Source organism: Coenobita brevimanus, chromosome 74 (assembly GCF_032717465.1).
Source record: "Coenobita brevimanus isolate Jiangsu-jjx chromosome 74, ASM3271746v2, whole genome shotgun sequence".
NCBI lineage: Eukaryota > Metazoa > Arthropoda > Malacostraca > Decapoda > Coenobitidae > Coenobita > Coenobita brevimanus.
The window spans coordinates 11,498,583-11,570,671 of NC_137027.1; the positions used below are offsets into that span (position 1 = coordinate 11,498,583).

At 43.9% G+C, this 72,089-nt stretch overlaps 1 protein-coding gene across 3 annotated transcripts; it reads left to right on the forward strand.

Annotated features, from left to right (window-relative positions):
- The first annotated feature begins 2,216 nt into the window (after positions 1-2,216).
- Syn (synapsin) lies at positions 2,217-56,533 on the forward strand. Of its 3 annotated transcripts, none has more exons than XM_080278756.1 (15): positions 2,217-2,409; positions 15,248-15,325; positions 21,546-21,624; positions 26,656-26,784; positions 34,047-34,247; positions 37,842-37,957; positions 39,138-39,287; positions 45,513-45,648; positions 49,239-49,343; positions 50,585-50,790; positions 51,285-51,381; positions 51,941-52,108; positions 53,900-53,917; positions 55,593-55,758; positions 56,278-56,533. In XM_080278756.1, exons 2-15 carry the CDS (start codon positions 15,300-15,302, stop codon positions 56,508-56,510), a joined length of 1,830 nt encoding a protein of 609 aa, XP_080134882.1. In that variant the 5' UTR covers positions 2,217-2,409; positions 15,248-15,299; the 3' UTR covers positions 56,511-56,533. The 3 variants fall into 3 exon arrangements, with proteins under 3 accessions (XP_080134882.1, XP_080134881.1, XP_080134880.1); XM_080278755.1 differs by lacking the exon at positions 26,656-26,784 and adding an exon at positions 28,586-28,600 and having other exon boundaries at positions 2,339-2,409; XM_080278754.1 differs by lacking the exon at positions 53,900-53,917 and having other exon boundaries at positions 2,339-2,409.
- Positions 56,534-72,089: the final 15,556 nt, after the last annotated feature.

Below are 72,089 nucleotides of genomic sequence, written 5' to 3' on the forward strand. Positions count from 1 at the left end.
AGAGGGGAGGGAGGAGAGGGAGAGAGAGGGATGTAAGAGAGGGGAGGGAGGAGGGAGAGAGAGAGGGAGGGCAGAAAGGAGAGGGAGGAGGAGGAGGAGGAAAGAGAAAGAGAGGCTTGGGAAGAAGGGGGTGAGAAGCGGATGGAAGGGGAGGATGGGGCTGGGGAAGGGATGGGATGGAGGGAGAAGGGAGTTTTGGGAGGGGGGGAGGGCAGGTGATGGAGACAAGAGGTGCAAAAGCGATGGAGGAAAAATGTGGGTCTCAGGAGGGAAGGAGGAAGTGGGGAGGGAGAAAAGAGGGGAGAAGAAGCAGGAGAAAGAGGTATGGAACAGAAGGAAGACTGAGAAGGAAGAGAGGATGAGAGGAAGGGTCATGGAGGGAAAGGGGAAGAGGAAGAAGTGGGAAGGGATGGACAGGGGACAGTGAGATTGGAAGGTGTTTGTGATGGGAGGAACATTGGATACTATTAGAGATGTGTGTGTGTGTGTGTGTGTGTGTGTGTGTGTGTGTGTGTGTGTGTGTGTGTGTGTGTGTGTGTGTGTGTGTGTGTGTGTGTGTGTGTGTGTGTGTGTGTGTGTGTGTGTGTGTGTGTGAGGGGTATGTTTATGAAGGCGTTTGTGAGTTAATGTTTACGTAAAGGAAGATATGTTAGAAGGTTGTGTTTCTTTGTGTGTGTGTGTGTGTGTGTGTGTGTGTGTTTCAATGTACGTATGTGTGTGCACGTATTCCAGTATGCATAACTACCATAAACGCATTCCTCACAAGACCAAAGCGATACCGTCCTCATTAACAGAATTTACTGAATGAAAAATATAGCGTAATGGCGTCGTTAGTATTATTAAGTGGAAGTAATTTATTCAAGTGTTGTTTATTACAGCTATTAGTACGTGGTTTCCTTTATTTCGTTAGTCATTTTATTAGTTATCTATCTTTTTATCTATCTGTCTATCTCTCTATTTGTATCTATTCTGTTTATCTTATGGGAACTTAATATTAATTTTGTCAAGTTTATCAAGAGTGAGACAAAAATATCTCCAAGCTCCGCAGTGAGAGAGAGAGAGAGAGAGAGAGAGAGAGAGAGAGAGAGAGAGAGAGAGCAATGCGTCTCCCCTTCCTCCAACATACCTCCAGCATTATGTCTCTCCACCCTTCCTCCAACATCGCTTATTCACCCTTCCTCCAACACTGTCTCTCCATCCTTCGTTAGACAGACCCCTCCACCTCAATAAAGCAACAGTAAAGACTAATTATCCCTTTATTACCCTAAGTTGACTAATTATCCCTTTATTACCCTAAGTTATTTTTATTTTTCGAGTTAATCCTGACTCTTTCACCCACGTATACTTCCAAAACTGTATTCCGTCTCACATCCTTTGTATACGTATGAACTGGTATTTGTATGTATTTTATTACCTCATATTTAGCAGCTGGGTATTGATCTGAATATGTCCTCACGCCAAAGTCAATTAAATATATGCAAATCAGGAGTCAAACGTCACTGATTGGCTTCTTAACTCGAACCTCTGCCTGTCTGATCTTCTTTAAATGACCACGTTTGACGGTACTGAAATCTGTTTGAAGCATCCTGTCTCTGCTAAAAATTATTACACAAGTCTGAAGCTTCATTAAGAATTATGCACATTTCCTGTATGCATTACTGACTGTATTACTGTTTATCACTTTATAAACTAAGTATATGATGTGGTGGTTGTGCCCCCATCTGGCTGCACTGGACATATTTTCTCGAGTTTATTCTGGTACGTAAAGAAAACACGATGCGTCAGTGAAAGCTTGTGTATATATATCAAAATTCTGCTTTAATATCATACTAAATTCACCTTCAGTTTGTCTCGTTGAGTGAGGTTTTATTGCAGTGTACAGTGGTGTTTAGTTCCCGTAGACTGTGTGAAGTAGCGTTACCTGTTGTTCCTTTCAGGGTGGCGGTGTAGCCTAGAGTAGCAGCCGGAGCCACTGAGACCCGCCTTACCACAGCCACTCCACCACCACTCCACCAGGCAGCAGCTGTACCCTCCACCACCACCACTACCACTATCACCCCGACCACTACCCCCACCACCACCACCATCACCACCACCATCCGTACCCACGAAACCTGCCCCCACCACACCCACCACACCCACACCCACCAACCCAGCCTCACTGAAAAAGTACAGAGGGTGAAAAGCTCGCCTTAAGGAACCCCTCCCACCCTCCTTCACCTCCTTCGCCTCCCCCCTTCTCAGGCCCCCCCAGCTTCCCCCCAGGGTCGAAACGAAGCCCCCTCTCCCCCCGCCCACCGCCACCATACTCGGTTCTATCTGTGAGTGTAGTCCACCAGAAGCCGGCAAAATTTCCTTCTCCAGTTTCAAAGCCTCTTTCTCCAGTAATGTCAACTACCTTAAGAGAAGGTGAGTGTGCACGGCGGAAAACGCGCGTGTGCATGGCTGGGAAACGCGCGTGTGTGTATGTGGCTGGAAAATGCGCCTGTGCATGACCTATAAATGCCCTTGTGCATGACAAACGCGTGTATCTGTGTGTTTGTGGTGTCGTGCATGTTGGCGCGATGGATAGAAACGCACATGTATATTGGGAACCCGCTTGTGTTTGCTGGTGTTTGTGCATGGAAAATACGCGTATGCATGTTTGGTATGTGTACATGTTTGGTGCATTGACACAGGAAATATGCATGTGTATGTTGGTCAGTGTGCATACCGGTTTCTGTGCATGGAAAATTCACCTGACTTAGCAAGAGTGTGTGCATGTCGGCCAGCGTGCATGGGAAATGTGCATGTGCATGATGGAGGAATTGCATGAGAGAAATAATGACTGTAAAGTTGATTACATACGTGAGCAAGACGAAAGCAGTCTTTATCCGGGTGTTTGTGCATGAATTTCTAAGTGCATGACGACCATTCCTTAAAATAAGCCACGCAGTACGAGCTTTTGAAGAGGGTGAAGTGTGACAGTGTGTTGTGGTAAGGGGTGTGTGTTGCCATGCATGACGTGATTGTGCATGACGTGGCTGTGATGTACAATGTCCAGCACACTCACGCCACTAAGGGTCATACTCTAAGTGGATATTTCGTAACACCTCTCCCTAAGCGATTTTTTTTTTGCGCGCTGCACCTTAATATCCCTCTTGTATGTCAGTGATGGAAATTATCTCGACAGTAAAGCGATATACAAAGATAACTTAAGTTGTAGTATGGAAAATAAGGCGCTAAAGAAACGGCGCTACGAAGCCTCCAAAAGCACCTAAATTACGGGACTAAAATCTTGACCAGGAGGTGAATTAGTACCTTGCTCTCGTGCAATTAATATAACTTCAATATATTTTCAGACTAATGATTTACTGAAAGAAAAAATCAATTGCTATTTTTTTTAAAGAATAAATGAAGTCTATATGATGATGATGATGATGATGATGATGATGATGATGATGATGATGATGATGATGATGATGATGATGAGGAGGAGGAGGAGGAGGAGGAGGAGGTGGAGGAGGAGAAGAAGAAGAGGGAGGAGGAGGTATATATAATAATGACGATGATGATGATGAGGATGAGGATGAGGATGAAGATGAGGATAGAAGCATAAATAAAAGGCGTAAACGAAAAATCACGAGGCTGACCCAGGATGCAAATGGAAGCTATACCACTGTGCAGGCCAATAAATAAATAAATATATAAAATGAATAAATAACGTAAAAAAAAAACGGCTTCCATGGTCAGGGAGTTTGTGGAGTGAGTGTACTGATGCGAAGAATGATTCCTTTACATTGCCCCCTCCCCTCCAAAAAAAAGGTGTGGAGTTCAATTTAAAAAGAAAAAAAAAAAACATCAAGCGAGACGGACCACAGACACGTAAAGGAACTACTGATAGCAAAATTAAAGCTAGGGATAGAAATTCGTTCGATATTCACCATTTTTACTTCTCTCTCTCTCTCTCTCTCTCTCTCTCTCTCTCTCAAGTTGCGTCAGGGAGGAAAGTGACAAGCATCCCAAGTGCGATTTTGACGCGGTGAAATAACAAGCAAATTTTTATCGCTGGCTATACATGTTTAGGGTACGCGGTGTGCATGACGAAGGGCGGTACGCTGGGGCCATGCAGTCGCCGGTACTCGAATCATAGCTACTACGAGAAGGGGAATGAGGGAATTGCATGACCGCGGACATTGGCAGGCGTGCATGACAGAACGAGGAAGTGAAGTTACGCCATGCACTCACACAGAAGAAGTCGGGGAACAGGAAGCGTATATTTTTCATAGCTTAATTTCTGTCGGTACCTCAAGAATTTATTTATTTATTTATTTACAAATTTAGATTCACGATATTTAGATGATTTTATGACACAGAATAAATCTATACATCCCTCTTCCCTCACTTTCATATCTCACACACCTGTCTACCCCCCTCTCTTTCTGCCTTCTCCCCCCTCCTACCCAGCCCTCTCCCATACCCTCCACACTCCCCCCTCGCCAGCCCCTCCTCTAAACTCCCTCCCTTCTCTTCTCCCCACCTCCTCCCACCCTCACACTCCAAACGTACCTACTCCCCCTTCCCTCCTCATCCCTCATACTCCATCCCTCCTCCATACCCTCCACACTGTCTCCCCTCCCCACCAAACCCAAATCACCCCCTTATCTAAATTTCCCCTCTCCTACCCCTCTCTTCCACACTTCACACCATCCTATCCCCTCTGCTCTTCCCCCATACCCATCCCAGCCTCACGCTCTCGTTCCTCCCCTCACCCGTACCCCCCACTCACCTCCCTCCCCCAATCCCTCCTTAAAGTATCCCACCCCTCCTCCACATCCTCCCCCCTCTGCTCCCCTTCACCCTACCCCTCCTCCACGCCCACCCCCCTCCGTCCCCCATCACCCCACCCCTCCTCCACACCCCACCACCTCAGCACTCCCCAGCTCGACACATAACCCCGCCATTCAATTTGCGTGTACATGTGTGTGTGGTTGTCTGACGGATCTCGGCCTGCTACCACGCTGATATCACACACACACACACACACACACACACACACACACACACACACTCTCTCTCTCTCTCTCTCTCTCTCTCACCCCTTGCTCCTCTATGTGCCGTAAACCAGTCATTATTAACCTTCCGGATATAATTCAGTTTCCCCTTCTCATTTTGCAGCAGGAAACGAGAGAGAGAGAGAGAGAGAGAGAGAGAGAGAGAGAGAGAGAGAGAGAAACAGACAGACAGACAGAGACAGACTGAAAGAGGGGGGAGAGGAGACAGAGACACAGACACAGACAAAGGCAGACAGACAGACAAAGACAGACACAGATAGAGACACAAAGACAGAGACAGACAAACAAAGATCTACCCCACAACAGTAAGTCCCACAGCATAAATTCATCAGCCAACATTCATAACAAACTGAAATGGGAAATTAAGTGAAAGTTACATCTATTTTGTACCCGTTTCAGAAATTATCGTGTTCCTGTATAAATGTTCACTTTTGTTCACATTTTAAATTACCGTTCACGTTTAAAATAATGTTCAGTTTTGTTCACCGTTCCGTAATAACTTTCCACAGTTCATTACTCTCCATTCCTCCGTTTTCCTCTCCATCACTAGCCACCTATTCACTAAGTCTGGATGATACCGATATATAGAGCTTTTGATCATTACCCCTTCGCCTGCAAGCTCCCTATCACCTTTTCCTAATCGATTTATTTTGCCCGTATTCACGTCGGTTAAGGAAGCTCCCCATCACCTTTTCCTTGGCGATTTTTCTTTTTGCAGAGTATGGTGATATTGGAAGGATTTACGTAACAAAAGAAGAAAGAACTGAAAAGTAATAAGAAAAATAAATCGCTTAGAAACAGATGTTAGGGAGCTTCCATTACCTAGTCTAGCACTTAGTCTAGATGAGTGTGCACTGAATCTTGTAAGAGTAACTAGATTAGATGATTATTTAACAGATTACGTAACAGTAACAATAGTATGAGATGAATTTTTACATTTATTATTATTATTATTATTATTATTATTATTACTGTTGTTGTTGTTGCTGATGATGATGTTGTTTCTTACCTGTGCTTCAGCCATAGATAATAGAAGTGCTTATTATATACACGCTTTTCATTCACTTATACTTTCACATACACTCTCTCTCTCTCTCTCTCTGAATTAAACTTCTATCGTCTCTCTAATAACTTTAAGGCCGATTTACTGTACCATATAAAAACATTAAGATCACTGAAGATTCTCTCTCTCTCACTCTCTCTCTCTCTCTCTCTCTATCTATCTATCTATCTATCTATCTAATATGTTCCGTAATTAGAATATAAGACTATTAAAATTAAGGCCGGACTATCTCCCAAGGACCGCAAGCTCCGTAGAGTCTATGAAAATAACTCTCTCTCTCTCTCTCTCTCTCTCTCTCTCCTAATTAGAAACTAAGTCCTAATGTTAAGACGGACCCACACCGAGTAAGAACCGCAAGATCTGTGTAGTCTGTATATCTATGTAAATTAAATCCACCTCTCTCTCTCTCTCTCTCTCTCTCTCTCTCTCTCCACCACAACTCTTTCGTGGTTTCATTAACTTCCCATGTTTAATCACGCCAAAGCTATACTTACATACTATTATTCAAACACACACACACACACACACACACACACACACACACACACACACACCACAATTCTCTCACGCACACACCACCCTACAACCCCTAACACATACACATATCACTACATCCACAATATGCACTACTACACTCAAACACTCGTTAAACCACACACACACACACACACACACACACACACACACACACACACACACACACACACACACACACACACACCGAACCTTTCACTACCACCCCTACCCCCTGCTTCACTCCCCTCCACTTGTCCTCTTCAACCAACACTCATAATCCATCACAATCATTACCATTACGACCTCCCCCACCCCTCTACACACCCAGATATACAATACACCCCCCTTTTTCAACTACACCACACTACACCACACCACACCACACTACATCACCACCACAACAACCCATCACACTCCCTTTCATACCCTCCAATCACTCTCACCATCCCTCTACATCCACACAACACCACATCACTCTCATCACCACCACCCCTCCGTTCCAACTCCCCTCCTCATCACCGTCACCTTCATCCCCATCCCTCTACTCCCCTTCCATTCCCCAGTTTACCACCACCCCAGTACACACTCCCACGAACCCTCCAACCCCCAACCACACCACCACACCACACACACTCACAGAAAAATAGCAAAACTCTTCTCGCTCAAACACACACAGTACATTCCTCTAATTAAGCCCTTTTTGTAAGAGACTCTGGCCCATTTTTAACATGGATTGGATACTTCATTTAACTCGGCGTATACTTCTCTTTCAAAACTGCCGGAATGTAGTGGATTTTTTTTTTTTTTTTAATGTTTCGAAAAGAGGAAAAAATTGTTGGGAACTTTTTAGAAGAGTTGTTGGGGCTCCATTTTGGCAGTGTGTAAAAAAATCTTGGAACGACTATATGGATTCTTGGTTAAAAAAAAAAAAAGGGGGAAAAATGATTTGCAAAGGACAAAAAGGGGAATTAATCTTGAAGGGGTTTATTAAAGAAAGGCTGTTCAATTTTCGGCTTATTGTACGTACTTAAGTTAATCTAAGTTAAGTTACGTAAATCTAAGTTAAGGTCTTAATTCTTCACTCTGTTACGTCATACTAAATTCACACTGTTATTCCACGCATTTGTCACACTTTCACACTCATGCACACATTAACCTTACACACACACACACACACACACACACACACACACACACACACACACACAACCAACCACACACCACACCATCGCTTGGGGTAATCTTTTCACTGCTGTAGAAAAATTAACCTCTTCACTATCATTACCCCTTCAGACGATTTTATTCAGCTGGGGGATGTTAAATATATTCTTTATTAACCCCTCTCTAAACAGGAAAGATTTTAATAAGCTTAATAAAATCGTCTGGAGGTAGTAAACGTAAAGTAGAAAAAGACGTGATTGTGGTGATGGGGTTAAGCGTCTGTAAATACACACTTATGCTTCTACTTATAAAGATTTACTTAGATTTAACGCTGCTTATTAGAGTAGGTGTAAATGAATGCTGGCACCTTTGATCTATATATTCCCACAAGGACGAGACGCTAAGGCTGAACAGAATCAATAAATCGTCTGAATCATATATACTCCCTTTATTTTAACTTGGCTTAAAATTGAAAGTAGAGCTTTAGCATGAGACTAACCTAAGCAAACAGAGGTTAGTCACGAAGAAGTGCCATAGATAAACTGCTTGAGTCGTAGCATGAACTCATTCTGGCACAGAGTTACATAAAATAAGCTGAAATAAAAAGAGGAAAATTTTGGGCCAACTTAAGGTGAAAAGAGTATAGTTATCTAGTGTTGTCGGAAAGTCACTGGAGACTGTGTATGTGTGTGTGTGTGTGTGTGTGTGTGTGTGTGTTTTATTCTTAATAGTTTGGGAGGTTAAAGCCACGTAATTCTGATGACTGATAGACGATTTTATTCAGCACATCAATGGCCTCTCGTCCTTCCATTATTAACCTACTTCTGAAGCTATTTTACTGTATTCTTGTTTCTGAAGATGTACAGTATTTTGGTCTTTTCTGTACGATGACGTCTTTATTTTTACTCTAGCTAATTCAAGACGGTCTTATTTAACAGAAGAACGACCCTCCCATTTCTAACAAGATATAAAAAATTCTACTTTGACGAATTTCTCCTTTATTCCTGTTTGCATCAGAGAATATTTTTTTTTTTACAGAGCTCAGAACGGCATCTTACATTACGTCAATTTCTTGTTGTTCTCTCCACACCACTCTATTCATCTTAGTATATAATTTTAAATCTGCCTGGCTTGCTACAGACTTCATTAACCCTATAACTACAAGAGGACTTTCGTTTAGGTGAATAAAACCGTCTGATGGTGGCAAGTACGGGAAAGACGTCATTGTGCTGAAAAGATCGTGTGTGTGTGTGTGTGTGTGTGTGTGTGTGTGTGTGTGTGTGTGTGTGTGTGTGTGTGTGTGTGTGTGTGTGTGTGTCCACGCACGCACACACCTGCCTCTGGGCCATATGTGTACCCTCTGCACACCTGGCCACCCCTCTCTCACTCTCTTTCTCTCTCGGCCACCTCCAACCAGACTCTTCCCGCAGCTGCAAAATTCCATTAATTTATGACCTCCGACTCTGCGTTTTATCTCGCTCACACCTGACTCCAAACCTGACACCCTTACGACACTATCTGATCCCACAAGTGACACCTCGTCTACAGCACAAGTGACTCCACACCTGAAACACCTCTTATTACTTTATATCTGTCTTCACTGCGGACACACACCTCATACACACCTGCTCCACCTCTGCGTCTACAACTGACAGCTGCCACACACACCTGACACACACCTGATGCGCACCTGACACTGACATACACCTAACACAACTAATACACATCTGCCACACACCTTACCCCATCTAACACACCACTGAGACACACCTGACTCCCCATCAAAGACACTAACACAACTGCCACACACGTGACTAACACACCTAACAAACACCTGACACACACCCGACCCCATCAAACACACCTGTCCAGGACCATCTCATAAAACTACGGTATCAAATATCATCCAGCCTTGTTGCAATAAAACCAGCAGGACACAGAATAGCAGCGCGAATATTACACCTACACACACACACACACACACACACACACACACACACAGTACCCCTCCAATCAGTTATATTTTACAGTCATACACATCTCCCACAGTTCTTTTTTTTTCTGTCATTCAGTCGTTTAGTCCCTCATCTGGAACGCAGGGACCTGAGGCTAGGCTAGGTAGTCCTGATACTCAAGCCCAGGATGACCAGACACTTTACCCTGAGTAGCATTAAGTGAGAAATAAACCCTTACGAGCCACATCCTGACGGGGCGCCTAAACCCACTACACCACCAGGCTTCCACTCTCCCACACACCAGAAATATTCCACACAGACGCTTCACTATCTGACTATACCGTATACTATTGTTATATCTCCCAAACAGGTCATTCCTACCACAAGCATACACATACAACATACGGTGCCTCACAAAATATTATCTACCACAAGCATACACATTCGGTATATCTCACAAAACATATCTACCACAGCATACTCATTTTAATATACATAATCCCACACACTTAAAATAATCCTCATACCAGATATATTCCAGCCACTAACATCCATCACCCCCACCACCACCAAACACAAACACCACCACCATCACCACACAACACCACAACACCGCCTACCACTCTATCACCGTGCCATCCTATCTGCACACACATTTACACATCATCACTCTCATTATCCGTAACACAATCGCTCACTAGAAAACAAAGTACAAAATTGATACGAAAGTCTGTCTAAAATTATCGAGGAAAAATGAAAAGAAAAATAAAGAGAAAAGAAGAAAGAAGAACGTTTGCCTTAAATTTATCAGCGAAAAAATGTCTGCCCTAAACTGTCCCTCAGAAACGTTTACCTAAAATTAAAGAATGTTGGCTTAAAATTACCTTGTGGAAAACGTTTGTCTTTAATTATGCTGTGGAAACGTTTGTCAAATTATGTTGTGAAAAAGTTTGTCATAAATTATCTCGTAAAACGTTTATATTAAACTGCGCGACGAAAAATCTGGGGATAATTAACAAGCAAAAACGTTTGTCTCAATTACACACTGAAAAATGTTTAAGTCACCCATTAAAAAAAAAACATTATACACACACACACACACACACACACACACACACACACACACACACGTTACCCAACAAAAAATCGTGTACCTTAAATAACCAAACATACTCTTTTTCACATACCTCATCCTGGAAATACAACAGCCTCTCGTGGCATATACTGTACCGGTAAACTGGTATACTCCCCCGATATACTCCCCTGCCTAATGGAGTATACTGAAACCTTAATTGGCTGGTATAATGGGCACTGACGCTTCCACAACCCAATTACTGGCCCCATTTTCTCCCATTACACTATACCCTTTTCATTCTAACTTGGCCTAAAATTGCCAACTCTCCGCCTTGAGTGCGTAGTTGTAGTGATAGATTAACACTTGAATGTGATGTGCTAGTCACGAAGAAGTGCTATGTCAAGGATGTAGAGCTGTAGCATTGTATATTTTTCTGCCACTGAGCTATGTGATATTTGAGGGACGAAAATCTGGGCCAAGTTAAGGCGAAGGGAGTATAGTCGTAATATCTAAATGTACACCAGAGAGATGACCTTAACCCCTTCAGTACTAAGACGCGTTTTGTGTCTATTTTTATCTATTATTTTATCTATTTAAATTTTTGCTACGTTTAGTCGATTTGGCTTCGGAAGATAAAAAACAAAAAATAGTATCTAGTTCTTTCAGTGGGATTTTTTTTTTTTTCACTTTTTGTTGTTCCTTCCAGACGATTTTTCTGATTTTGGAGACAGATCCCTCGTGCTGGAAGGGTTAGGCATAGGTTCGTATTCTCTTCGGTTATGGAAGCTCCCTAACACCTTCTCCTAAGGGATTTATTCTGTTTATTATACGTTACTGTTGTTGCTTAAGTCATTCTATTTTGGCGATACTCTGCATTAGTAAGGTACAAAATTATATTAACTGGTCGGATCCAAAAATAAATCGCTGAGGAAGAGGCGCTACGGAGCCACTTTGACTGACGAGAATACGGGTCAGCATCGTCTCCATGGTCCGTATTCTGGCCTTGTAAGGAAACTCCCTAGCACCTCTTCCTGAGCGATTTATTTCTGGATACGGTTAGTTAATATCCTTTTGCACGCTATCTCTGCAGTGTATGGCGATATCAGAATGATTTATGTAACACGAATGAAGGTAAGGTGTAATACAGAAAATAAATCGCTTAGGAAAAGGTGTTAGGGAGCTTCCTTAACCGACGAGAATATGGGCCAATGAAACCCACTAGTACGTTAAAATCTCTCACTTTTTCTTTTCTTTCCTTTTCTTTCTTTTTTTTTTTTCTTTTGCTCAAGGGTGACTTCTCTTATTGAACGATTTAGAGAACACTTTCCATTAAGCTTCAGCTCTTTTTCAAATTATCCCACGTACTGAAGGGGTTGAACCGGTGATTGATTAAACGTGGACAGGTGTGGCCAGGTGCAGCACGAACAGGTGGCCAACAGGAGGGCCAGGTGACCACTCAAGCACCAAGTAGACTCCGTTTCAAAATCGCGATACACTGGACCACCACACACATCCTACCATGCCTCCCCACACCCTACTTTACCCCCACCACCTCCAACTCTAATTTGGAATGAGATAGGGTTACAGGTGGTGAAGTTAGAGTGTGGGCAGGTGTGGAAAGGTGTAAGTTGTGGGTGAGTGTATTCCTCACTTGATATGGACTGTAGGTCACACTATACCCTTTTTACTCTAACTTGGCCTAAAATTAACATCTCCCCATCTTGAAGGCTCAACTGTACCCGTAGATTAGCATTAGAATACGGTGCTAGTCACGAGGAAGTGCTATGGAAAAGGTGTAGAGCCGCAGCATTTACCTGCCAATGAGTTACGTGATATAGGCTGCAAATGGACAAAAATCTGGGCCAGGTTAAGGTGAAAGGAGTATAGCACCTCCCCTCACACCCCCAACCCTCTATCCCCCCAGTGTGTTGAGGCTAGAGGAGGACGGAGCCATCACGGGACTATTATTACTATTATTACCATTATTTTGGAGGGATGGCTTTGTGTACAGTCGCGAGCCGTAGTTCTGGTCACTCTCTTCCCCCACCTCAGGCTAAAGGAGAGTAGTAGCGAAGGTCTACCACCGAACGATGACTTACTGTTCAGTGTTCAGCCAGAGGACTTTTTTTGTACCTATTTATTTATTTATTATTATTATTATTATTATTATTATTATTATGCTATCAGAAGATTTTGCATAGCTTACGAAAAATGCTTGGTAGCGAGGAATTTAATGAAAGACGAATCTAATCTCATCTATCCTGGAAAATTTCCCCCAACCTCTTCAATCGGATTACGTATCTTTTGGATTATTCTTTTTCGCTACCAGATGGTTTTATTAAAGTTTAGGAAAGGCCTCAGTGGTAAAGGAGGTACTGAGGGCCATATCTAACCCCTCCAGTCAAAAAAAAAGGGGGAGTAAGCAAAAATAAAGCAAAATACATCAGACTGAAGGGGTAAAGCTAAATAAAGTCTGTAACGAAAATAAATAGAGAAGGATGTCCTCTGGCTGAATGGGTTTATGGTGGAAATTCTAAGTTTGGCCACATTACACGAATAAAAATTTGCTATCTTCGTTTGGTCTAGAAAAACTTGACGCTACACTCTTTTCACTTTAACTTGGCCTAAATTTGTCGTCTCTCCATTTTGACTACTGCTTTCTAACAGTACATTAACAATAGAATATGATGCTAGTCAGGAAGAAGTGCTACTAAAAAAAAAAAAAAAAGTAGGACTGTAGGATTGTCTCATTCTCCCACTTGAGCTACCGTACGTAAAATAAGCTGCAAAAGGACGAAATTTTAGGCCAGGTTGAGGTGAAAAGAGTATAACAACAACAAGCCTTCATTCAGTGTAAAAACTTAGCTCCATCTTTTTCAGCCGAGGGTATAAGGGGTAAGAGGATGACCATGAACTATTTCTCCCGATTGTACCTCGCCATCGCCTCTATATTGCAGGTGTATAGGGATGCCCAGGTGTAGAGGGGGTAAGGACAGGTGTGGTTAACTGAGAGGGAAAGGGGATAGGAGGAAGGAGTGTTGTGGATGGGCAGAGAGAGAGAGAGAGAGAGAGAAATGGTTAGGTTGGATTAGAATTGTTATGCAAACGTAGTGGGCAGTTACGTCTGGTTAGGTTTGGGTTAGACTAGGTCGGGTTAGGGTAAGTTAGGGTTGATTAGGTGTGCTATAAGGGTGAAACGTAATGGTTGGCTAGAACAGGTTAAGCTTAATTAAGTTAGGTTAGGCTAGGTCAAGTTAGGTAACGTAGGGTCAGGCTAAGTTTGATACGAGGAAGAAACGTTGTCTTGGAAATATTTGGCAGATGTGAGGTAACTGGAGTGAGAGGAAAGTGTAGTGGGGTGAGAGGCAGGTGTGGACGGACACTTGGAACACTTGCTGGTACAGAAGAGAGGAGATGAGCAGGACAGGTTTAACCCCAACACAGAGAGAGCTATTTTATTTTATTCTTCTCAGCTCCAGACGATTTCATTCAGATGTTAGTGGCTTTCGATATGGAGGAGTGAGGTAACCATCTTCACCAACCCGATACTGAGAGGCCTTTCTTAAGTTTAATAAAATCGTCTGGAGGCAGCAAGAATACACTGAAAGAAGAGGGGATGATTTTAGGTGATCTGAAGGACTGTGGGAAGTATTTTAGGTGTGTTGGCACGGCAGGTTTTGCAACGTTAATTACATTCAGGGTAAATTAAAGGGGGACACTTAAAGCCAGTCATCAAGTTAATTAAAGCCGGGACAGGTGTGTTAATTAAAGGTGAGACAGGTGTGAGAGGAAGAGATGAGGGCAGGAATGTTAAACCCAAAATAGAAAACACCGCAAGTTCAGGTGTGTGATTGGACACCTGGAGACTGTGTAGGTGTTTCCAGAAGACCAAGACAGGTGTGAACAGGGCAGGTGTGGCGAGGACAGATGTATACTCCATAAATATATCAAGAACAAATGTGAACAGGATCATTGTAGCCCAAATAGGTGTGAACATGGCAGGTGTAGCGAGGATGGGCATAATTTTACAGGTATGGCAAAATAATTAAGGTTGAAAGAGATATAGAAACAAAAATGTACATCTAAAGCAGACATAAGCAAGATAGGTAAAGTCAAAATAGATATGTGAGAGAGAGAGAGAGAGAGAGAGAGAGAGGAATGGCTGGGTAGTCAGACAAAGAGAGAGGGGGAGGGTTGAGAAGAGAGAGAGAGGAATGGCTGGTTAGATAGCTAGATTAGAAAGACAGACAGGAGGAGCTGAGAGAGAGAGAGAGAGAGAGAGATGAAAGGCAAGGAAGACAGACAGAGACAGAGGGATGGCTGGGTAGATAAAATGGGAGGCAGAGGGATGGCTGAGTAGATAGACAGATAGATAGGGGGGCTGGGAGTGACTCTGACCCCCCCTGGCCTATCCCCCCTGCAGCGTGCGTAGCTCCTCCTCCTCGGCTCTGGAGGCCTTCGCGAGCGGGCCCCTGATGGACGGACGCCTACCCCGACCCAGGTGACCCTACTTGATGACAAACACACCCAGGGGCGGATCCGGGGAGGGGAGAAATGGGGGAGAGGGAGGCAAGCATGTGGGGAGAGGGTGATGCAGGATGTGGATGTGGGTGTTAAGTGTGGATGTGGATGTATGGTGGTAAATATAAGTGGGTGGATGTCGGTATCAGAAACTAAAGGGAGTGTCTTTTTACATGCAAAAATGTATGAAAGAAAAGGAAAATAAACTATGGCTGAAAGTCCTCCAAATTCGTCCTTTCCAAAAAGATCTAAGCAAAGTGGAAGCAAAACGTGTGTGTGTGTGTGTGTGTGTGTGTGTGTGTGTGTGTGTGTGTGTGTGTGTGTGTGTGTGTGTGTGTGTGTGTGTGTGTGTGTGTGTGTGTGTGTGTGTGTGTTTGGACTACAAAGAGTTAAATGAAATCGTTTAAATAAAAAAAACTCATGCAAAAAAAAAAAAAACACCAAAAAAGCGACAAGAACTTCAAACACAGCCAGTCGGACAGAAAAAGAGATAAGACTTAGAACACGGGAGAGGGAACACGAGAATGAGAGAAGAGGGAGAGGTAGAGAGGGAAAGAGAGGGTGAGAGAGTGAAAGGGAGAGTAAGAGAAAAGAGTGCCAGGAAAGGGAGGAAGTAGAGGGAAAAAAGGGAGTGAGAGGGAGAGAGAGAATGAGAGGGAGAGAAATAAGCAGATGGAGGACATAGATGATGAGATGGACTAGAGTAATGGAGGATGAGAGAGAGAGAGAGAGAGAGAGAGAGAGAGAGAGAGAGAGAGAGAGAAACTGAGAGAACCAGGTTTGTGTGAAAGAGACAGAGAGTGAGAGAGAGGAAGTGCCCCCTGGAGAGAGAGTCAACCAGGTATAAATGGAAACTAATTGTCAATAAAAGCAGGGAGAGAAATGAAAGAGAGAGAGAGAGAGAGAGATTGAGAGATTTACGAGAGAGAAAATCTGTTAATGGAGAGACAGGGAGGATTTATGGCGAATTAATTAGAGGAAAAATATGTAATGAGAGAGAGAGAGAGAGAGAGAGAGAATAAAAAAAAAACACACCAGACTTAGGAGGAAGATAAATAAAAATAACAATAAAAGGTTAACAAAATAGTCAAAGAAACAATTAAACTAAGATATTGAAAAAAAAAAAAACAGAAATAAATAAAAAATAAATTAAAAAAAAAAACATTATTATAAAATTGGCAAAATAATTCAAAAGGAAAAGCGAACGAAAAAAAAAAAAAACGAATCGGAATTTCAGATATTTTATTTACACCAAAATAATGAAAAAAAAAAATCGAAGAAACAGACACTATTGGAAAAAAAATTGAAAGTTAAAATTCTCGATCCCCGACCCCCGTATCTCCCCCCCCCCTTGAAAACTGGAATGGATCCGCCCCTGAGGTTCCTAAGCCCGCGATACTCTCACAAAAATCACGTAGCTATCATTTACAAACACACACACACACACAAACACACACACACACACACACACACACACACACACACACACACACACACACACACACACATCATCTCACACCCTCTTTCTCATAAATATACCCTCACATCTCATAACACACACACACACACACACACACAGGGCTATCTCAGTCTTTATTGCTTCCTCACTTTCTTTTACGCTTCGCTGTTTTTTGGCTTTCTCTCCCTCTCTCTCTCTCTCTCTCTCTCTAAATTTGCTTTCCCACTTGCTTGCTTTTCTTTTTTGTTTACTCACTCGCTCACATTTTTTTGCTCGCTCACTTTCTCACATTGTTGCTCTCTCACTTTCTTTTTTTTTTTTTTTTTGCCTGCCTTTGCACAAGCCTTCACTAATCGCACCATTCCACCATTAATTTTTTCAAAATACGATTTTTTTTTGTCACTACCAACCAGACGATTTTATATTCCAGTCAGATTTAATTTTCAAGTTGAAGGGGTTAGATACAACCTCCATAAACCCCTCCAGCACGAAAAGATCTTCCCAAAATCAAAAATAAAATAATCTAAATATAGCCTTTTTGCACTATCATCTAGGGCCTATATATATATATTTTTGTATGTGCTGCCAGTGTCTAATTTCAGAGGTCATGCTAAGTGGCCACAACATAATGAAAATCGGTGTTAATTGAGAGATTTCGTAAAATCTTTCCCTCACAATCTCGTACGTAAACACATAACCACCACAGCCATTCAAAATCTTTAGGTAAACAGTAGGATAAAAAAACTAGTTACTACTACAGTAGTACTTCAGTAGTACTACTACTTCTACAAAACACACACACACACACACACACACACTATCGCAACACAGACAGTCCTTCAACATAACCTCAACAAAAGACCTCTGGGATTGACCGATCAGAGACGCTGATTTCCTGCCGTCCAATGGGTTCACACCGAGATGAGCCTGGGATCACACCAACAGCAACAAGACAGCACTCACAAAGCCCATACCTCCGCCAATGCCACTGCCATTAAAAAGGATCCGGATCCAGATCAGTGAAGATATTGTGTGAAATACATTGGATCCGGATCCACTCCCAAATTTAATCAACTGTTGCTTGACTTATGGCCCACTCTTCCACAAAATTTTATTGAAATTCATTGAGAACTTCTGGAGATACTGTACACAGGATCTGGATCCGGATCCGACCTAAAATTTGATAAATTCTTTTCTGGCCCATGGCCCACCCTTCCACCAAATTTCATTGAAATTCATTGAGAACTTTTGTGGAGATATCGTCTGGACAAACGGAGACAAACATAGGTGAATACCTCCTCCAACTTCGTTGGCGGAGTTAATCAGTTATTTTTCCAACCATTTGGCATTAACATCTTCTATGTTACTGATACCATCCACATCGATATCAAGACACACAAGAGGATATTTAACTGTAATATGAAAAACAAAATGTAATATGCAAAATAAATAGTAAATAATCTAAGAAATGTTGCTGAGTCTCTCATGCCAGTCAGAATACGAATCATATATTCCTCCAATCTCTTCTGTAGCCTTCCATCTTTATCCCCTCTCCTGCCACTCCCAGCCCCACTCCTTCATATACCCTTCCACTATCCGCCTCATATAAAGCCCCGTGCAGTATGTAATTATTTATCATTATCATCATCAACAGAATAATAACCACCACCACCACGACCATCACCCTCACTACCACCTCCCCACCACCACCATCACCTCCCCCACTACCATCACCACTACCACCATCATCGTCCTAACCCTATTACGAACCGCAAACAGCATTAAATCACCACAATACACTCCACACCTCTCCATTCACTATTCACTGGGGTGCTGGGAAATACACACACATATACATCTCCACATCCCCTTACACTGTTATTCACCCAACTCAGACAGACTGCCATTCAAAGCTCGTTCTTTCGCCAATATATGTTTACTTTTTTTTTTTTAATATTACACAAAACCGACGAATAAGAGACGAGAAAAATAATATAAAAGAGGGAAGAATAAAAAAGACAGAAATATCAGTAATGAGGGAGGAAAGTCAGTAAGATATGAACGACATAAACAAAAAAACAACAAATAGACGAAGAAATTTAACAAAAACTCGATAAACACGAACAAATGCAGGAAAAACAATAACAAAAACAATACACAAAATAAGAACAGTAAAGAAAATTAGTAACAATAAGAAAAAACTAAAAGGACGAATTTACACGAATAATCAAAACAGAACCGAATAAATGAGAAAAAAAAACTTGTAAAAAAAAAAAAAAAAAAAAAAAAAAAAAAAAAGATATAGAGCCGAAAAACACAGCTGCCGAATTGGACAAAAATAATGATAAAGAGCCGAAAAAACACGGTACCCGAACAGGTATATACGGAAGGGCCGATAAATGCACTACTCTCTCGCCGAAAAAAAGGTTATGACGGACATGCATACATATACATGCACAGAGAGACGTACACATATACCGGAACGCACACATAGATACAGAATAGCAAACAATTTCACACATACCACACCGACATGACACACACACACACACACACACACACACACACCATTACTACGCCAAAACTGTAGTCCCCTCTTTTCTCTCTCTCTCTCTCTCTCTCTCTCTCTCTCTCTCTCTCTCTCTCTCATTTACACATAATACACTTACGTATAAATGTTCCTCATCAGTCTCACTCAGACTCTCTCTCTCTGTCTCTTCATTACACGTTTTTCCTCTGATTAATTCGTCGTAAATCCTTCTCTCACTCTCTCTCTCTCTCTCTCTCTCTGATTAAACTGTCGCTACACACCTTTTTAACCAGGTAGGCAGGCACGATACGCTGTTAATTAACTCACGGTCCTTCTGGCTGTCGGTTGGCCCCCGTATCACTGAGATTATGCTAGTTTCTGTCCTATCTTTCTATCTATCTGTCTATTTGTCTGTCTATCTGTGTATCAGCCAGTCAATCATTCAATCTATCTATATGTCTGTCTTTTTATCTATCCCTGTATCTATCTATCTATCTATTTTAGTCTATCTATCTATCTATCTATAGCCAACCGCCCTTAATCTCGGAAGGGGTGGACACAAGCAAATCGCCTCCATTTCACCCTGTCCTTCGCCATCACACTGCTACACTCTCCTCCATCATATACCTCTCCACTCTACCCCTATCTCATCCTCGGTCTCCCCCTTCCCTTCTCCCACATCCACCCCACTCACATCCACTCTCCTAGTCAGTCTCTCATTTTCCGTTCTTTGTTTGGAATAGAAAGAATTATAAATGTAAGTAAATTGTAGCTGGAAGGGAAGAAAGATATCATGTTTGAGAGGAAGGTGTTTTGTGTGTGTGTGTGTGTGTGTGTGTGTGTGTGTGTGTGTGTTTGGGGGGCGGGAATATTGCACTTCTTGCTCTATCACTGTTCGATCTCTCTCTCTCTCTCTCTCTCTCTCTCTCTCTCTCCCCTTTTAAACGAGACAGCCAATTGACAGTCATCTTTAATCTTACCCCGACGCACTCAATTACCACCTCTCTCTCTCTCTCTCTCTCTCTCTCTCTCTCTCTCTCTCTCACACACACACACACACACACACACACAGGGAGACTGAGTGTATGTGTACGTAGTTATTAATTCACATGTTTCTCTATACAGTAAAGGTCACAGTATATCAGATGGGATTGAATGCTGAGTGGTGGAGAGAGGGTGTGTTGTGGCTGAGACTATGACGTGAATTGACAAACAACTACTACCTTTCTGCTTTCATTACTACTACTGCTACTACTACTACTACTTATGCTACTACTTCTGGTGCTACTATTACTACTACTACTACTACTAATACTGCTAGCACAAACATATCATCATTATCATCTCCTTTCTCATCGCCCCCTCCCCTCCTGCTCTCTACCCCCTCCATTCTCTTTTCCCTCCCTCCTCATTTCCCTCACCCTTATCCTCCATCACATTCCCTGGTTATTTTCTTTCCTCCTTCCTTACCTCACCTTCCCTCCATCCCTCTCCCTCTCCTTTCTCCCTCCATTTTCCCTCCCTCCCTTCAAGAGTTCCTCCTGGGACCTTGCTGTCTCTCCCTTTTCACTCTCTCTCTTTCCTTCTAAAGTTCACCCCTCCTGTCTATTTCTCTTGCTGTCCCTCAGTACACAAAAGAATCCTCTCCCTCTCTCTCTCTCTCTCTCTAGTTTTCCCTAAGCACCAGTTTTTCTAGTTCATTTCACTCTCTTCTCACTCTTCCACCCCCTCTTCCTTTCCCTCCATTTTCTCTCTCCCCTCCAAACCCTCACTTCCACTTTCTCTCCCTTCAAACCTTCCCCTCTATTTTCTCTCCCCTTGAAACCTCCCCTTCCATCACCCCCAGTCACCTCCTCTCCCGCTTTTCTCCAAGTAAGTTCACACTCTCACTCTCCCCACACTCCTCCCCTGTCTTCTACCCCCTTACCTCTTCCCCTCCCTCTCCCTCCCCCACCTCAAACCCCCACTAACTCCCCTCACGCCCTCCTCACCCCTCCATAGCCCCCTCAACCCCACCCAATAACCCCTACCTTCTCCTCCTCTTCCCTTCTCTCCCCCAACTCAAATCCCCCACTTCTCCTATCTCTTACCTTTTCTCCTCCCTCTCTTTACCACACCTCAAACCCCCACTAACCTCCCTCTCACGCCCTCCTCACCCCTCCACACACCCCTCAACCTCACCCACTAACCCCCTACTCTCTCCCCCTTCAGGTTTTCCTCTGGGGACCTGTCAGCTGAGTGTGACGATGAGGAGGCGGGGCTCAGGAAGCAAGAAGTTATTACCCAACAGGTGAGTCCCGTTACACCTTTACCTGGCGAATTAATTAACCCTTACCTGGTGAATTAATTAACCCTTACCTGGCGAATTCATTAACACCTTTACCTGCTGATTTATTTACTATTTTACCTGCTGAATCAGTTAACCCTTTACCTGCTCAGATACACGTCAATTATCCCTTACCTGGTGAATTAATTGCTACCTCACCTGGTCAATACACACACACACACACACACACACACACACACACACACACACACACACACACACACACACACATACACACACACACACACCAGAAGAGAGAGAGAGAGAGAGAGAAAGGGGGGGCCGTAAAATCTGGCCCTCAATGCTAGCCCTCAAAACCAGCCTTCAAAATTAGCCCTTAAAACTAGCCTTTAAAACTAGCCCCAGTAATTCCCCTCAAAGCTAACTATGATACCTAAAATTAGCCCTAAAAACCAGATAGACAGATAGATTTATGGAGAGACAGACAGCTAGGATAGATAGATAGATTTATAGGTAGATAGACAGGTAGTTAGGTTGGTAGGAAGGTAGATAGATATAATGCTAAAGGCGTGATGGGCAGTTGTGGGCGATAATTAGGTCACGTTGATAAGCTTCGTAACATGACCCCCCACTACACACACGACCCAGCCCTGTTACCCCAGCGATACCTGATACACACCATGTATAAATTTAATAGTCGTATAAAAAATAAAGTTAAAATGTATGACCCATGAAACGAAAGGCATAAAAATACTGAAAATCATAATGTTTGAATGTGTAAGTGTATAATCGTGTTTGAATTATAAACATACGGAGTAACATTTGAATATCTTATACGCGTTATACATTAAAAAAAAAAAAACAGTGTATAGCTGTATGAAAAGCCCAAGACATTATTAAAGACATGAAAACTATTAAATGATAAAGATCTTACCTAAGCACACCAGCGTTTCCCATCCTGTAAAAGAAAAAAAAATGTTAGAACTAGAGAGGCACCAATGGCGTGTAAAATGCATGATAATTATAATTTCTAAAAGTCTTCTTCTGGCATAGAGTCCCCTTACAGACGAAAAACAGGATCCATTTTCTTTTCGTACTTTTATAACAGGCTAGAGGGCACGTTCGAAACTAAATTATATATTCTTTTGAGGTATGACTGATATGGTATCTGGTGGTTCTCTCTCTCTCTCTCTCTCTCTCTCTCTCTCTCTCTCTCTCTCTCTCTCACACACACACACACACACACACACACACACACACACACGCACATTCAAGTTAAATTTTCTTATCTGGACAAGGGGTTTGGCGAGGCAGATAACATAAAAAGAAAGAAGGAAAGAGGGAGGTAGATAGATAGACAGATAGACAGATGAAGAGACAGATAGACAGACAGACAGATATACAGATAGACAGATGAACAGATAGACAGAGCATCAACTTCATTACCAAGAGGAACACACACACACACACACACACACACACACACACACACACACACACACACACACACACACACGAGCAAGAAAGAAAGGCAAGACTGAGAGTGAGAAGGGAAACAGAGAAAGTGAGCCAGCTTTAATTATCTTATCCAACTGGAGGGGTTCGGTGGGGGTTCGTGGCGAGCGTGACTGGCCTCCGAAAGTGCCAACCCCATCGTTAGGCAAGACGATTATTTTTATATTTAATTTTCTTTTATAATTTTTTCCTTATTTTTGTCTTCTCGTATTTATTTTTGTTTATTTAATTTTTATCTCCTTATTTTTTTTTATATTCTCTTATTTTTCTGCTTCACACAATTTTGGAAAGGGCGTGGTAGTGAAGAAGTCAGAAATAGTCTCCAGTACTCTTATGCTCTTCCTCTCAAATATCCTACACACACACACACACACACACACACACACACACACACACACACACACACACACACTCGGACACATACATACGAGTACACAGACATCCTCTCTCTCTCTCTCTCTCTCTCTCTCTCTCTCTCTCTCTCTTCTCGTGTGTTGCGGGGACGGCTCAGACAGCATTACCGGCGTCTACCATGCATCACTTACTTCCCCTTACTCCCACTGCCACACCCACTCCCACACCAGCAGACTGAGCCGTGCCCGGAACACACAAGACGCCTCCGAGTGAGTGTCTAGGAGAGGTGCTATTTTAGAACAACCCTCCGTTTTCTGTGACTCCTTCCAGACGATTTTTCCAGCCACCTAACCCCCCCTCCAACAGGTCAAAGGGTTAACTGCTTCAATTCCACGACGATTATTTTTATTACTATCTCCAGACGGTTTTATTCAGCTTAGGAGAGGGACTTTTCGAATTAGAAGGGACAGGTACAGATTTCAGTAGCCCGTTTACTAAGATTTTTTTTCCCTTAAGCTGAATAAAATCGTATGTAAAAAGCAAATATAAATTGAAAAAAAATATGAAAAAAAAAACGCGTCTTGAGGCTGAAGGAGCTGATAACACGTGTATGAATATTAATTTTCCTCTGAATATTTTCCTGAGTTGATATTAAGTCTATGGCCTGTATTCTCGTCGGTTAAGGAAGTTCCCTAACACCTTTTCCCACGCGACTTATTTAGCTTATTACACCTTACTGTCTTATTCTGTGCTATATAAATCCATCCAATATCCTCATACGCTGCATAAATAACGTACAGTAGAATATTAACCACCCACATCCAAAAAATAAATCGCTAAGGAAAAGGTGTTAGGGAGGCTCCATACCCGACAAGAACAGGGGTGTAAAAAAACATATCTGCACTGTATATTTTTCTGATTTACATAAATAACTTTTTTACATTTTTTCACAATACATAGAACACCTTAATTATATCTAATTTTTTGTAAACGCTGTAAATGTGACTATATACAGGATGGACATAGAGTTTTGCTGGATTTCCGGAAGTTAATGTGAGAGGCTTGACATTCTGAACCTTTTTGTTGTTGTTATTATTATTATTATTATTATTATTATTATTATTATTATACTGCAAAGAAACCCCAACAATTACCGTACTATTTCAAGTTAGAGAAAAAAAAAGAAAACGTAAAACAGTGAGAAAATGTAAAAAAGAAAAAAGAAAGAAAGAAGAAAAAGTAAATAAGAAAGAAGAAAGAAAAAAAAAAAAGTAAGAAAAAGGTAAATAAGAATGAAAAAAGTAAAAAAAAAAGAAAAAAGACAGACAGACAGAAGCAAACCATCTCCTTATGTCAACCCTTTCACAATCCATAAATTTCTGAAAATCCAGTATGGCTCTACGACACTCTATAAACCGTACTCTAAGCCATTACCACTAAAACCCTACATTAAGACATTTATTATAAGGAGGGTTACAGTGACGTGTGCATACTAAATCCCATTATAACCATCCACGAAGCCGGAGGAGGCCAGAGATGAGGTAACTAGCCAGCCAAGCAGCCGTCCGTCCACCACTTTCACAATTACCATCGTATTCTTAAAGACCAGGTTGCGAGGGCGTGAGTTAAGTCCACAATTTCTGACGACCGTGTACTCCCAAACAAACTGACGACCGTGAATTCCACAAAAAAAGGACGACTGTGAATTCCACACACACAAAAAGTGACGATCGTGAATTTCCAAACCCAAGAGAGTTAGAATTTCGCCAGGTCCATCGGGTGAAGTACTTTTTCTTTTTAATTCTTGGTATACCTCCTATTAATTTTGCTCAAGTGGGGATTGACGCCTTCATGTAGTGTGCCGATATAGCCGAGCGCCCCAGTTGCCCGGCTATACACACATCCCTCAACTCCCTCGCTATCCCCCCCGAAAGGACGATGGTGGACTGCAGGAAAGGGGCATATTCAACCATCAGTTAGTCCAAAAAAATTTATAACAATGCCAGACGCCTCTCTATAGCAAAAAGAATTGTTCAAATGACCGTCAGAAATTGTAAGCTTGCTCACACCCTCGCCCCCTCTGTCTTAAGAATACGTGCAGTTACTCTTCCACTTCCCAGAGAACCCTTCAGGCCTCTTCACTTCCTCAGTAGGCCCTTCAGAGCTTCACTTCCACTCTGGGGATAATTTCTCGTATTCTGAGTGACGCTAGAGGCTTCCAATCACCTTTCCCTTAGCGATTCATTTTGCACGTTACTCCTCGACACTCCCTTGTATGCTGTTTGTATCGTTTTATATAGTTTGCATCCATAACATATAAGAGAATCAGGTGTAATGTGTGGAATAAATAGGTGAGGAAGAGGTGTTGGGTAATCTCCAGTCATTTCAAAACACGACCATAACTCCTGCAGTGGCGAAGGAACCTGAAGGCACGGATTGAAGTGACTGGTTCTGATGGGCACTCCTGTCTCTCACTATCTCTCAATCTCTCAGCTTGGGAATGTTAGAATTACGATCATTTCTCTCTCTTTTATCTCTCCTTTTTCTCCCTGGCGAGATCTCTCATGGTAGCCCCGCACTCCTCTCTGTCTCGGCCTCTCTCTGCTTGCATTTTTTTTTTTTTTCGAGTTCTGGTGAGTTTTGTGACTGTGGCGAGTGTAATATAATCTTAATATCTTCTTGCTCTTTGTCTTCTTCGAGTGGCTAATGCGGATTGGTTTGATTTCTTACTCTTTTTCTTCATCCTTCTGAGTACTGGAGATACTGTGCAACTCTATATTCTTCTCTTGTCTTCCCCCTTAATAAGTCATGTTGATATTTTTGCCCACTCTTTTTCTTCCTTTTCTTTCTGTTTTTCTTTTTCTTCTTCTTCTCGCCTTCTCTCCATCATTGCCTGCATCTGTTTCTCCCTCCTTTCCTAACATTTTTTTTTCCCTCCACTGCTTCTAACATGTCTTTATTTCTTCTCTCTCTCTCTCTCTCTCTCTCTCTCTCTCTCTCAACCCATCTTCTTTTCTCACTACATTTGCCTGCATTCGTTCTCTCCTAATCTTTTACATCTATTTTTTCTTCTTCTCCCTTTCCTCCTAACATCTCTTCCTCCCTCTTCTCTCCACATTTGCCTGCATCTCTCCCTCCCTCGGCCTCCCTTCCCACAACTCTAAGGTTGAGAGACGCCAGGGTTCGCCCGGAGGCCCTCAATCCCGCCGCCAGTCCGAAAGTCAGGCCCAGGACCAAATTCAGGGCCATGTACAGGGTCAGGTGAAGCCTCTGCAAAGGGGTCAGTCACAGCAGGTAAACTCTGCCAAAGGGAGTGCCTGATGCATGACACTAGCTAGCAGGATGAAGCCATAGTGTGAGGTAGAGCGGCACTGACTCTACTTCCACAGTGTATAAGTGGAAGACCAATTTCTTAGACCCTCCCCCCCCCCGTCCTGTGTTTAAGAATCTATAAGTGAGACCCCATTTTTGAGACCTTCTGTTCTGTGTTTACTTCAATAAGCTGTAAGTGGGACCCTATTTTTTAGACCCCTCCCCACCCCCAGTGCTCTGTTTACGTTCACAGTCTGTCTTACTGGGACCCCATTATTAGCGCTACCTCCCCCCCCTCCCCATACTGCCCCTAGTCCCACAGTCTCTAATTGGTACCCTATTTCCATACCCCCCTCCAGTACCGCAAGAATTTCCACAGTCATTACGTGGGACCCCATTTTTTAGATACCCTCCAATGTATATACCTCCAAAGTTTACATACTGAAGTCTCCCGCTGTTAGATCCACCAATGATGTGTATACTTCAATAATCTCTCTCGCTGGGATTCCATTTTTAGACACCCCCCCTCCCTCCCTCATGGAAGTAACTCCACTTTCACTACCTTTCTTACTGGAACCTCATTCTTAGAACCCCACCCCACCTCAAACTGTTTCAAATTCCACCATCTCTAAGTGGAACTTCAATCTATGTACTGAAACCCCAATTATTTACCTCCTCCTCCCACCCCAAGTACTGTGCCTACTTTCTAAATTTTCTCTGGGACCACATTTTTAGATATTTTTGTGTCCTGATTCCACCGTACCGTTAAAAAAATGGAAGAATTATACCTACTCGTGGATATGTAGTTTACTGAGAAGATCAAACAACTTCTGCCTGAGCTGGTCTGGCTGGTAAACTGTACATAATGTGAAGAGGATCCAAGTCGGGCCGGATATGTTACATTTTCTCAGTATACAGGATTTCCTTATGTGGGTATAGGTCTTTCCATTTAGCCTTCTCTGATGCTAGATACCACCCACAAAGAACTGGCCACGGTAAGTTTTCTTGTATATCTACCTCATGCCTAGATTTCATGACTAGAGAGGACCTAGTTCACCAGTTACTCATGAATGCAGCTCTAGAAAGACACCATGAATGCAGCTCTATGGAGACACTGTGAGCTCTCTACTATGAATGCCGCTCTAGGGAAACACTGTGATATCTTTCCTAAGAGGTCAGCATGCCTGCCCATCTCACCACCAAGGCGTACAGAGTTGAGCTACCATCTGTCCCTTGACCTCCTCTTCCTCCCCCACCATCACCACTGAACGGCTCTAGGGAACGAGTTGAAGCAGATCTGTTCCTGTGATTCCCCTTCCTCTGTCCTCTCCATTCCGCCTCATCATCTCTTTGCCTGTTCACGACTGGGGAATCACAACACCGTGGTTACTGATGTTTGGGAAGAACATCCGCAAAGGCAGAGGGAAACTTCGTCGCAATTTCCACGGCAGTTTTGTCTTTCCCAGTAGACGAAGAGAGAAACAGCCAACCTCTACTTATCTACTGAGACTGCAATGAATTCTTCCTCTGCCATTGTGGACGTTCTTGCATTCTTCCATGTGCCTGAAAAACACAAATTTGTCCACACTCCCACGCCTCCGTTTTCTCCTCCACCGTACCGACTTCAACAGGAGGGACTTTATTAAACAACTGTCTCCGTCCATCCCATACTCCATTTCTCCCTTGACGTATCCAGCTTCCCCCACCCCTCCCACCCTCACCACCAGTGTGTTTCAGTCACTCACTAATTATGTTTTTTCTCTTCCTGATTTTCTCTTCTCAGACGAGGCTTAAGCAGGTATTGTTTAGTGAAGTGTAGCGTAGAGGTGAAGTGTTATTGTGGCATCGCAGTAACTCAGAGGGACCCCATCACGCTTCAGTCGGTCTTGGGGTGGTGGTTTGGCGCGAAATTTTTACATACTCCGATTTTCACCTTAATTTCCTTATCTCTTTACCTCAGAGGGTGTTTTCCACGCCTGTCATCATCATATCAGGCAGCTCCCTCCCCACCACACTACAATCTTCTCTTCTATATTTCCCTCGCCTATTAATCTGATTTTTTTCACTCAAATCGGATATCTCTCCATGAATATCCAATGTTGACGCCATATCTCTGCATCCAGCCAGTAAATAAGTAAATGAATAAATTAATCTTACTTTATACTTCTTTGCCTCCAACTTTTCAAAATTCCTTCGTTGAACCTATGGACACAATAATCATCAAACTTAATTCGACCTGTATGTTTGAGACCCTTGCCTAGATTCTGTACTTAAATTTGAGGAATATTTGGCTGTATAAAAATCCTCAGGTCTCATTAAATCATTCATTCAAAAAAAAAAAAATTGCTCGGCTTATTCAACTTTTCATTGTTTTTCCCTTAAATAACCTCCAAGACTCTCCTGCCATAATCTCATCTCAAGTTAGCCTCACACAACTATGCTCCAAACGGAAAAACAGTAGAGACATCAGAAAAAAAAATCAAAAGCAAAATTATTGAAGCCACGAAAAAGATACGAAAAAAAGAGTAATAAGGAAAATGACCAACAGAAAACCCAAAATAATGAAAACAGTTAGTGGGTGTGTCTTTTGTTGCCGTGGGTGACCTGGCCTGACCTGCCTCCGCCGCCTCGTACTACTGGGTGCCACGATAATGCTTCTCGTTTTTATTTAGAGAGAGAAGTTTTGGCCACTGCAACACCCCCCACCCCCCCAGCACAGGCACAGACCCCCCCCACCTGACCCCCACTTTGTCTCTCTCGCTCTTCTCACTGCGACCCCCCCCCCCTCAGCACCAACCCCCTAGCAGCACTGCGTTTCCCCTCGGCCTCCCCCACCATCGGCACATTTTTTCCCCTTTTTCCCCTCCCCCAGTTCCCCCACTGCCCCCCAGAGATGCAGTTTCCCCCTCCCTTCCCCCCCCACATCTCCTCTGCCCCAATATCCACCACCACCGGCAGGGCTATTATTTTCCCCTCCCTCCTTCCCCCACATCACACCTCTGCCCCCACCAACTCCAACATAACTTTTCTCTCGTTTCCCCCTCTCCCTCCCCCTCCCAGAGACGGTACTGAACCCCCTCTCCCTCGTTTATGCCCCCGCCACCCCACCACCAGCAACCGTATACCTCCCTCACCACCCCCACTTCCTTGCCTCACCACCCCCACTCCTTTTCCCCATCCTCCCCTCACCCTTTCCCCAACACTCCACTCCCTTTCCCCCCTCTACCCACTCTCTTCCCCCACCACTCCACTCCCTTCCCCCACCACCCCTCTCCCTCTCCCCACCACCCGACTCCCTTCTCCCCCTACCGCCCCCTCTCCCTCACACCGCCTCAGATAAAACTTTCCCGGTTCATGCTTTTTTCCATTACCCAGATTAAACATTTTGCTTTCATCTTTAGCCAACCAAAGTAAAGAAAAAAAAAGAAAGAAAAAAAAGTGGAGAAAAAAAAATGCACACACGTCCTCAGCCACGTCTTGCAGGTCAACAGGGACCCTATTCATAAAATTTCCTAAGTTTAATCTATTCATATCTATTGGTGTATCTTTTTTATGTATATTATCTTCATCACCAAACCATAGGGAGTGTCATGGTGATAAATACGCAAGACGAAAATTTTTATGATATTTGACTCTTTCATTACGAGTCTTTTTTTTTTTTCCAATTTATTCTAGATGCCTTCAGACGATTTTCTTCAGCTTAATAGATTTTTTTAAACCTGGAAATTGTCTTCCCTGAATAGAGTCAAATCGTCTGACAGTAGCAAGCATGAAATATATATAGGATGTTCTCTACCTCCAATTAGCCTTCCTCTCTCCACTTCCTTCCTCACAGATTTTCTCCACTACCTCCCTCCCTCCTTGCTACTTCTCTCCATCCCACTCCCTCCCTCACTTCTCTCCACCCCACTCCTACCCTCCCTTCCTCTCACCTTGTTACCGGTACGTCTCCTCACCTCACTCCCTCCTACTCCATCCTACAAACACACACCCTCCCTTCTGCCTTCCTCCATCCACTCCCCTCCCCCTCTCCCTCACCGCACATCATCCTAATATATAATAGTAGTTAATGGTGACTCGCTTCACAAAACACGCACAGTCCGAACCACAACCACAAAACACAGTCATTAATAGAGCCGAAAGAAAAAAAGGTAAAGACAGTCCGCATTATAATTATCTTCCTTTTTTTTAGCTTAGCTCTTTTTAATGACTCGGTTTTCTTGTTCAGGTACAAAAATGAGTTCGTTCACAAGCCTTAGGTCTATCTATTTGTCTATCTGTCCACCTATCTAGCTACTACTTATATACAGAATGATCTTTAAATATAATGGCCTCCGATGAAGATCAGGATAAAAGTGGTGACAGGTTTATAAATCACTAGATATACACAGATAGAAAGATAGATAAACAGACAGACAGACAGACAAACAGACAGATAAATATGTAGATAATTAGCATAAAAACTGTCAAATATAAACACTAAGCACGTATATTTTCAACAGAGTATTAAAGAGTTTGGTTATTCTGACTGTGCGATATTTTTCTACACAAATAACACGAGCCATGGCCTACAGTGACCCCACCTGGCTCACCTGTATTTAAATGAGTCTTTGATACAGGTTAAAACTCCTTATCTTTCTTCCTTCACTTCCTGTCCCTCATCCTTTCCCTTCGTCTCCTTCAGTATTTCCTCCTTCGCCTTCTCTCATTCCGTCACTCCTTCCTTCAGATCCCTTCCCATTTTCTTCCCCTCCCTTCCCTCCATTTCCTTCGCTTCTCCCTTTCCATTGTCGATGCTCCCTCACCTCCTCCTTCCTTCTCTCCCTCGAAACGCCACCTCTTCCATCTAATCTCTCACCCCTTCCTACCACTCCCACCCCATCCACTCTCCCCCTCCATCACTCCCATCCCTTTCACTCTCCCCCTCTATCACCCCCACCCCTTCCACTCCTCCTCCATCACCCCCATCCCTTTCACTCTCCCCCTCTATCACCCCCACCCCTTCCACTCCCCCTCCATCACCCCCATCCCTTCCACACTTCCCCTCCATCACCCCCACCCCTTCCACTCCCCCACCATCACCCCCATCCCTTCCACTCTCCCCCTCCATCACCCCCACCCCTTCCACACTCCCCTTCTATCACCCCTACCTCTTCCACTCCCTCCCTCCATCACCCCATCCTCATTCCACCCCTCTATTTCCACCCCCACCATGAATGCTGCCTGATCCACCTCTCACTTGATGCATGCTGTAGTCTATTTTCATTTCCACTCCTTCCTGCCTTAATTCCTCTCCTTCTGTCACTTGTTCTTCCTCTTCTCCTTCCTGTCCTCCTCGCTAATCCTCTTTCTCCCTCACACTCCTTCCATCACCTCTTCCTTCTTTTCTCCTCCCTCCCCACACCTTTTCCTCTCCTCCCTCTATCTCTTCTCTTCCTCCTCTCTCCCTCCTTCCTCCAGTCCCTTCCACCCTTTCCTCCATCTTTTCTTTTCCCAGTTTCTATCAGCTCTTCCTCCTCTACCCTTTCTTCCTCTCCTTCTTCCTCCTCTACCCCTTCCTCTCCTCTTCTCTCTCCTTCTCTACTCCTTTCTCTTCCTCTACCCCTTCCTCATCTCTCCTCCCTCCTTCTCTACCCTTTCCTCCTCTCTCCCTCCTCCATCTCTACCCCTTCCTCCATTCTCCTTCACCCTTCGCCACTGCCCTGCCTCACCCTGGCTTGCTGCATGTCGTAGTGAACCATCGCCCTGTCTGCATCATGTCTTTAGTTTAGTTTACGTATATCATAAGTTACACACCCAACACCTTCACTACGGTTACATCTTCAGACACTTTGAGCCCTTTCATGATACGAGTTAAATGAGATTAGTAAAAAAATAATAATAATAATACTTCTCTGATCACAAAATCAAATCAGTCCACGCAGAAGAACAAGAACACAGAACATAAGAAGAACTAGTAAATAATATAACACAGACAGAACAAAAGAGAAATGAGTGAAAATAGTGAAAAAATATTATACTGAAAAAGATGGGGTCGTACAGTAAACATAAAACGTATAAAACCCTATCACTGTCATCGGAGTTTTCCTAAATTCAAAAAAACCGTCTAGGAGCACTCAGAATTAAATACAGATTGATGTAACCGTACTGAATGGGTTGATATTTACTCAATCCCCTAGAGAGCTTATTACCCCACCTGTATATCATTATTATTATTATTATTATCATTATTATTATCATTCGAATTAGTTTGTCAATTCTGTTTAGTCCAAAGAAGTTTTTCGAAAAGCTTCATTTCCTCATTTAAACAAGAAAAATGTCTTCCAAAACGATCACAACTACCAAAAAGATATATATTTTCTGGAATCACACCTTATTAATCCTTCCACCAAAAGAAAATGAATAATCAATGAATCCAATTTCTTTTTACTTCGATTTTTGGACTGAGAGAAGTCGTGAGAAATTCTAGGCATGCATTCTCGTGGGTTTAAAATATTCTGTCACTCTATTCTCATTCCCTTTAAAATAAATCCACTGAGATATTTTACCACTTTATTCTTCCACCTCCACTTAAAGGTATTCAGCTTATGGAGGAATTTCTGAAGCTGAAGAAGGCTACGTATATTCTTCACTTAATTCCTTCAGGACTAAAGAGCTTGGAGGAGGCTGAATATATCCTTCATTTTTCACCCCTTCAGCACAAGGCGGCTCTTTTAAATGGAATAAAATAATGTGATATATGCAAGAATAAATTTGCGTGTACAGTTGCAGGTGTCATTTTTTTTTCTGAGCGATAAAGTGCTATTTTCTGTTTATTATTTATTTCCAGACGATTTAATTCAGCTTAGGGGATTTTTTCAGGGATTAATGATGGCAAGATTTAACCCAATTAGGAAAAATCCCACCTGAGATGAATCATGTCACCTGGAGATAACGAGAATAAATTATAACAAAGGAATCACCAAAATAATAAATGTAAAGGATTAAAAAAGGGTACCATAGGGCAAAAAAAAAATCCAAAATAAAAAGAAGTAAAATTATAAAGAAAAAAGTGCCATAGAAAAAATAATAACATGAAAATTATAAACAAAAAAAGTGGCACAGAAAAAAATAAATAAAAAATAAAAGGGATTGAGAAAGCAAGTGGCATCGAACCTTCTAAGCCTGACACGAGAATGCAATCATATGTCCCCTCACCTGTCGGACCTAATTAACCCCTCTTTTACCTGTGTGTGGGCATACAGGTGAGCAGTAACAGCAGCGGGGGCATGATGGGGGGCGGGGGGGGCCAATACCCGCCCCCCACCGACACCGCTGCCCCCGCCGCCCCCGCCACTGGATCTGGGGGCGGCGGAGGGGGGTTCAGTCTCAACTTCTCCCGGCCCGGCTCAAGGACCACCTCGGCGCCTTCGTCACCCTCCAAGACCAGGGAGAGCTTCCTTCAGGTAAGATGCACACACACACACACACACACACACACACACACACACACACATTTACTTTTTTGTATTGTCAGAGAGAAACAGATAGCTAGAACGATGGCCAGAAATAGAAAGATAGGCTGACGGACGGATAGATAGACAAATAGATAGACAGACAGACATAAGTAGATGCACAGAGAGATATGCGGACAGTAGGATATAGAGAATAATAAAGACAGACAGACAGACAGATAAACAGACAGATCGATACTTTCTGGAAAAAAAAAAAACAGAAAACCCGATCTTATCCCTAAACGAGCCTGATATAAGTTTAATGCCGTCTTTTACGTGTGTGTGTGTGTGTGTGTGTGTGTGTGTGTGTGTGTGTGTGTGTGTGTGTGTGTGTGTGTGTGTGTGTGTGTGTGTGTGTGTGTGTGTGTGTGTGTGTGTGTGTGTGTGTGTGTGTGTGTGTGTGTGTGTGTGTGTGTGTGTGTGTGTGTGTGTGTGTGTTTACTTTTTACGCAGTGACAATCCGTTTAGCGTTTGTTTTAGTGTCACAAGAACGTTTTTATACGTCATAGCCTGGTTTATCATCCCTCCTCTTCTCGCTCTAAGCCTCAGTGTTCGGGTCTAAAGTCAGCTCATGTTCAGGGTTATATGGATGGTATAGTAAGCTTCGGAACACCTCTTCTTTAGCGATTTATTTTGTATAGCCATTTATTTTATTGGGTTTTCTGTCATACCCATAATGAATCACTAAGGAAGAGGTGTTAGGGAGCTTCCTTTGTCCAATGAGAATGGCAGTCCGAGCGTCTTGATTCACGGAGTTTTATCTATGCCACCTCTTATCGAAATTCGTTAAAAAATGAGTCGCTAAGGAAGAGGCGTTAGGAAGCTTCATTAACCAACGACAATGCCAGACCGTCTTGATCCACATAGTTTTATCTAAGTCGTCTCCTACTGAAATTCGTTTATTATTATTATTATTATTATTATTATTATTATTATTAGCTATTTAAACAGTCACTGATTAGAGAGAATATAACATGGCCATCTCCAATCATTCCATCAGTTCTATCATGCATCAATCCTGTAATGGCGACGACTGGAATTTATTTATTTAGGAAAGCCCCCAGGGTGAAGGGATTAGAGAGGGGAAGGGAAGCAAGGCCTTAAGTGGATCAGTGTAGTTTAAGTGGATCAAGTGTACAATGTTAAGATGAGGTAAAGTGGAGGGGGTGGCACCAGGTGATGGGATAATGTGATGTTGTTTCCAGGATGGCGAGGGTGGAGATGCGCTTGTCTCTGTTTGGATTTCGTTGAGATATTAAAAAGAAAAAGGAGAATGTCTTATATGGTGCCTGTTTATTTAGATATTTAGATATTTATTTATTTATTTATTCATTCACTTACTTATTACTTAGGTGCATCTATGACAATGAAGAGGTTATTCGATGCAGCTTCTTTTTTTTCCTCCCTTTCTTCTTCTCGTCCTCCTCCTCCTACTCCTCCTCCTCCTCCCCCTCCTCCTCCTCCTCCCCCTCCTCCTCCTCCTCCCTCTCCTCCTCCTCCTCCTCCTTGCAAATTGACGGCTAGGATTCCCCTCTCCTTGGGTTTTTCTGTCATGTTTAACGCTGCCGGGGAGTGTAAGGTGTTGCGTGTAGGGTGGTCGCCTCCCCTTAAGTAATCTGCATTACGTTAGCCTAGCCCCGGGATCCTACACCTCGAGGGGGGGGTGACACAGGACTGGCTGCCACTGTTCACTTAAAATATTCAGGTGTGTCTTGCCGCCTTGACATCCAGGTAATGAATCTGGGAAGTGGTAATTAAACACCTGAACACACCTGGCCATCACACTAACACACCTGACTTGAACACACCTGGCCATCAACACAAACACACACCTGACCATCTATCCATATGACTACCCACTTCACTACCAACACCACTGCTAAATAACACTACAAATACACCTGACTCTCTCTCTCTCTCTCTCTCTCTCTCTCTCTCATCAACCCCTTCCCCCTCTCCCCTGTCTCCCTCCCTCAATCTCCCCCCCTTTCTCTCCTCCTTCTTTATCTAATTTCCTTCACTTATCACTCCCTCCCTCCTCCATTCTCCCTCCCTTTCCCTGTGTCTTCCTTCTTCCTCCCCCATTCTCTCTCCTTTTCCCTTTCTCCTCCTTCTCCCTCCCTCTTCCTCTCTCCTCCTTCTTTCTCCCTTTCCCTCCATTACCTCCCCCCCCTACCATCCCCCCGGGAGGACCCCATCACGAAACACCCTTCACTTTACGAGCCCTTTCCTCCATCCTCCTCTCTCTCTCTCTCCTTCTCCCTCTCTCTCCAACTTCTCCCTCCATTTCTCTCTCCTCCTTTCCTCCCTTCTCCCACCCCTCCTCCTTCTCCCTCACATAACCCCTGTCTCCCCCATCTCCCCCTCCCCCATTTCCCTCTTTCACACCTGTCTTCCTCTACCCCACCTTCCTCCACCCCCATCCCTCTCCCCTCCTTTCTCTCCCCCCTCCACTCCTCCTCCCTCCTCTTTCCTCTCCCCTTCTCCTCTCCTCCTCCTCCCCTCCTTACGTCACTCCTCCCCCATCAACCTAAGCGACACTCGACACTTTCGCGTCCGCACGACACCATCAGGCATCTTCTCTGTCATGCTATCTCCCCCACCTCTCTCTCTCTCTCTCTCTCTCTCTCTCTCTCTCTCTCTCTCTCTGTGTTCAGGGATCAGATGGATAGATAGGTAAAGAGATAAAAAGAAGTTTGTAAATGAGTGATTGCGTGAAAGATTGAGTGGGTGAGTGGATGGATTGATGGATAGGCTTCATAGATAGAAAGACAGATAGATAGATAGGTAGGGGAAGAGAGAGAGAGAGAGGGATGCATACATCAAATACCTTCGTCTCTCTTAACAATTTCAAAGCAGAAATCCAAACACAGGCACAGAACAAACATGATTTATCTGTATTGGTGTTGACTTTGCTGCAGTGCCATGGCGATATAAATTCAGACGTAAATTTAGGCATGCATCATAAATCCAAAAATAAATCCAAGCCAATATAAACAGATACAAACAAAGGCAATTACAAAAACACAGACTGGGAGGGAAATTCGGATGGAAAATAAACATTCGAGTACTAATTAAAACACAAACATTAAACTTAAGCACAAATCCAAGCACATATTAACACACAAACGCATGCAAATATTCAAACACAGACTCAAATGCAAGCGAAAATTCAGATTCAAACGCTCCTTCAAACGCTCCCTGGAACCGCTTTGGGAGTAGGCGTTCGGCGGTGTACTCGTGTTGTTTATTTTGTGAAGATCTTGCTGGTGACTTAATATTCCGTTATAAAATTGAACTATGTGTATTAATAAGCATTTAGATGTTGGAGTACATTATATATATAGACTAATCGAGAGTATAATTATCAATGGGTCCTTCCCAACCATAATATTCGTAATTTCTGATATATATTGACTTTTAACTTAACACTGACTCCAACTCCTAACTCAGACCATCCAAATCTCCCTCTCTAGCACCCTCTTCTACTCTCTAACTCTATGATCCCTTATTTCCTGTCTCTAACCTCCTTATTCTCGTCCACAGCGCGTCTCCTCTCTCACGGGCGCAGTGCGGAGTGAGGTGCAGGCGCAGGTTCGGCCAGCGTATAACAAGGACCGCTGCTTTACCCTCTTGGTTATAGATGATCAGAACACGGATTGGTAAGTAGATAGACGGATAGATAGATAGACAAATAGATAGATGGATGGCTAGATAGATAGATAGACAGACAGACAGATGGACAGACAGACAGACAGATAGATAGGTGGGTACAGAGGTATGTAAACAGACATGAAAAAGGTGGAAATAGAAACAGATCGATAAAGAGATGGATGGATGGATAGATAAACTGATAGAGAGAGAGAGAGAGAGAGAGAGAGAGAAATAACTGAACGCCACATTGCGAGAGTGAATGTTGTTGTTGCTGTTTTTGTTTGTCGTTTGTTGATGTTGTTGTTGCTTGTGTTTTTGTTGGGTGGGTCCATTTGTGCGGCAGAGGGGAGGGAGGGTACCAGCGGCTGACGAACTGAGCTACGTGGATAAGTAAAAAAAGAGACTATGGTGTACTGGGGCAGTCATCGAAGAAGTAGAATGGACTATATTAAACTGGGACTCTACAAATAGATAGATGATAGATAGACAGATAGATAGATAGACAGACAGATACATAGATAGACAGACAGATAGATAGATAGATAGGCAGATAGATAGATAGACAGACAGATAGATAGACAGACAGATAGACAGACAGATAAACAGATGGAGAGAGAGAGAGAGAGAGAGAGAGAGAGAGAGAGAGACAGACAGACAGACAGACAGACAGACAGAGACAGAGACAGAGACAGACAGACAGAAAGATGAATAGATAGTGATAGACATAAAACAGATAGAGAGATTGATAGATAAAGAGACAGACAGATAGACTGATGCAATTATTTAACGTAACCACCCGTATCCCCTCCATAAAAACGCTCACACTCTGTAATTATCGCATGTGATAAATTGTGCATGATGAGAGAGAGAGAGAGAGAGAGAGAGAGAGAGAGTAAGCATATAAAAAGATAATAATAATAAACAGTAAAATAAGTATTAGCTTCCTCATAAAATTAAGAATTTATACATAAGCTAAAAGGGACGATAAATTCTCAGAACTGCATTAGTCTAATAATAATAATAATAGTAGTAGTAGTAGTAGTTATAGTAGTAGTAGTAATAATAATAGTAGTAGCAATAGCACTGGTAATAGATCTTTTGTTAATTCTCTCTCTCTCTCTTCCTCTAGCTAATCCTCTTCCTCTTAATTCTCTTCCTCTTCTAAATCCTCTTCCTCTTTCTCCACAGGTCAAAGTACTTCCGGGGCAAACGCATCCACGGCGACTGGGACATACGCGTAGAGCAGGCGGAGTTCCGGGAGCTGAGTGTTACCGCATCGTCTGAGGGAGGCGTGAACGTGTCTATGGTGGTGTACAGGAACGGCGCCAAGGTGGTCAGGTGAGCGGAAGGAGAGGGAGAACGAGCATGAGAGGAGAGGAAGAACGAGGAGGAGAGGAGAGGCAGAACGAGGAAGAGGGGGAGTGGAAATAAATTAAGAGGGTGAAACGAGGGATGAGGGGAAAGAGGGGGAAAAGCAGGATGGTTGGAGGTGTTTATGGCCCTGTACTGTCTATGAGAGAGAGAGAGAAAGAGAGAGAGAGAGAGAGAGAGAGATGGTCGAGTTTATAGCCCTCTACTGTGTACTAGAAAGGGTCTCAGATGGACAGTATGAGAGAGAGAGAGAGAGAGAGAGAGAGAGAGAGAGAGACAGACAGACAGACAGACAGACAGAGAAGAAGTTCATGAGGTAAAGTGGAAGAGGAAGAGGAGGAGGAGGAGGAGGAGGAGAAACTAGAGGCTGAAGGGAAGAGGGAAGGGAGGAGAGGCAGGGGAGAGCAGCCCATGTGAGGCAGGGGATGGCGAGGCAGTAGTAGGGTGAGGCGGGAGGTAGGCAGAGGTGGCGAGGAAGAGGTAGAATGAGACAGGAGGTAGGCAGGGGTGAGGCAGAGGGTTGGCAGGGGAGGTGAGGCAGAGGGTAGGCAGGGGAGGTGAGGCAGGAAATAGGCAGGTCGTGCGGTAACTAAATTTGTAAGGGATTAGGATGCAAGGGTCGTAGGTCGTAGAGAGAGAGAGAGAGAGAGAGAGAGAGAGAGGAGTCCTCAGTAGGAAGAATGGGGAAAATACGAGCAGAGGAGGAAGGAGGAGAAGGAAAGAAAGAGAAGCGGAAGAAAGGAAGAGGAAAGGGGAGGTGAAAGAGGGGAGTGGGGAAGGGGAGAGGTGGAAGAGTGTGTTTAAGGAGGAGGGAAGGGGAGGGAAGAGGGAGGGGAGAATGGAGGAGTGAAGGAATATGAGGGGGGAGGGGGGAAGGAAAATGGAGGAGTATGTGTAGCAGGAGGGGAATAAGAGGGGGAGGGGGAAGTGGAGAGCGAAGGGGTATGAGAAGAGGGAGAGGGAGAGGGAAGGGAAGGAAAGGGGAGAAGTGGAGAGAAAGATGGGAGGGAGGGGGAGGATCTGAGAAGTGAGTGTAATACAAAAGGATGGAAGAATGAGTGTCACTGAGAAGGGGGGTAAGGGACGGAGGAAGAAGTAGATTATGATGTTGTATGGAGGGAGGTAGATGGGTGGAGGGAGAGGAAGGGAAGGGGTGTAAGGGGAGGGAGAGAAGGGCCAGGGGTGTAGGGGAAGGGAGAGGGAGGAAAGAGGTGTAGGGGGAGAGAGGGGACGTGTAAGAGAAGGGAAGGTAGAGGAGGTGGAAAGAAAGAAGAAAGAAATTGGATATAGAGAGACATAGGCTGGCTTGAGCGACAACAGAAAAGAGAGAGGGATAATCTCTCTCTCTCTCTCTCTCTCTCTCTCTCTCTCGATGTTGTATTGATGTACAGTAGCCCCAAAATGCACATACTCTCTCTCTCCCTCCCTCCCTCCCCCATACTCCCTCTATCTCTCCTTCCTAGATATCCCCTCCCTCTCTCCCCCATACCCCCTCCTTGCCACTCACCTTTCTCTTCCCCTCTTAGGCTCCTTCCCCCCTCCCCCTACCCCCTCCCTCCGAAATGCCTGCCCCCTTCCCCTCCTTCCTCCATCCTACCCCCTCCCACCCTTCTCATTTTCCCTAATTACATTCCCCTCTCCCACCCACCACCCCCTGGTCCTGGGAGTATTGACCCCATTTTCTCCCTCCCCTCCCCTCCCCCTCCTACTCCCCTCCTACCTCCCCTCCCCTCCCCTCCCCCCCCCACCCCTCCCCTCCCCTCCCCTCTCCCTCCCCCTCCCAAACCATCTTAAGGAAGCGACGATAACATTATCATAATTTCTCGATCGTTGAAGAGGAGGGGGAGGGAACACGGAGGGGAGGGGGGAGAAGAGAGGGGGATTCAGGGGGAGGAAAAGGGGGAAAGGGAGGGGAGGAAGAGAGAGAGGATTAGAGGAAAGAAAATGGGGAAGAGATGGGAGTTGGGGAGGAGAAAGTGGGGAAGGGAGGGGAATAGTAGAGATGAGAGGGATGGGGGGAAAGATAGGGGTGGGAGGAAGGGAGGGATTGTAAGAGGAGAGAGGGGAGAAGAGAGAGGGTAGGAGAAGACATGGGGGAGGGAGGGGTTGGTGGAGAATATGGAGTGGGGAATGGGAGGGGGAAAGGGAGGGGATGGGCAGCATGGGAATGAAAAAAGTGAAAGGACAAATGGAAAAGAAGCAGAGGTGATGGGGAAGAAGAGAAATGAAGGGGATTGAGGAGCGCTGGGGAGGGGAAAAGCGTGTTAGGGGAAGGGGAAGGAGTATATGAAGGGAAGGGGTGATGGAGGGGAAGACAGGTGGTGGTGGAGGGGAGAGGGATGTGTGGAGGGGAGGGGGTGATGATGATGGGCAAGTGGGTAATGCTGGAGAAATGATGGTACTGGAAATGAGGAGATATTGGGCGATACACACCCCGAGAAATGGCCCTCCCTCTCTTCCCCCTCCCTTCTCCCACTTCCCCCTCCCTCCCCCTACCTCATTCCGCCAATCCCTCTCCTCCCGGCAATCAGATTCCCTCCCCAACTGCATTTATCCTCCCCCCCCAACTATCAAGTCATTACCTCCCAATCAGATCTATCCCCTCCCCCTTCCCCTCCCCAACTACATCCACTCAGTCCCCCCCTCACTCACCCCCTCCCCTCCCAGCAACTTCCATCCCCTCCCATTCCCCAACGACACCCACCATTCCGCCTCCCCCTCCACAAACACATCCATCCCTTCCTCCTCTCCCTACCTCTTCCTCTTCCCCTCCTCCTCCTCCTCCTCATCCTCATCCTCATCCCCAACCCTTTTCCTTAACCACATGTATCTTTCTATTTAACACTCACTGCCCTCCCTCTCCCTCCCCCTTCTCCCCCTTCCCCCAACTCAACCCCTCCCTGTCCCCACTACCCATGTACAGTTCCCCATCTCATACAGTCCCCCCCTCCCCTTCCTCTCCTCTTTAAACCTCAATCCCTTCTCCACGTTCCTCTCTTCAGCTTCTTACATTTCCCCCTACCCTCCCTCTCCTCCTCACCCCCACTCGCCCCCCTCTATCTCTACCCCTGTCCTTAAACCTCCAATGCCCCCTCTCCACTTCCACCCTCTCCCCACCTCATCCATTCCTCGGCCTCCCCTCCCTCTCAGCTTTTTCCCACTCCATTTGCATCTTCTCCTTCCCCCTCCTCCGTCCAGTCATGCAGTCCCCCCTTCCCTCCACTCTTCCCCTCTTCCCTCCTTCATCCCCTTTCCTCTCCCTCCCGTTCACCATCCTCTTCTTCTCTCCCCTTCCTTCCCTCCTCCATCTTCCCTCTACCCTTCCCTTTAGTCATGCAACCCGCTGCTCTCCATCTCTCCCCCTCCTTTCCCCCCTCCCTGCCATCTCCCCCTCCTTTCCAGCTCTCCCTCTCCTTTCCCCCCTCCCTTCCATCTCCCCCTCTCCCCCTCCCTCTCCCTTCCATCTCCCCCTCCCTCTCCCTTCCATCTCCCCCTTTCCCCCTCGTCTTCCCCTCCCCTCAATCCCCCGCTCTCCCCTTCCCCCTCCCCCCGCACCCAAGGTAAGCACAACAAATCACACAGGCGGGTCAGAAGGTGTGGCATTAGTGCGGGATTTGCGACCCACACAGGCTACGCAACACCTTCCCCTTGCCGATTTATTTTGCTTGTTTGCCATCTACACGCCAAAGACACAAGAAAAGCACCCTTATTCTCAGTGACAGTGAAGAATTCTTAACACTTTTTCCTTAGCGATTTATTTTGCTTGTTTGCCATCCACACGCCAGAGACACAAGAAAAACACACCGTTATCCTTAGTGACAGTGGAGAATTCGCAACACTTTTTCCTTAGCGATTTATTTTGCTTATCTGCGGGGTACTTCTCGACACACCACGCAGGCCAGACCCACCCGTAGTTTAGGCAGCAATGGAGAATTCGTAACATTTCCTCCTCGGCGATTCATTTTCTGTATTACACCTGGACATTCTCTTTCACGTTAATTACACTTTTTAAATACTGACATAGACTGCACCAATAATATACAGGAGAATACTGAGGTGTAATGTGCAGAATAATTCGCAATGGAGGAGGTGTTACGGAGTCTCCTGTGGAAGAAAAAAATATATATTGGAAGGTGAAATGGAGGAACTTTTTGTTGTTGTTATTGTTTTGTTTTTTGTTATTGTTCTTTTTAATGTTTTTTTCTTTTGTATTTTTCTTTTCCTTTTTTCTCTCTTCTGTTTTCTTTTTTTTTTTTTTTTTGAGGGGGGGGTTGTAAGAGGATTTATCATTGGGATTTTGTAATTGCGTAAAATATTACAACTGCTTTGATACTGAAGGCTTTGTGGTTATGTTATGTATATAGGTAATACGCGCGCGCACACACACACACACACACACACACACACACACAGGTAAACAAACAGACAGACAGACAGGGAGCAGAAACGGAAAGGCAATTTGTTAGGGAGAATAATAGGCTTAAGACCCTGGATTATGGGTAATAGTCTAGCCCGTATATGAAAACACTGAGTAATGGGGAGGGGAGGGGAAGGGGAGGGGGAGGGGAAGGGGAGGGGGAGGGAGGAAGCAAGAAGTGAGAAACAGGAGACGGGAAAGGGGAGGAGAGGAGGAGGGGAGAAGGAGGGAGAGGGGGAGGGAGGAGGAGGGGGAAGGGGAGGGGGAAGAGGGAAAGGGAAGAGGGAAGGGGAAGGAAAGAAAGAGGGAAGAGGCGGGAGATGAGGGAGGGGGAAAGGAAGAAGTGAGAAACAGGAGACAGGAAATGGGAGGAGAGGAGGAAAGGAGAAGGAGGGGGAGGGGGGAGGGAGAAGGGGAGGAGGAAGAAGGAGGGGGAAGGAAAGAAAGAGGGAAAAGGCGGAAGAAGAGGGAGGGGGGGAAGCAAGAAGAGGTGAGAAATAGGAGACGGGAGGGGGACAGGAGGGGGAGGGGGAGAGGAGGAGGGGGAGGAAGGAAGAAGAAGGGGGAGGAGGAGAGGGGATCGTGAAGGGAGGGGGAGGAAGAGAAGAGAGGAAACAGGAGGGAACTGAAGAAGGAAGGAATGGAATGAGAGAAAGAATGGAAGGAATGAGGGACTGTGAGAGAATTTTAAAAGGGGAGAAAAGGGAAATAAAGGAGGAAGAAGGGAAGGCAAGGGTAGAGAGAAAACGGAAGAAGGAAGACTGAAGGACTGAGACGAGAAGAGAACGAGGGAGGAAGAAAGGGAGAAGGAAGGAGGAAGGGAGGGATTAAGGGAGAAGAAAGAAGGAAGGGAGGGAGGGAGGGATTAAGGAAAAAGTGAGAAGGAAAATTCGATGGACAACACAGAGGGGAAATGGAGAGAGAGAGAGAGAGAGAGAGAGAGAGAGAGAGAGAGAGAGAGAGAGAAACGACAAGGATCAAGAGAGTTTAGGAGTGACAAAAAAAAAAATTGGCTGATAGAAAGTGGAAGGCGTGAGTGAGACTAAATGCATATAAAGTGAAAGGTTAATTGAGAGAGAGAGAGAGAGAGAGGGTAAGGGGGAGCACACACAGAGCAAGTACCCCCCGATCAAAGCGAACAGGGTAACTAAAACGAATACGGTAACTGAGAGAGAGTAGCAGTGTGTGTGTGTGTGTAATTCACCGGGTCGGTCAGGATCACTTGATGGTCGTGATCGTCAGCTTTTACCCTCCCGGAAGGGAGCTGAGAGCTCATATAGTCCGATCTAAGGGCAAGGCTGTGACCTTCACACACGCACACACCCGTCCCCTTGCTCGAGGGGGACAGTAACCACCCACTTCGTCAGTGAAACTTTTCGCAACCTGAGCGAGGCGCGAACTCCCGTCCACCAGTTGGCAAGCGGGAACGTTACCACTGCACCAGCGAGCGGTGTGTGTGTGTGTGTGTGTGTGTGTGTGTGTGTGTGTGTGTGTGTGTGTGTGTGTGTGTGTGTGTGTTTCTCCATTTCTTTCTCTCCTCTAGCCTTCTCCATTCATCCTTCCCTCTCTCTCCCTCCTCCTCCTCCTCCTCAGTCTTTCCCTACTTTTTTTTCCTCCCTCCCTCCTCTCTTGATCCCTCTCATCTGCCAGGCAAATCCTTTCTCCCTCCTCCCTCTCACCCCTTTCCAGCCTCTCTCCCTCTCTCTCTCTCTCTTTATATATATACATCTTTACTGCACACATGAAGGATAAAACTCCGTGTCTCTCACCCACAGGTCCTTCAAGCCAGACTTCGTGCTGATCAGACAGAATCTTCGAGACGCTGGCGAGGACCACAAGAACATCCTCCTGGCCCTTAAGTTTGGCGGTGTCCCCTCTATCAACTCCGTCACAGCCATATATAACTTCCAGGTGAGAGGGGGAAGTAGAGGGGGAAGTAGGGGGTAGAGGGGAAGAGAGTGGGTGAGGAAAGTAGAGGGGAAAATTGAGAGTAGAAGAGGAAGAGAGGTGGGGTGGAAAGTAGAAGTGGAAATGTGGAGATGTTCTGTTGAAGGACTGACAGAGAGGAGAGACTTTGGTATACTATTGTACTGTTTATCAAAGGCAGGAGGAAATGATGATATAATGATGAACAGAAAGAAGAAGAGGCAAGATGGGGAAGAGAGTGGACTGTAATAAAAAGGGAAGAAGAGGGATGGAAAACAGAGCCAGTGAGGAAAAGGGGACGAAGAGGGAAAGAAGGGAGAGAAGGAGTGGCAAGTAGGAAGAAGAGGGAAGGGAGAGACCGAATGGAGGAAGGATGGAAGAGGAGTGAATAGAGGAAAGGGAGAGAAGGGAAGGATGAGAGAAGAGAGGTAAGGGCAGGGCATCAAAGAGAAGCGATAAGAACAGGAAAGAACGATGAAGAGGGGGGGGGGGAAGGGAAAGGAAGGAAGGAAAGGACGAGATGGAAAGAATACGAAGGAAGGGAGGAAAATGAGAGACAAAGGGAGAAGAAAGAGGGAAGAGGAAGAGAGGGGAAGGGAGGAACAAACAGGGAGAGAAGGAGGAAGAAAGAGGTGGAGGAGAGAAAAGAGAGAAAGGGAGGGAAGAGGAGAGAAGAGGACTGGGGAGAGAGGAGAGAGAGGAGGTGAAGGAAAGGGTAGGAGGTGTCACTTCTGTCAATATAATCAACGCTATATTACAGATTCCACAAGAGAGAGAGAGAGAGAGAGAGAGAGAGAGAGAGAGATGGAAGGATATAGTCAATTTATTCCCTCCATTACCGCAATCTCTGGCATCAGCGAGAGAGAGAGAGAGAGAGAGAGAGGGGGGGGGAGGGGGGACTCGTAAAAAAGGTGATACCGGGAAATTAGAAAAGATGAGGTGAGGGGAAGAGAGATAATAGGGTTGGGGAGAAAAGGAGGGAGGGAGGGAGGGAGGGAAAGAGAGGAGGGGAGGGAGAGAAACATTACGATCCAAAATTTTCAGTATTAAAATAAAGAAGGATGAGAGAGAGAGAGAGAGAGAGAGAGAGAGAGAGAGAGAGAGAGAGAGAGAAAGAGAGAGAAAGAGAGAGAATCACACACAAGAGGCACCGTGACGTCACACCTTCCCCACAATGCACCGGGGCGTTTGTTTTGATGTGAAGGTGGACTCGATAGAAAAGAAGAGGAGGCGGAACAACAATAAACGTTAGCATGACAGTCACTCTTCTTTTCACTCTTTTTTTCACACTTTCCTCACTCTGTTTTATATTTCACGACGATTTTATGATTTTTTGGTCCTATTTTTTCATTCTTGTTAACTGCTTACGATTTTATTCAGCTTAAAATCGCTAATATTGAAGAGGTTAATGAAAGCTGTATCTAGAGAGAGAGAGAGAGAGAGAGAATCGCTTGTTCCCCTCCCCTTATCAGTAACCGCTGACATTATGCAAAGGCCATCAACGATATCATATTTTTTCCAGTCTTTTTTTTTTTTTTTTTTTTTTTTACCTTTTTGGTGGGTGTTTTTGACGTTTGAGCGGTGTGTGTGTGTGTGTGTGTGTGTGTGTGTGTGTGTGTGTGTGTGTGTGTGTGTGTGTGTGTGTGTGTACTGAAAACGTAACTAGAAGTCCTTTATGTATGTATCTTTACAAACGGTCACAAATTATTTCCTGATTTCCTGATCCTATTTACATCAAAGCTCACATACATATTTTATGTTCAAATCCATAAAAAAGGTAGTCGATTTTTATATTATCTATCAAGCAAAATCTCTCATGAATGCCCGATAGAATTTCGAAAAAAAAAAGAAAATGACATATTCCGTGTCTAGGTCCGGAAAAAAAAAAAATGAATTAGTTTTGAAGATGTATTACTGAGCTTGTCAATGGCCAAGCGGATTTAGACAGTTTTGATGTGTGTGTGTGTGTGTGTGTGTGTGTGTGTGTGTGTGATGGGTATTATGTGGAATGGTGCAGTAGTATAGATGTGGAGTAGCTTGGTATAGTGGTGTGGAGTGGTAGAGGGGGTGGTGTGGCGTAGTGTGGTAGTGTGGCACTGTGGTGGTGTGTGGTGCAGAGTATTTTATTAGTGTAGTAAAGCGTAGTGTCGTGGGGAGCTGGAATTATGTAGTGTGATGGTGGCACTGTGGTGGTGTGTGGTGCAGAGTATTTTATTAGTGTAGTAAAGTGTAGTGTCGTGGGGAGCTGGAATTATGTAGTGTGGTGGTGTGGTGTGGCGCGGTGCGTTTTGGTGGTGTGGTGTGCTATGTGGTGTAGTGGTGTGGTGATGTGGAGGGAGGTGACAGAGAAAGGGGGCTGAAAGACTGCTGAGAGAGAGAGGCAATGAGAAAGTTAGTGAGGGAGGAATGGGGATGGAGAGAGAGAGAAGTGAGGGAGATAAGAACGGTTGGCTGGAGTGAGCAGAGCCAGAGAGATTATAGGAGGAGGAGGAGGAGGAGGAGGAGGAGGAGGAGGTGGAGGAGGAGGAGGAGGAGGAGGAGGAGGTGGAGGAGGAGGAGGAGGAGGAGGAGGAGACTTAAAGGAAGAGGTGAAAGGTGAAAAAAGACAGAAGGAAATGGAAGAGGGGGAGTGAAGGGTAGAGGAAGGAGAGATGTTAAAGGTGGATGTGGATACTGAATGCTTGCCTCATCAGTGTAGAGGGAAGGGGGGAGGGAAGAGGGAGAGGGGGAGGGGAGGGGGAGGGAGAGGGAGAAGGGGGGAAGGCGACAGGAGTGAGCAGGAAGGAGACAGAGGAGAGTGCGAGGAGAGATGGAAGGAAGAGATAGAGAGATGAGGAGGAGCGAGAAAAGTGATAGGGAGGGAGAAATAGAGAGAGGGGAAAGGAAGAGAGAGAGAGTGGAGAGGAATGGGAGTAGGAAAGCGAAAGAGAGAGAGAGAGAGAGAGAGAGAGAGAGAAGGGGGGGAGGGGAGAGGTGACGGGAGGGAAAAGATGGACAGAGACAAGGAGCTGGAAGGAGAGAGGGGAGAGATAGGAAGGGGGGAAAGGGAGGAAGGAGGGAGGAGGGGGAGGGAGGGAGGAGGGGAGAGAGGGAAGAGGAGAGAGGGGAAGGGAGGGAGGAAGGAAAAGGGTAAGTGAGGGAGGAAAGGAGGAAAGACGAAATGGGGGAGAGATTGGAAGAAGGAGAGGAAAGAGGGGAGAGGAAAGGAACTTAGATATGAAGAGAGAGAGAGAGAGAGAGAGAGAGAGAGAGTAATGTGCTCTCTCCCAATCTCTCCCAGTCTTAAACACGTCTTGACAGGTCATTAAGGATTACGTCTGATCAGATCCCAAGACTCTCTCTCTCTCTCTCTCTCTCTCTCTGTATGTGTGTGTGTGTGTGTGTGTGTGTGTGTGTGTGTGTGTGTTATCATATCTATCAACTTATTAGCGTTAGTTCTCTTACTGCTTTCCGCTCTTCCTATAAAATTTCCTTTAGGCATTCAAGTCCTCCATGGTATTGCATCTCCCAATTTTCCTGTACCTCTCTCTCTCTCTCTCTCTCTCTCTCTCTCTAACACTCCTCCTCTCCCGCAGGACAAGCCTTGGGTCTTCTCTCACTTGATGGAGATACAGAAGAGGCTGGGCAAGGAGCAGTTTCCCCTCATCGAGCAGAACTACTTCCCCAACCACAAGGAGATGGTGAGTAGCTGTGGTGGTGTGGTGTGGTGTGGTGTGGTGTGGAGCTGTGTGGTGTGGTGGTGATGTATTGTGTATTGTCTGGTACGGAAGTGTGGTGGTGTGTTGAGCTTGATGTGGGACTGTGGTGGTGGTGGTGTGGTGTGTGTTGGAGTGATGGTGGTGGTGGTGGTGGTATGTCTCTGTGGTGGTGGGGCTGTGTGTGGTAAGGGTGTGGTTGTGTGGTGGTGCTTCCATTCCTACCTCCCATCTCTTCCTCCTACCTTTTATTTCCTCCCGATCTCTTCCCCTTACCCTTTATCTCCTCTCCATTCATCCCTTTCCATACCCACTTCCCCTACCCTTTTCTTCGCCTCTCTTCTCTTCCCTCATATCCCCTTCCTTCTTCTCCTGCTCTCCTTGCCTCCTCCTCTTTCCTCTCCTCTCCTCCATATCCAAACAACCTCATCTTGTGTAAATTAAGGAAATGAACTTAGGTTGTCGTGGAAATTGGAAATGAAGTGATATGAGCACACACACACACACACACACACACACACACACACACACACACACACACACACACACACACACAAACGGTACCTAACTCTACGTAACCTAACTTATCCTGACTCAGCCTCAGCACACCAAGCCTAACCTAACCTAACCTGTACCTAACTTACCACCATCAGTACCCCTGACCTAACCACACCCAGCCGCTCCACAACTCTCTCATAACACCCCTTGTTCTCCTAAATCGATCGACGCCTAATGTAATAAAACTCTACCGTCTCTGGCTTCACTTCTCCTACCCTAACCCTTGCTCTCCAAACCCTTTCGATCCCTCTTTACCCTAACTCAGATTAACTCTCGCTCACTCAAAATCTAACTCTCTTGCTCTCTCTCTCTCTCTCTTAACCTAGGCCAACATTAGCCACTCTGACTCTTTCTAACTCCTCCACAGCTTTCAGTCCCTACTCTAACCTAACCTAACCCTCTCTCTACCACAGGCTAGTTTTCTAAGAGGGTTTGGTGATTTCGCAAACCATTTTCCTTAGCGACTAAGCCTGTACATTACACCTCAGTATCCTCTTGTATATTATTGATGCAAACTAGGTTGATATTAAAACGATATAAATTACACAGAAGGGAATGTTAAGGGTATTATGTATGCAAAATAAATCGCCTGGGAAGAAATGCTACGAACTTTTCTGTGTTACTAGTACGACCCTACCTGACCTGACTCTGCCTTGAACCTTTCCCAGCTCTCTGCCCCGCGCTACCCGTGTGTCTTCAAGATCGGCCACGCTCACGGGGGTTTGGGCAAGATTAGGGTGGAAAGCAACGCGGATTTCCAGGACATGGCGAGCGTGGTAGCGGTGGCCAACACATACTGCACCACCGAGCCTTACATTGACGCCAAGTTTGACATCCACATCCAGAAGATCGGGGCCATGTACAAATGCTTCCAGTGAGTGAGGGGGAGACTTTGATAGATAGATAGATAAATAAATATAGGTAGGTAGATAGGTAGATAGACAGACAGACCCTGATGGACAAATGGACATAAAGAATAAGTATTGCACCACCGAGCCTTACATTGACACCAAGGTTGACATCCACATCCAGAAGATCGGGGCCATGTACAAATGCTTCCAGTGAGTGAAGGGGACGTTTTGAAAGGTTGATAGACAGACAGATAAAATGACAGACTGACAGACACATGGCCAATCAGCATTATAGTGACGATAAATTTGATATCAACATCCAGAAGACTTGCAGTAAGTGAGTCAAGTGTTTTTCGGTCACTCTGGGTTCATTCCTATACGTCAAAACTTAACCCGTCTAACTCATTCTAGCCTAATCTTACTGAATCAAACCCAAACAAACCTAACCTCAAAATGATCTAATCTAACCTAACTTCTAATTTAATCGGGCCGACTCTAACTCCACCTCCCCAAACAGAAGAAAGTCCATCTCTGGTAACTGGAAGACCAACACAGGATCGGCTATGCTGGAACAGGCGGCCATGACGGAACGCTACAAGACCTGGGTGGACGAGGTGAGCTGCTCCAGTGTGTCTCAGTAGCGTCTAAGCTGAAACAGTGTAGGTCGGCAATCTAGAAATGATCTAACCTAATCTAAGCAGAGTCAAGTGTCAAGAGTCATACCAGATGTTTCAAAATACTTCACTGTGTCATCTTAGGTAGCAGCAGAGTAAGGAGGGCGCCGTAACTTCGTCGATTCCTAGTTCCTGTTTTGAGAGTTCTGTTTTGATCTGACCTACCTTGCCTCAGCCAGCCTAACTTGACGTAACCTAACTTAATTTTTTTTGTGTTCGAAAGTAAGCACAACCACACTGTTCATTCTTAAGCCTTAGCAATACGCTTATACAGACCAAACCAAACCACATCTAACCGAACCAAACCAAACCTCCCCTCCCCTAACCCAAACCAACTCACTCCCTCTAACGCAGCCTAACCAAAATAAAACCAAATCCAACCAAACCAAGTAAAACAAAACCTCCCTACCCCAAACCAACCCAATCTCTCCCAACCCGACCAAGTCAAGCTCAACCCAACCCAACCCAGCTCATGCCAACCCAACCCAACCAATTGCAGGTGTCAGCTCTCTTCGGCGGCCTAGATATCTGCGCCATCGAGGCCATCGTGGACAAGGCCGGCAACGAGCACATAATTGAGGTGAACGACTCGGCTCTCACGCTGATGGGCGACTCGCAGGAGGACGATCGCCGCTACATCGCCGAACTGGTCGCCATTAAGATGCAGGTGAATTTGGCGATTGGCGATTTGGCAATAGTTTCCGTGGTCAAAGCCCTTAACCTCCTTTCACTTAGGTGGCGCCATATTTGTATTCTAATTTTGCTGCCTTTTCAGACGATTTCATCAAGCATAGGAAGTACTTTTTATTTTATTTATTTATTTTTATTTATTTATTTATTCATTTATTTATTAATTTTACTGGGAGATGTTAGAGATTACCTTCAGCAACTCCCTCCCTTCTAAAGTCTTTCCTGTGCTGAATAAAATCGTCTGAAGGTAGCAAGAATATAATATTAAAAGGCGTTACCGTACTGAAAGGTTAATTTGTGCCTTTTCAGTCGTTTTCAGTGATGGAGAGGGAGTCCTTCACGAGGTGGCACTACTCTAACCGGGCGGGTCCACTGACTGACTATAGTAACGTCCTTAAACTCTCTCCTTTTCCCCCCGAAAGGAGGCTGGTGGATTGCCAAAACATGAGTACAAACTTTACCTGCAGTCCACCGGGTTCACGTTGATATGAACCTGGGACAATAACAACATGAACAGCCGTATTCTTAACCCCTTCAGGACGATGACATGTATCTTTTTATTGGTATTAAAAAATTGGTCCGTTTAATATAAGGGTAACCTGTCATCATGAAGGGGTTTGAGACGATCTCCATGTACTCCTTCACTACGATGTCATTTCTTTCATTGTATTCTTTCTGATGCCAAATAATGTAAATCAGTAAAAGGAAGACAGGCTGTAGTGAAGGGGTTTTTTGGTGATGAGTGCGAGAGATGTTGGAAAGCTCCCAAATTTTGTCAGCCATAACCTTCCTGGGATCGCTTCATGATTAAATGGAGCTGTTACTTGCACAGTCTGGAGTCCTCAGCATGGCCAGGAATTGCTAAATGCCACTTGACGCACGCAGATAGGAGTGTGTAGAAACAAAACTGGTGATAAAATATGAAGCATTGTAAATCAACCAGACTCTTCTTCAGGGCAAAAAAAAAGAAAGTCACTCCATCGTCTTCACACCAGAGCCAAACTTGGATTAAATAAAAATGAAATGTAACTTTGGTGTGTCTGATCTAAAGTGTCAATAAAACAAATGATGAAGGTAACTAATATTATTAACATGTACTACAGGCTATCCATTACTTATCTTCACAAATTCTCTAAACAGAAAATTGCTGTCAAAATTTGGGTATGTCCGCATCTTAGCGTAATCAGTTTTCAGAACACGGCTGGTATTCCTTAAGATGATGAATTTACTTGAGTCTGACAAGGAAAATCATACATAAATCTGGTCACCATTTCAAAGATACAGATTTAAATATTTAATCATTATACTGAGATACTGCATAACTGAGTCTTAAAGCTGAATAACTGTACATGATAACAGGGTGGCTGTCCATGAGAGGTGACTGGGCATGTGTAGAAGGATTATACATGAAAAGTGAATGACTGGGTATAAGAATTTGGTGACTGTGCTTGTATCAGGCGATTGTGCATGAGTTGCATTCACAAGCGCATGAAAACTGGGTGTATGTGTGAGGATCGACTGTGTACTTGTGAGGACTGTGCATGAGAAATGAGTGATTGTGTAGAGGAGGTCATTGGACACAAGTGACATGACGATAAGGGTGGGGTGTCTGTGCATGAGAATAGCGTGATTGTTGTGCATCAGTGTCGGGTGATTGTTATGCATGAAAGGTATTTGTAGTACTGTACCAGAATTACCAGTGCCATTACAAATCCCCGCCTGACCCACCCCACCTGTCTGTCTCCCCCCACCCACCCATCGGCGCCAGGAACACTGCGGGGTCCAGGTAAATTATCCATCCAGCTATGTTAGTGTGGGCCAGAGTAGCAGAAGATGAGGTAGACCAATAGACATCCACCCATCCACCCACCCACATGCACATCACCCCCCTCCCCCTCAACATCACACCACTACTCCCCTCTACAACTCATTCCAAAGTCGCTCTCACTTATCCCCCTCCACATCCCGGCCACCACAACACACCTCCTCTCGCTTCCGTGTCTCCCACAGCCCCACACAAGCTCCCACAGTCGATTCTCTACCCTCTTACTCTTAGAGGGCCTAGTGACTCTAAAAGGCGTCTAACAGAGTCACTTGTCTCAACTATGATACATTTCGTACCCCCTCTACCATTCCTTCCGTTTCCTTTACATGGTCTCACCCACTCTGCCCAACATAAACTATTATTACGCTGAAAAAACACATTTCATATTTTAATTTATATAATGTCAAAGTTTGCATGCGTTTAATGTGCATGAAAAAACCCCAATGGGAGAAGTGGTTTATACGAGCGAAGGGTTTAATTATAAAAACCCTGAAAAGTTTAACATCATCCTCATGCATCCCTCATCCTCCCACCACCCACACCACACCACTTCTCCACACCTGTCCAAATGTCACTCTTCTACACACCTCTCTCACCACAGCACACCCACTACCCTCTCTCCCCAACACACCCACTACCCTCTCTCCCCAATACACCCACTACCCTCCCTCCCAACAGCCTGTCCCAAAGTAGATCCCCTCCACTACACCCATCCTCCTCCCCTACACACTCCCAGTAACAATGCAAACCTTCCTCATCCCATCCTCCCTGCCTCCTCAGAATCCACAACCAAAAACACGTAGACTATTCCACAAAACTCACCCCAAACTACGGTTCCCATGAACACCCGTAGCCCAGTTAGCAGAGAGCAGTAGGATATTAAAGTACGGTACAGTAGACGGCCCAGGTGCAGCACTGAGCAGACACGGTGGAAGCAGCACTTGAACTGTAGCCTAAGAGATTATACCTTAGTCCCCCCCATCCTTGAGAGCGCATCCCCCATTTTCTTTTAGCTAGAATTAAGGAAAGTCTATTTTATACTGCACGAACTTCTATACAGATTCTCTTGTGCTTTTAAAACTTCCAACAATGTAGTAGTGCTTAGCCAAAATTGTAACAGTAAAGTAAATTCGATTATTATTATTATCATTATTTATTCTTACTATCAAAAAGGTCCTTAAACGAGGTATAATCACTGAAACTCAACAACATTCAAAACATAAACACTTCGAATGCAGTCACCCCAAACGACACACACACACACACACACACACACACACACACACACACACACACACACACACACACACACACACTATACCCTTCAAGAGACACACTGGTAACAAGACAAGGATATACACTGCTATAACAAGCCAACCTTGTGCTTAGGTATACTCTCTTCACGTTAACTTGGCCTAAAATTCCCATCTTTCTTTAATTTTGAGTAGTAACAATACATTAACCCTAGAATATGATGCTAGTCACGAAGAAGTGCTAACAGCCCTTCACTGATCTATGTGAATAAGCTGCAAAAGGAGGGAAATCTGGGCACAATTAAGGTGAACTAACAACACTAACTAAAGCTGTTATACCCTAGCATCAGCGTCACTTATTACGGTTGTCGTGACGCCTGCAGAGTGTGACGCGGCCGGCTGAGCTGACGCGAGGATCGTCCCGGCAGTCCCTGAGCGGCACCCAGTCATCGCGCGGAGGCTCTCCCACCGATGACACCTCCCGCCTCACCATGGGGGAGACGCCCGTACCAGGAGGATCACCCAGCCAGCAACGTAGGGACTCACAGGGTCAGTACACACACACACACACACACACACACACACACACACACACACACACACACACACACACACACACACACACACACACACACACACACATCTCACACGAGGTATTTCTTGGCAGATGTCTTGATCCTGGAGGGAAGGGGGCTACTTGACTTAAAACTAACATATCCCCCTCTTAAATGCTGTAGGGTCTGGATCAACACTGGAATATGATGCTAGTCACGAAGAATGCCGTGAAAAGGATGTAGAAACGCAGGCTTTTTTCTGTCACGGAGCTATAAGAAGTAAGCTGTAAAAGGACGGAAATCCGGATCAAGTTAAGGTGAAAGAACAACAACAAACAGACTTTTAAAAATAATCTAAGCCGGTAATACTGAAGGCCGGAATAATTTGTACTAGATGTGTGGTCCATTTCGCTGTTCACTGTTGATAGCTCTCAGTTCTCCTCTTCGATTTTTCTTGCAACAGAGACGTCAGCAGAGTCAGCAGTAACTAATCTCTGTTCTCCTTCGTCAGCAGCTTCACAATCGAGCAGCATGAGCGGATTCAGCAGTGCCAGTGGGACGAGGCGACAACCAGACGACAGCAGCCAGTCCTCTCAGCAGTCAGCCCCGCAGCAGAAGCCACAGATCTTTGGCCGCCAGACCTCGGTGACAGGAACAGGAGGAGGAGAAAGCACGGGCGGTGACGACACGGAGGACACCATGAAGAACCTACGCAAGACTTTCGCAGGCATTTTCGGCGACATGTAAACAAAACACTAACGGGAGGCGGCGGCGGGGTGGTACAGGTGGTGGTGGTGGTGGGTGCTTGGGGTGAAAAAATAATATATATACATCACACTCGAAACTTTAAATTTTCTAACACGTCTAACAATCATCCTGTCCTCCGCGGTCCTATATCCTTATATAACTAACGTTTGTATTCTTGTTGGTTATTGCGGTTTTAATGTAGTCATCCCCCGTTTTCGCGGTTTCAACTTTGCCGGTTTCACTTATTCGCGGGTGAGTAAACTGTTATAGAATACGCTAGTTTGGGATCTATATTGAAATGATGTAACATTTTTTTTCTTGTTTGCTAAATCATTTGAAACGACACCATAAGCAGATTCTAATGTTTGGTGATGTTGTGGGGCATTACAAAGCGGTTTCATGCATTTATTTAGTTCTGCTGTCGTTGTGCGGATCCTTTTACATGGGTTTTCCTTAATCGTGGACTTTCACTATTTGCATGTGTCTGTTCCGCAGCACCCAGGAAAAGCATTGGATGACAATGTGTGTAATAAGCAATAATAATTGAATACTGGAAGTGACCAGGAAAAATAAGAAAAATTAATAAATAAAAAAACTAAAAAAACAATAAAAAAAAACTTAGCCGTCAGGAAACATTTAGGCCACGTGATTACGACTCTGAATCACAACCAGTATCAACAACACCCAACACCCCTAAGGAAAGTACTCAGTATCCGGATTCACAAACGAACTTATACTCTACTGACTCCGTAGCTAAGATTTGCGCTTGTAAGAAGAACAAGAGATATGGGAAGTTTGAGCACTCTTCATATCCTTCCAAGAACATGAAATAATAGGTACGAAAGTCACGTGATCATACATATGTTTTTGAGAGTGTTCATGACACGACGTGAAGGGAGTGGGCATAAGCTTCCCAATTTCTCTTGCCAGTCTGCAGTTTTAAATCTTAGCTATGACAGTCGATGAATTATAAGTCTGAGTCTAAATTCAGGACCCATATCTGCTCACCACCCACTAAGTAGCTCGCCCCCTGCCCTTCCCCGCCCCCCTGCCGCCCCTCACCATAGCCTACACAGCCTTAGTACCACCTGCTGCAAAGTTCAGTTCATGGTTTTTCATTTTACAAATATATGCATACCGTGCTGTCTTGACCAAACCCACTATATATAAAACGTTGGATCTTCAGTAATGCATTTATTAAAGGAGAAAATACAATAAGCAACCAAGCAGCAGCAGAGGTAAACAAATAAATAAATATAAACACTAACAATAAGCCGATCAAACAATCACAGCTCCCTAGCACTGTAACCAGACCTTCAATTAATAACACTACTAATGACCTCTATTGTTACTGCATATTGAGAGTTTAAAGCATCCCCGTTTTATACACACAATGAATCGCGTTATACAAGAATCGCGTTATACAAGTACGGCCTGAGAGCGAATCGGATCCAACACACACAAGAGTCAAGACAGAGGCCCGTGTTCTGAGTAGCATGGGAGGCCTCGTAACATCTCTTCCTAAGCGATTTATTTTGCCTATTACACCCTAGCATTCTCTAGTATGTTATTTATATCGTATTAATATTGACATAGTTTGCACCAATGACATACAAAGCGATGCTGAGGTGCAATGTGTAAAATAAATCGCTTCAGAAACGGTGCTAGGAAATCTCCCAAACCCACTTCGAATACGACTCAAAGACAAGGTTAGGCGTTGTTATGTTAAACTTTTAGTCGCCTAGCAGAAACTTACCCAAGCCAAGTATGAAGGTTAGAGAGAAACTTCCTGTAGAATCTGTACTGTAGGTCGCGCTTAATAGCCAATACACTAGGAAAGCGACTGAAACGGAGGGACGCCTGTTATGTTTTACCTATATAGAAGTCATGGGGTATTTTTTGGGTCCGTAAAATGTTCCTGACTCACCTGCATGTTCGAAATCAACTGTTAACCTCTTCACCGCCAGAGGTCCTTCTTTGAGCGAAGTCAAAATTCTCTGCCGTTTCGGGAATAATTTATATATACAAAAAAAAGTCATTATATTCGTCTAGTGCAGGCTAAAAAATAAAGAGGAAAACAGTCATCATATGCAAGGGGTTGACAGAGGCTCTTTCTAGACCCTTCGGTACAACAGATCCTTCCTAAACCAAAAAAAAATAAATAAATAAATAAAATAATAATGGTGATGATAATAATAATAATAATAATAATAATAATAATGATAATAATAGTAAGTTCCTCTGACATTAATAACAATTGAAAGCAAAATTATACCGAAGAATTAAGATTGTACATACCCCCATCTCTACAAGAAGTCCTTTTTAATTAGAGTAAAAATCTGGCAGTAGCAAGAATGAAATTTTATAGAGTCTTTGTACTGAAGGGGTTGAGCAATATAGACAGATCCAAAGTTTTCTCCTTTTTAGATCGAACTAAGAAAAGTAAAATAGTAATCAGGTTTAATTTCTCTTCATGTTATTCAAAACCAGAGTAGCGTCTTGATATATATGAAGATTTTTTTCCTATCTCCCTTTCTTTTATGCAGTGAGGCAGAGGCAGTTTACGGACACCCTGTGCTTGTGTCGAAATAATTGATGAAAAGTGCCGTACGAGAAAACTGAGCTATTGTTTACCTGATTCATTGTTGTTGGGCCATAAACGAGTCTTTCCAACGAGTTTCTCAAGTCCACGAGTTCACGGGTCTCAGCGCTGTGGCAACCAGACGCGTTCTTTTGGCAGTCGGCAGTCGGGTATCTAAGAACGCGGTCAGATAAACCTAGTCAACAGTCGGATATATAACTTAACACAGTCACTGGCAGTCGGAAACCTCACTTAACGCAATCACTGGCAATCAGAAACCTAACCTGACGCAACCGGATGCTCTTCTTTGGCAATCTGCACTTGAACACAAAACATTTTAATCAGATTTACTTCACTGACATTCTGAAGGCCTACCTAACTTAACGCAACCAGACACATTTCATTGTCAGTAAAATAACTTAACCAAATACATACCGTAAGGCAATCAGAAAGTGTTCCATTAGCTGTGAACAGTCAAATACTTTACTTAGCTTTCAGTCACAGCTAGATCCTCCTCAGCAGCAGATGGCATTACGTATCATTCTTTTATTTATCCCTTAGACTAAAGCTGCTTCTGAGTGAAATACCCTGACGTAATAATCTAGAATAATATTGTTGACACTTCTCACTATCTGAAAGTGGTGCTGGAGAATGTAACCCCTAGAATTAAGTAATGCAAGACTGAATCAAGTTTTCTTACATCCTGAAAGAGCTACTTGAGACATTTCTTAATCCTTAGAGGAGAGAATGTAGACTAGCAGTAAAAGTAATAATATGATTAAGATTTCATGTCCTAAAAGGATTATTGGACTTAGAGTTAAGGAAACACTGCTATACAATCATGACTCATTTTCAAACTTCACTTCCTCATTAAAAACATGGATAACAAATGCGCAGACGACCACTTTTTCTTCTTCATTTCCCCTTCACCCAAATAGACGACTATGGTTGTCTCAGCCACGACAGAGAGCTAAGAAAAACGCTCCCATACAGGCACCACTCTTTGCTTTCCCTTCATTTCCTCAACAACAAAACCGTAGAGAGTGAATGCGCAGACAACCTCTGATTCTTCATTGCCTCATCATCGGAAGTGTGAATAATGCGTGTGTCTTTCGTTCGGTTTTGCATTACCAGAATAACTATGAATAATGAATGAGTGGGCGACCTCTGAGTGTTATTAATTTCTGCATCAAAATTTTCAAAAACCAAATGCCGACCACTGCCTAGGACGCGTTTGGCGCCATCAGCGACTTGGGGCTGTGGGAACTACAATGACCTTACCACTGTTGTTAGCAATATTGCTCTGTGTCGTTTTCTCTCGTGGGTGGAATACTTCTGACTGTTTGTGCTGTGCGTGGACTTGATGTGTTTGTCTTTTATTGACTTTGTGATCGTCTGTCTTCTAGAGATTTTAATGGTCCAAGAGAGGCGGTGGCAGAGGTAGAGAGGCGGCTTGGATGCGATGTTGGTTTTCCTCTCTAACTTGCTTCTGTCAAATATATACATTAACTCCCTTCACTCACAGTACTCGTATATCATTTTAACTGTATTCCTTTTATCTCCAGACGATTTCATTCAGCTCAGGATAGACTTTTCGACCTGGAGGGAAGAGATATATGTTTCAAGTAGAGGTCTCTATGGAATTAAATCGTCTGTTGATAGCTTGAATAAAATATAAACCGAGTCATTGGATTGAAGTGGTTCACGCCATCTCCAAGAGGACGTATTAAGTTTGGTGGAATTTGCTGTCAGTTTAGGAATGGAATCTTGTATGGAAGGGGTTAAAGAAGGCTACACGCAACCCGTACAGGACTGAAACATCTCTCCTGATCTGAATATAATCGTCTAAAGTTAGCAATAATGATATCAAGACGTCCTTTGGCTAAACCGGTTAATCCATTCACCTCAAGAATGCCTTCTAAATTCCCTGCTTGACACCAACCTACGATTTTATTCGGTTCATGAGACTTTTCGAAATGAAGGTGTTTGTTTTAGTCTTCATTAACGCCTTAACTCCGGGTGACGTAATTTTAGGACATTTTTCTTTTACCTGACGAAATAGTTTAGGAGCTCCCTCTCACTCTGAAGGGGTTTATCACGGCTATATCTAACCCCTCCAGTTCAAGAAGTCTATCCTCAGCTGAAGGAAACTCAGAAAATGGTAAGAATGAAATGACGGTGGACATTACACAGAAGTAGTTTGGAGAGGAAAATATTTTAGCCCTGCTGCCTCTCCACACCTACCGCCGCCTAGTTAACATGTTGTCTGGTATGGGACAACAGATGCCTTGGTATTTATAATTCGTACATATATGTTGATGAGAATATGTGTATTAACTATTAAAGATAGAATGAGCAAAACGTTTTATTTCTTGAAGCTGTCACTTTTTCCGTGGAGGAGATTTTAATTCGTGTTCCTGGTGTGGAAAGCTTGTGCGTTTTCCACCTGGTCTTGGCAGTTATCATAAGGAGATAAAAGCCTGACGTGGGGGAAGGAGGGCGGGACAGGCAGTAAGCAATGTGGGACTAACTTTAACTCAGCAGTTTTTATCGTCGCGTCTGGAGTAATCCCTTCCAGCATTCACATTCATCCCATTTAACTCCTTGATGATGTTTATTCTTATTATTTTCAAAGGGACCACTCCTTTATTTATCTAAACTTGCATATTAAAGGTAAATTAAACGAAGTACACCACAAAATTTACCATCACGCTGCCCAGGGAATGTCGAGGAAACTTATGCGTACTGACGGTCACCTAAAACTCAAGCACTGTTAACCCCCTCACCCTACCCACCAACCACCACCCTACAGGACAGAGCACTCGGAACCCTTGCTCTGCCTATAAACTCTGTATTGTAGAGTCTCTAGTTTTGCCCTGCTCTGTCCTGCCCTGTACCGCCTCGTTCTACCCTGCATTGTCCTTCTGTACTGTAATCTGCCCTGCCCTGCCCTGCTCTGCTCTGTCCTGCCCTGTACCGCCTCGTCCTACCCTGCATTGTCCTTCTGTACTGTAATCTGCCCTGCCCTGCCCTGCTCTGCTCTGTACTGCCCTGCCCTACTATACTACCCTGCCCTGTCCTGCTCTGATCTGTCCTGTTCCGCCTTGTCCTACCCTAACTTAACGTGCCGAGTTCTCTCCTGCCTTGCCCCGCTCTGTCCTACCTTACCGTTCCCTACTCATTCATGGCCAGCTCTGTCTTGCACTGCCCCGCCCCGCCCCGCCTCGTCCCGCTCCCGTCAAGGCCAGGAGGGTGGCGGTCGTGTCCTGTGTATGTACGTTAGGTGTATGCGTGTGGGTGTAACGCACCTCAATTACCATATCCGTACATGGCCTTTTCTTAGTTGCTTGTTTATTGGTTCGTATGTTTCTAAATAAAAACAGCTGATTGGCACTGCCATAGGTACATAGGTTATGAAATGACTGGCACAGTTCAAGGTGAGTCAAATGGAAAGTTCACTAAAATATGTTTCTTGAAGTGTAAAGATGCGGTGTGACTTTTGATGCAATACTTGCAGTAGGTTGTGTTGCACCGAACTGGGGCGCTAGGACCCCCTTGACACACTGACCCCCCCTTGCACCTCACCCTTTCTCTCACACCTCACCTCCCCTAACCCCACACTCTCCTCCCTCACACTTCGTTCTCTCTCCCCCACAACTTGGCCCCTGTACCTTGCTCTCCCTTTCTCCTGCCACTCTTACTCGTATCCCTCTCCCTCCTCACTCTCTCCCCCCCTCCCTCACACCTCACTCCCCATCCTCCCTTACACTCGCCCTCACCCGAATACCTCTCCTCCTTTGCCTCCCTCACACTTTATATTCCTCTATACACCTCCCTCCCTCCCTCCCTGATTTCTTACCCTCTCCCTCACCCCCCACGACGCCCCCTCTCTCACACTCCCCCTGTCCCTTCTCACATCTCACCTCACCCCCTGGCCACCTTATCATATTCCTGGATTCAACAAAGCCGACATCTTTATGCTGATGCGACAGTTTTATCATAATGAATACTTAAAGCTGGAAGACACTGCCATATTTACAAAACTACTGTCGATACAATGTGATTTCAACCAAAAAGTTACTGGGAAAAAAACATAAGAGAGATTCATCTTAATTTGACTTATGGTTTCATCAACATTTCTGACTAACTCATGAATTTACTGATATTAGATAAACGTAAAACCTCTGACTCCTAGCCGCGTGCCCCTACGCCCGGCTAGGGGTAATATGGGAGTGCTTGCTGCCGCTTTGAATTTAATGATACACGTTTATACATTTATACATACATACATACACACACACATACATATATAAACACATTTGCCATTTTGTGTTCCTCTGAGGGCAACTGGAATAGTATACACTGTTCATGTATCCCAGTCAAAGGGTTACACTCTTCATCCGAGACCGTCTTTATATTGATTCATGCCTACAAGTTTATTTTTTCAGCATAGTGATAGCAACAGTGAAGGGGTTCTTAGAGGGTTACCAAGGCTGAATAGAATCTTTTGACAGTATCAGAAAAAAAAATCGTGCCTGACCATGAAGAGATTACATGCTGCAGACTAAATAAATGTGAGAAAAGAGGGAGGTTGAGAAGGAAGGGATCTGGGTAAGGGGTATGGGGTAAATGGGGAAAGATGTGGGGGGATGGGGCAAAGGGGGAAGGTGCGGGGGTTGGGGTAAAGGGGGAAGGTGTGGGGGTTGGGGTAAATGGGGAAGGGGTTGGGGCTGGGATGGGGGGCAAGTGTGCAAAGATGGTCCTAGCCAATCCAGCCTTACGTTCGAGTCAACATTGTCTCTTTTCCTTTGTAACCTTCACCCTTTTTACAGTCTCTAGGGAGTCGATGAGTGTGTTGTGTCCAATTTTTGAATACTTTTTGGTGTGATAATTACCAGCAGAATAAACCCGTTCAGTCCGAGAACGTCATTTTAATATTATTCCTGCCGCTACGGATCGATTTTATTCAGCGTTAGAGAGAAATCTTAGTAATGGAGAGGTATTGCTGCTTTTTCTCTCACTTGGCCTTGAATTTCCATCTCTCCATCTTGAATGGTGAGTTGGAGTAACAGATTAGCACTAGCATATGATGTCAGTAACGAAAAAGTGCTAAGGGAAGGATGTGGAGTTGTAGCATATGTCTTTTCCTGTCACTCAACTACGTGAAATAAGCTACAAAAGGAAGAAACTCTGAGCCAAGTTAAGGTGAAAAAGGCGCAGTGAAGTAACGGGTGAGGGGTTAATGAAGGCTATATTTAACCTCTCGTGTTCGTAAAGTCTCTCCTAACCTGAACAAAATCACCCGGAGTTAGCAGGAATCAAATTAAAAAGACGGCATCGTCCTGAAGAACTTCCCAAAACATTTCCACTTCATATAGACTTCACGTAGACCGCTGTTTCCGGTTCGTGTGCAGCGGTTCAGTGCGGTTGCGGTAGCGGTAAATCTGGTTAATAATAATAGTTTTAAGTAGAAGGGCCGAGCTTTGGGGACTGAGGACGTGGAGGTGTTAGGCGAGTCCCCTAAAATTCCTGTGGGCAATTTTTGAAGCATCTGGTGTGAGGTGTGGTTGGACTAGCCTACTTGGAGTGTTATAGAGTACATTTATGGAGGCTGTAAAAAATGGGAACAGCCTGCATGAAGCATTACAGGACGCATATAATGAGGCTACATAAGACGTGAGTAGCATGAAGCGGTACACAATATATTTATGGAAGTTGCTTAACACTCAGATCATAGACGCCAACGTGGTGTTTCATTTTTTTTCAGTAAACTTCTGCCTCAGATATAATATACTGCCTCAGAGATATTACACCAACGAGACTGAGAAAGCAGACACGTTCAACTCTATTAGGTGCTTCAGTAAATGTCCTTCTGAAATTCGGGGCCATGTCTTCGTCTCAGTTTTTATCTGTTCACTATACGCCGACTGCTTTTCTAATTCATTCTTCTAACTCAAACAACTTATTATTATTATTATTATTATTATTATTATTTATTAACGAAGGAAAGGCCTGTTGGATTTAGAGGCATTAATGGAGACAACTTCAAACCTCTTCACTCAAACAGGTCCTTCGTAAACTTAATATACAAATAGATAAATAGACTGACAGATACATAGATAAATAGATAAATTCAGTGTCAGCAAGAATGAAGTAGAAAACAGTCGAATTCTGAGTGAAGGGTTTAAGGAGCAGGTCGAGTATTTTTAAGTTGTTGAGTGTCGAGTTCGGCATGGTAAATAATAATAATAATTTAGTCATTATAATAAAAAAGGAGAGAAATAACATTAAGAGAGTTAGTGATTTCTACTTCATATCAAAAGATAAGACGTGTTGTTGGTTGGGTGTTATCTATGGCATAAGGTTACTAGTTTATGATGGTGTTTAGTGGATAAAAAGGAATGGACTTTTATTTACGTCCGAGGTCTCTCATCTGGCGGGAAACTCAGCACTGGCTCATTCCTTTAGCGAATAAATAAATGAATAAATACTCGTAAATAAGTAGGCAGATAAGAAAATAAATGAGTGTATAGTAAATAGATAAAATAAATAAAATAAATATAAAAAATGAAGATGTAAGTGGAAAAATTTGCTATCCAATCATTTCTCCCTCCAATAATCGGAATGGAATGATTTCTGTACGATAATAGGTTGCAGTTCTTTCAGTTCAACTTACATTATATTTTTTTCTACAATAATTATGTTGCAACTGATATTCGAGATGCAATAATCTACCTCCCAGTGCCATGACTGCAATAATCTCCCTCCAAGAAATTATCAAGCAACAGGAGGCAATAATTTATCTAGCCATGACTGGGATTTTTTTTTTCTTAGCAAGGGAGAAGGAACCCAAGGCCAGAAACCCGCAAGACTGTTCTCTCCAAGAAAAAATAAAGCCAAATTCAAGATCCGTTCATTTCGAGGTGCCTGGACACACTGCATTTAAAAGACTGGAGGTCATAGGCAGTAGGAAATACAGAATGGGGAAGATAGCTACCCGGTATGTTTAGACGATATCAAGATGACTTCATTTCTCTCCTAGTAGTCATGTTGCAAATAATTTCTGTAGAATTAGTTCATGCTATATCATCCTCCAAGTTATCAGACTGCAATAATATCTGTGTTCATTATTTTCCCCGAGAGTAAGAAAATAAAGCAGTTTCTCTCTTCCCTGATTCTTTTCAAATAAATTCTATATACTTCTCCCTCCAGGCTGACAGGGTGTAATAATTTTCCTATCACTTGCAATCATTTCTGCAATATTTTCCCTCTTGGCTGACAGGGTGTAATAATTTCCCTATCACTTGCAATCATTTCTGCAATATTTAATCATTCATCCAGACCTTGCAAAGATGTCCACCCTCACTGACCAAGGACGCATTAAAAAAGAAAAAAAAAAACATCCAATAATTCTCCCTCCACAACCAGCTAATCTCTCCATCCTTGCTTTCTGTTACCTTGTTCTTTGTTTTTTTCTTGGAGGGTACAATCTTTCGGACGTATAGCCTTTGTTTCCTTTTTTCTTGTATAAAAAAAAAAAAACTAAAAATTCCGTTCGTTTAAGAAAGTTTCATGTTTCGTGTGCTGAGTTTTCTGTCACAAAGGAAGGTCGGACAGCGATTACAAAAATAAAACAATAATAATAATAAAGATAAATAGAAATAAATAATAAGTGGTTTTCTAGAAAGTTCCACAGTTATCTCTTGACGATTTAGGTGTTATAGGTGATTTTGTGGTTATTTAGACGATTTTGTGGTTAATTAAGAGGACGATTTTGTGGTTAATAAAGAAGACGATTTTGTGGTTAATTTAGAGGACGATTTTGTGGTGAAAGTCAAGATTTTGTGGTGAATTCAGACAATTCTGTGGTTAATTTAGAAGACTATTTTGTGGTTAAAGTGAAGATTTTGTGGTGAATTTAGACTATATTGAGGTTAATATAGAAGACGATTTTGTGGTTAGTTTAAAAGACGATTTTGTGGTGAATTTAGACTATTTTGAGGTTAATATAGAAGACGATTTTGTGGTTAGGTTAGAAGACGATTTTGTGGTTAATTTAGACTATTTTGTGGTTAATGTAGACGGTTTGCGGTGAATTTAGGAGACGATTTGTGGTTAAAGGAAAGATTTTGTGGTTAATTTAGAGGACGTTTTTGTTATTAAATTATAAGTCGATTTGGTGGTTAATTTAGATGACGATTTTGTGGTTAATTTAGAAGACGATTTTTGTGGTTAACTTAGAAGGTTTTGTGGTTAATTTAGAAGACGATTTTGTGGCTAATTTAGATGATTTTTTTGGTTAAAGTGTAGGATTTTGAGATTCCAGACGATTTCGCGGTTATTCTAGACGACTAAGTGGTTAATTTAGACGATTTAAAGATTATACTAGACGGTTTATGGAGATTTATAGACGTTTTGGTGGATTAGATGATTGCTACTGCTATTCTAGACGGTTATGAGGATTTTCTAGATGATGATGATGATATGCTAGACGATTTTAGGTCATTTTAAACGGTTTTGTGGATGTTAGTGACGATTTTGTGATTATATCAGACGGTTGTGAGATTCAAGACGATTCTGTGGATATTAGAGAGGATTATCTGGTTATTTCAGACGGTTTTGTGGATGTTATAGACCATTTTGTTGTTAGACGATTTTGCTATTATAGACGGCTGGGAGGTTGTTATAGACGATTTCGTGGTTATTATAGAGAATTCGTGGTAATTGTAGATGATTTTGAGGTTATTTCAGACGATTTTGCGATTATAGGCGGCTAAAAAATTATTACAGGCGATTTTCTGATATTTGGCGATAGGGTTTATTTACCATAGCACTTAATGGCTTGTTTTTTGCGATTATTATTATTATTATTATTATTATTATTATTATTATTATTACCGGTACACTTATTAGTTTTTACTACATTGTTATTGCTGCTGTAATTTATCAATGATTTTATAATTACTGTTTTCATTGTCATTATATTATCATTATTATTATTATCATTATTATTATTAACACTATCATCATCATTCTAATTATTATCATTATCATCATCATCATCATCATTATTATTATTATTATTACTATCAACGTCATCATACTTATTATCATTATCACTATTGTCATCATCCCTTATTTATAATTTCTAACAGGTACCTAAAGCCAAAGGATCTAACACTTCTAACAATAAAATTAACCCCGTAAAATAACACACCATTTTGTACATAAGTCTATCTGTTGCTGTAAATGAGTTGTAAATATTTCTTTCTCTCTCTGTCGTGTTTACAATGATTTACTTGGGTTTGAAAGGCCGCCGGGAGGAGAGAGAAAGAGGAAAAGTGTTTGTAAGTTATCTGAGTGAATTACGTGTTGTTCATCCTGGCTTTTATTTACCCTTAGAGAGAGTGAGAGAGTAGAGAAAGTGAGAGAGTGAGAGAGAGAAGAGTAAGAAGGAGGGAGGAGGAGAGAGAATCAGTGTTTGTAAGTGATAATAGTGAATTATGTGTCGACTATCCTGGCTTTTATTTACCCTTAGAGAGAGAGAGAGAGAGAGAGAGAGAGAGAGAGAGAGAGAGAGAGAGAGAGAACCAAAGCACAATACGGAAGAAGGAAAAAAGCTGACAATGAATAATATACAATACAGATCACCCACAGAATTCCTGGGAAAAAAAATAATATACATCGCACATACATTCACAGGAAACGCAATACATGAATCAATACTGGGAAAAAAAAAAGTAGGAAGAGAGAAAATGAAAAGCTAAAAATATATAGAAAAAATAACCAACCTGTCCTTAAAAAAATAATAATAATAAAAATAAAAATCATACACACACAGCATCTGGAAAACACACCTACACTTCACACCTACACGTCTGGCATGAGGTGTGTCGAGATTACCTGTGTTATGTGACCTTGAGACGGAAGTTAGGTTTTGTTGTCATTGCTTAGATTTGTTAATTTTTTCGCCTCAAATTTTCCTGCTACACAAACACACTGAATTAGAAGTCTGCGCCTATTTCCTCTTCCCTACACCTTCTCCCTTTTCCTCTCCCCCTCTCTCCCTTCTCCCTTATTCCCTCGCCCAACTTCCCTCTTCCTTCCTCCTTCTTCCGTCCCTCTTACTCCTCACCTCCACCTCTCCCTTCCTTCTTCATTTTCCCTCCTCTCCCCTTATTTTTCCAATATTTCCCTCCCCTCTCCCCTCCTCCCACCCCCTTCCTCCATCCGTCCCCCCTACCCATCCTAATTTTCCCGCCCCCCCTCTCCTCTCCTCCCATCCCCTTTCTCCTTCCGTCCCCCTCCCCCCATCCCCCTCCCCTCTACCTCCAGCACCCCCTCTTGCTCCCAATTTCCCTCCACGTGGATAATACTCCCCCTCCACCCTCTCCACTTAAATCACTCTGATACATTTCCTCCTCCTCCCCCCCCAGCCTACCCCCACTTCTTCCTCCCCTCCTACACCCCCGACACACCTGCTATGCCCATATCTTTAACAAAATACAAATTAATCCTTGGTAATCCCCCAGTTATCTAGGTGTGTCACATTCTCCCGTCATCTGTCCTGGAAAAATGTGTGTGTGTGTGTGTGTGTGTGTGTGTGTGTGTTTTACTTCAGCGCTGGAACAAACCAGTATTCTCTGTCCTTTCCACATAAACATCCGGTCAAAACTGGATCTGTCTCCCTCATTCCACTTTCCTATGCTCGCCAGCCTTTACAAATACAATATCATAATTCACCTCCAAGGGAACGATTCTCTATTTTGGCCCAATGGTTCATCTTTCTGTGGAAGGGATAACATTCACAGGATCTCAGCCTTTGATTCTTCTTTTTTTTTAATGAGAAAAAAGACGACCATACCTGAACACTTTCCCCGTGCCTCACCCATCCCATCCCTCTCCGCCTTCCTCTTGTTTTCTCTTCCTTCTCTCTCTCTCTCTCTCTCTCTCTCTCTCTCTCTCTCTCTCTCTCTCTCTCTCTCTCTCTCTCTCTCTCCCCAGGGTCAGGGGCTTCATAGAAAGAGAAAGTTGAGCAGTGGGCAGGGCGAGATGGATGTCAAAGAAAAGCATAGGCCTAGGTGTTTGTCGCTGGTCATTGTCCTCACTCATAAGCCTCTCCCGTCCCCTCCGCCCGTCCTTCCGTAGCGTGAGTATCTTGTCCTCGTCACGTGTTTGCATGATGCCCTAAGGTGAGAATGCCGATACGCTCCTCTGTCACTCACGCACCAATACACCCTACCGTCCCCCACTCACTCATCCATTCACCCATACACTCACTACTCTCACTCACCAACACACTACTGTTCTCACCTCACTCACTAACTCATCAACACACTGTACCGCTCCCAACTCACTCACCAACACACCCCACCTCCCCTCACTCACTCACAGACACAACACACCCCACCTCCTCTCACTCACTCACCAACACAACACACCCCACCTCCCCTCACTCACTCAAACACAACCTCCCTCCCTCACTCACCAACACATCCCACCTCCCCTCACTCACTCACCCACTTAATTACATACCCACTCACTCACCCACTCACCCACTTACTCTCCCTCACTCACTCACTTCCTCACTCCTTCACCGCAACTAGGGCTGTATTTCTCACCCTTCAAGGTGCACACTCTCTCTCAGCAACAAATCACCTCACCTGCATCCCTGCGGCACTGTGCATTGCTTCATATTATCAGTCATCAAGATTTTTGTTCGTCGTAAAAGAGAGAGAGAGAGAACGGAAAGTAAAGGCAAGTCACCAAATCTTACTACGCTCCATCTTGAATACTGACTTGTAACAATACATTAACCCGAGTATGATGCTAGTCACGAAGAGGTGCTATGAAAAAGGACATAGAACCTCATCATTACCCTTTCTGCCACAAAGCCATGCAAAACGAGCAGCAAAAGGACGAAAATTGGGCCAAGTTAAAATGAAAGGAGTATAGATCGTAACACGTTCCTCTAACCTCTTCAGCACGATTATCTCCTTCCTTCCTTCAGTCTGTCTACCCCCAAACTATGAATAAACAAGAGACTAATTATTTTTGCACTACGCTAACCTTTCAAGTCAGTTTTTTTCTCTTCGTTCTAGTTGATTCCAGTTATGTTCAGTTCAGACGTGTTCTCTCTCTCTCTCTCTCTCTCTCTCTCTCTGGGACGTAAGGGTGAAAGTTCCGCATGATATTACACGTGGATGGGGCTGTTGATTATTACGATACCATGGTTTGTTATTATTGTTATTTTATTGCTGTTGTTGCTGTTGCTGCTGTTGTTCTTCTTCTTCTTTTTCTTCTTCTTCTTTCTGCTTCGTCTTCTTCTTCTTCCTCATTATTATTATTATTATCATTATTATTATCTATTTATTTTGAAGGTCTCGACATTGATTTATCACTAGACAGTCAATGTTTTTGATAAAAACCTTAATTTTTTGGCAGCGAAAATACAAAGGCCATAATAAACTCAAGAAAGTAACATCACCTGAATCCACCTTATCCAAATTTACAAATAATCTCAAAATCCTACAGTCTGGCACAGGGACTCAGCAAAGCACAGTATATGGACGCGTAACTTGATTTTTCTGGTGTGTGTGTGTGTGTGTGTGTGACTCCCCGCCTAGTGCTTGTCTATTTTGGTCCTGCGTATACAAGGAAGTGTCAGACGGAAAAAGGAAGTTGGGGTGAAAGACTGGAGATATTAAAAGGAAGTGAATGAGAGGAGACGGAAGTTAGGGTGACAGACTGAGGTATCTAAAGGAAGTGAAAGACAGGGCAAGAGAGTTGGGGTGAAAGACTGAAGAGTATAAAAGCGGACGAGGCGAATTAAGGTGTTTGGAGGATGGGTCGAGGGGAGGATGTGCTAGACAGTATTAATTCTTTCCGTGTGTGTGTGTGTGTGTGTGTGTGTGTGTGTGTGTGTGTGTGTGTGTGTGTGTGTGTGTGTGTGTGTGCATACCTGAGCCTACGTGCTGGAGAAAGGGGTATGAAAAAAA

Excerpts from the sequence above, each read along its gene's own strand:
- Syn (XM_080278756.1), top strand. The coding sequence starts at position 15,300 with ATGGACGGACGCCTACCCCGACCCAG. Across the intron at positions 37,958-39,137 it reads GATGATCAGAACACGGATTG|GTCAAAGTACTTCCGGGGCA; the intron begins GTAAGTAGATAG and ends CTTTCTCCACAG. Across the intron at positions 50,791-51,284 it reads GCCATGTACAAATGCTTCCA|AAGAAAGTCCATCTCTGGTA; the intron begins GTGAGTGAGGGG and ends CTCCCCAAACAG.